The following is a 72,089-nucleotide window of genomic DNA, read 5'->3' on the forward strand; positions in this document are numbered from 1 at the left end:
GTTTTTATTTTATAACTATTATATCCATTTAATGCTGTTTATCTTTTAAATTTTTCTTTAAAACAATCCCTCAAAACCTCTAAACTAAGCAAAATTATGTTTCCCACCATGAAATTTCAGGGTTTTTTTCCTAAAAATATCCAGATTTAGGCCACTCTAATATTTGGTTTCAGATTTTCACATTTATACTCAGAAGACTTTGGTCTATAATTTCCTTTTGATGGAATGTCTCATGCTGTATTTGGTATCAAGATCCTCCTCATGTGCTGAAGGCAGTGTGGTTGTGTTTTTTTCTGTGTCTATTCTATTAAAGATTGTGTACAAAAGTGGTGTGGGGAAACAGTACATTTTTCTAAAAATAGGAAAATAAGACAAAAAGCTTGGTGGAAGAATCAAAAGTACAAATCAGTAATAATACTATAAAACATGTTCATAAATCCATAGACAAATTGGAGTAGGGGAAACAAAAAAATGAGGAAGACATTTTGAGTACAAGTGAACTGGCCTATTTAAAGAAACCACAATTAGAAGATGAAAGTGAAACCTCAGCAACAGTACATAAAATTCCCCATATTTGAGCGTTCTTTGTGTGACGTTCCAAAATTGACAAATGCTGTCAAACTTGAACCTCAAAGCTCACAGAGTGTGATGATTAGAATGGAAGGCAAGATATGCTTCATCACATGATCACAGTGATAGGTCACCGTAGAATTTTCAAATGAATACATGCCACATTATGGGGTCCAACTGCTGCTATTTTGACATGGGTAAAAGGGTTGCTTAGAGTACATGTTGCATTTCAAACCTGAATCCCAGACCCACAGTGTTATTCTCTGTGTATGAAATAAATGTTAAATCAGGAAAAAAGATCTCTCAAATATATTTGATAGTGAACATTTCAGAGTGAAGAGAGAAAAAGGTAACATGTTGAGAATAAAAGGAGTTCCATGCTTGAGTTGAAATGCCCTCCCCACCCATTTCTGCTGTTCCTGAATCACTGGGCATTTCTAGATTAAATAATTTAAAATTTGTTCCAGATTTAGTTTAAAAAGCATTATTATAAATTTAGTTTAAAAAGTAATTATATAAAACGGTCTTTTATCACTTATGTATTTTACCTACATTTTCTCTCTATGCAACTAAGTTTATGTACTTGTTTCTGAATCTCTTTGAAGTTATTGAGAGATTCTCTATTCATGTATACATAAAAGGCTGGCTATTCACTGAGACATTAAGAAAAATGAAGCACTCTTTGTTCACCAGCTGGATATTTGAAAACATATAATTAATATTTTTTTAAATGGAGACTTCTGATAACCCTAAATTCCAGGATTAAATATGTGTTGTGGCACATCAGTCAGCCTGATCAGACACATTCTTATGATCTGGTCATGAGAATTAGGAAAGGGAAGGGAATTGACAAGCCCTTTAAGCATGCAACAATAAAAATTCTAAAATAAACATGAGAGAGTTGTCATGTCTAAAACAAAGTAGATACCCTTTTAGATATGAAATACTTCAGTACAAATTTGTATCACTGCTGATTCATTACAAGTTTCTAGAACTATTTTATCAAATGGGTCATCGATTAGATATAAAAATTGCATTAATATAGATGTTACCATTTTTTCAGGGATTATTTAATTGACGGGGTAGTTGACAGGGTTTGGGAAGGAACATGTAATATTTCCTCACTCTGAGTATAGAATTTTAATGGTTAACAGCTAGATTAAAAAATGTTTGTGTGTGGAAAGCACCATCATAAACATACATATATACATGTCCTATGACTCAGGAATTTCATCACTACCTGTCTCATATGAAATTTAAGATTTAGTGGTGAAATGGAAGAAAAACTAGAAAACAGAGTCACATCTCTGCATGCTCAATTAGAGGAGAAAATAAAAAAGATTTGGGAACATAAAGAAAATAGAACCATGTGACTAAAGGAACAGCATTCAAAGAGCAGATCAGACTTTCATTTGGTTGAGCAAAATACTTTCCTTCCTGCTACCACCTGAGTGTCTACAGTGAATGAAGAGTAAATGAATAAATGTAAGCAAAGCCCTTAAAAAGCTTCCTCACTGTGTCAGTGCTGTATGATTGTTTAGTTAATAAATCTGGAAAGATGTGCAGAAACTTAACCATTGTTACTTCCAAAGGCAGAACCTGATAGGCTGCGGAAGAGGGAAAGAAGGAAACCTAGATTTCAATGTATGTTATTTTGTACCTTGTGAATGTCCTACAAGTGTTATTCTTGGTGCTTTTCCTGTGAATTTTTTTTTAAAGAAAGAACCACCATCACCACAAAATAATGCACAAAACAACCATTTTATTTTATTCATGGTTCACAGGGCTAGGAAGAAACAGAAAAGATGGTTTATTGCTGCTCATTGGTGTTTGGTGACTGCAGAGAAGACTCATTGGCTGGAGTTGAATCCACAGCAAAGGGTTGGCATCATCTGGAGGTGACTTCACTCACATGTCTGCAGAGGACATGGGGCTTTGGCTGCAGGGCCTATAGGAGACCTTCCAGGTACCCTGGGCTTCCAGGTAGCAGAGCAGTCTCAGGACATTAAGAGCTTTGACTTGGTGGTCAAGGGCACACAGGTGAGTGACCTGAGTGAACCAGGCAGATGCTTATGGCCTTTTTAAACATAACTTTGGAAGTTACACAGCATCACTTTCATGTCATGTGTCAGTGACAAGTGAGCACTAGTGTCCAGTCTGGTAAGGTAGGCATAGACCTCAAAATCTCAAGGGGAGAATAGCAAAAAAATTGGAAACATCTTTAAAAAGCCACATGCATATTCTAGTTTAAAACAACTCAGGTTTTATCTCTCCTGGGCTTCCCACCACAGCTCTGGGGTGATCTTAGGGCTTGTGTTTCCTCCCCAACTTGGAAGCAGAGGAGAAAGGGACCTTGGTAGTGGTTGTGGCCAACGGTCTTTTGCTTATGTCCTAGGAGATCCACCCAAGAGAGATGCAGGTCAGCAATCGCCCAATCTCACTTATAAGTGGGAGCTAAATGATGAGAACTCATGGACACAAAGGGGAACAGCAGACACTGGGCCTACATGAGGGTAGGGTGGGAGGAGGGAGAGGATCAGAAAAAATAACTATTGGGTACTAGGCTTAGTACCTGGGTGATGAAATAATCTGTACAACAAACCTCTGTGATATGAGTTTACCTACATAACAAATCTGCACATATTCCCCCGAACCTAAAATAAAAGATTAAAAAAAAAAAGTTCCTAGTAGCAGAGATGTCTCTCAAATATGTGATAAAAAATATGTTACCTTATCACATAGGCCAGGGGTAAGGTAATTGTGGGTTTTACTTCTGCCTCAGTCACTGTGAATTGATTGACAAGTAAATGCAAACATTCAGGGAAACTTACTGAAGCGTTATGGGGCAATAAAAACTAATGTCTGCCTTAAATGTTGCTCTATCAAGGAACCGTTTATTTGACTCTGTTGAATTTAAAAATCACAAGATTTAGGCCGGGTGCAGTGGCTCACACCTGTAATCCCAGCGCTTTGGGAGGCAGACACAGGTAGATCACCTGAAGTCAGGATTTCGAGACCAGCCTGGCCAACATGGTGAAACCCCACCTCTACTAAAAATACAAAAATTAGCTGGACATGGTGGCAGGTGCCTATAGCCCCAGTTACTCAGGAGGCTGAGGCAAGAGAATTGCTTGAACCCGGGAGGCAGAGGTTGCAGTGAGCCAAGATCACGCCATTGCATTCCAGCCTGGGCGACAAGAGTAAAACTCCATCTCAAATAAAATAAAATAAAATAATATAAATCGCAAGATTTAACTATTTGGAATGGAGGGAGGCTTTATTTCTTATAGGAGGTTACAGCCTGCAACAGGCTGAGAAGAATGCCTCTGGCTAAGACCAGGGATAGGCACTTTGAAGGAACATAGGTTGGGATGGGAGCATTATGCTGGAGAAGTTAGCTAAACATACATCTTCAACAGGTTACAGGAGGAGCTATGAATATGCATGAGATGGTCCTGATGCGCGTGTGTTGAACCAATATGCATGTAACATGTGACCCATGTTCACTTTGGGATGGAGACCTAACATTTGAATGTATTATAATCAGGCCCTATCAGTCAAAAGGTCTTTTCAGGACATGAAGGCACTCAAGTGTGCAACCTCTGTAAACCCAGCCAGAACCAGTTTATGGTGGGTGGTCTTCTTATCAGGAGAAAGTTACTGAAATCAGTCTCTTGTCTAATCAAAGCTGTAGTTATGGTGCTTGGAACATGGGTTGGGAGCCAATTAGTGTCTGGTGATGAGCTACAATTGTTTCCATTTTGCTTATCTCAAGGTCAAGTGTTTATTTAGCTGCTAGAGAAAAAGGAAAAACCTTGTGGCAGTCAGACCATAGTTTACTCTTTAAGTTTAAGGTGCTTGACCTAACCCTTGTCTGACATGGCCTTAGGTCTTGTTTATAATTTGGTATCTCATTGCCACGAAAGTCTGTTCTGCCAGTCTTACGATCTCTATTTTAACATTAATGCTGTCAGTTACTGTGTCTAAACCACAAACATCAGAGGGTATAATGAGACATGTCTGACCTCCATCTCGTCATGGCCAGGAACTCAGTTGTAAGGTTTTTCTGGGGTCCCCTTGGCTAAGGGGAGTGTCCTTCAGTTGGTGGGGGCTTAGGATTTTATTTTTAGTTTACAATTTCCGCAAAGGGAAAGGCTGCTGATAAACCTTAAACATCCTGCACTTGTGTTTCAAAGCAATAAATCAGACCTCTTAAGTACTAGTGGAGTTGTATACAATTTGTACTGTGACCACTTTCCCTTCTAGCCTGAAAGCTCTGTGAAGACAGAGGTCTTGGCTTTTTTATTTCTTAACACTTTTCTTACCCCCAAATTAGCACGTAGCAGCGGCTACACAGATGAGAATCTCTCTTTGTTCCCCACAGTTTCTACATTGAACAGTTCTCCCTGCCAACATGCAGCATCACCCTGTAGCCTTATAGTTTCCCCAGCATCTAATATATTTTTTTCCAGTAACTGGAGACTGAGATGCTGCAGGGCCAGACAGCTGTGTTCTTAGCCGAGTGACAAGCAAGGCTTTTTTGGGCTTTTTTTTTTACCTTATTCACCTTAGGGTTCAAGCTGACCAACTCAAAACTATACACGTGGGGCCAGAAAATCATCAGCCTCTGAGTGTGAGCTATATGATCTTACAAGAGCTCATTAGAGATGAAAAACAGATTTGTAAATTCCAAAGCATATCTCTAGCTCAAGATTGCCTCTCTTCATAGTCTCCTTTTTTCCAGTGGCTCCAATAGGCAAAAACCATAGCAAAAATAGTTAATTTTGAAGACCTGTTCTGTTTCCAGTATTGAGAATTTAAATTCCAAGCTGCCCACTAGCTGCAAAAAGCAAGGAAGTTGTGTCCCACTCAATTTCCTCTGCAGCTTTTCCTGATCAGTGTGTTTCCTCTAGAATTTATGAAATTGAAAGCATTTAACATGTTATATCAATTTTATCATATCAATACATTTAGATGTAATAACCACAAAAAACAAAGCCATTAAACATTTTTTTTTCTATTACAAACTAAACCCATAGCAGTAAATCCAGCATTTGCAGTTAGGTTAGCATTACTGCTGTGGGAAAGATTCAGGTTGGAAAGCAGATGGGGGAGGTTACAGGCGGTGGCAAAGAAGGAGGCAGCTCTTGCAACAGGGCAGCAGCTTGGCTAAAGAAGAGGCTGGATGGAGTCTTGGCACCCTCCCCACCCCAGCTTTGCTCCAGCCCTGAGAACTTTTAACATTTTGGAGCCACCCAACACTCACCTTTATAATTTGTCACTGTTGTTGTTTTTTTTCCTCCCACCTACAGAAGAGAACAAAAAACAAAGCCATCACCCAGATGTATATTTTTCCCCTCACTTCATCCAGCACAGCTCAAAGAAGCTGTTTCTAACCCCATAGGTCACTGTGGCTTCTCAAAGCAGACAGCAGTTCAGCTGCTGCTCTCAAACCATAGGGGGCTCCATAGACACCCAGTTATCAAAGGCTTATCACCATTCCTCATCATTTTTCCTTTTCCCAAACAGTGATGGAGCCAAATCTTAGTGAGTCAGTGTTGTTCTAGCAAATTCCACTTCTGGCCCAGGTGCAATGACTCATAGCTGTAATCTCAGCACTTAGAGAGGCTGAGGCAGGAGGATCACTTGAGGCGAGGAGCGCAAGATAAATCTGGGCAACATAGCAAGACCCCATCTTTAAAGAAAAAAAAAAAAAGAGCCCGGGATGGTGGCACGTGCTTGTAGTCCCAGCTATTCAGGAGGATACATACCTGTAGTCCCAGCTGAGGCAGGAGGATCACTTGTGCCCAGGAGTTCAAGGCTGCAGTGAGCTATGGTTGTGCCACTGCACTCCAGCCTGGGTGACAAAGAGTGAGAAGTAAAAAAAATTTGCTTCTGATGCCAGCTGTATTGGGGATTCCCAAGAACACTTCTGGATTAAACAAATTGCTAGGAGGACTGACAGGACTTGGCACATAGTCACACTATGGCTATGACTTATTACAGCAAAGTCAGCAAAGGGGAGATGTCACAGGGCCATGTCCAGAGGAAACTGGCACCAGCTTCCAAGCATCCTCTCCTAGTGGAGTCACATAGGATGTGCTGAATTCCTCCAGCAATATGCTGTGACAACAAATGCAAAATGTTGCAAATACTGCATTTGTTGCAAATGTTGCAAAATGTTGCTCCTTAGAGACTCAGTGTTTGGGCTTTTTATTGGGGTCTGGTCATGTAGACACTGTCTATTGTGCACAAATCAAAATTCCAGATTCCCAGAAAAAAAAGCAGGTGTTCTGCAGAAACCATATTGTTCAGGTACAGTGAGCCATTTGATCAGTCAGGGTGGAGGGAACCCTTCTGAAATCCAGGTTCCCAAACCTTCCCAAAATTCACATTCCCAGATACCAGCCAAGGATAGGATAGCCATCTCAGGCCACTTCAGTGGCAACTCTACTTCAATAGATTTTTTTTTTTTTAATAGATGGAATCTCACTCTGTTGGCAGGCTGGAGTACAGTGGCGTGATTTTGGCTCACTGCAACCTCCAGCTCTCGGGTTCAAGTGATTCTCCTGCCTCAGCCTCCTGAGTAGCCGGGATTACAAGCACATGCCACCATGCCGAGCTGATTTTGTATTTTTTTTAGTACAGACAAAGTGTCACTGTGTTGGCCAGGATGGTCTCAATCTGACCTTGTGATCCACCAGCCTCAGCCTTCCAAAGTGCTGGGATTACAGACGTGAGCCACCGCGCCCGGCCACTTCAATTGATTATTAGTTTGCAAGTTTGTAATGCTTTCAGTGGTTCAACCCCTGTTTGATGTTAGTTCTGAGTTCAGACTTGTGAGTGACAGACATACTAAGGCAGCTGCGAGATTATCAAATTCACTCAGCTCAATTTTTGTGGTGGTTGCTATTATCTATTTTTATTTGTGTATATTTCAATGCCAAATAGCTAAATTCAAGCTTAAACTTTGTGATGAATTGTTTGAAAAGTGGAGATTTATTACATGAGCAAAGATTCCTTTTGAAGCTTTTTGTGTAGTATGCAAAAATGGAGAAAGTCACCAGCACATAGTAACAGCTAAACATGGAAGATGTATGATTTCCTCAACTAATACTATATAAAGTAGCAAACAAATTTTTTTATTAAAAAGAATTCAAGGTCAGGTGCAGTGGCTCACACCTGTAATCCTTGCACTTTAGGAGGCCTAGGTGGGCAGATTGCCTGAGCTCAGTAGTTCAAGACCAGCTTGGGCAACATGGTGAAACCTTGTCTCTACTAAAATTGCAAAAAATTAGGGCATGGTGGCGAGTAATTCCAGCTACTTGGGAGGCTGAGGCAAGAGAATTGCTTGAACCTGGGAGGTGGAGGTGGCAGTGAGCTGAGATTGCACCACTGTACTCCAGCCTGGGTGACAGAGCGAGACTGTCTCAATAAAAAATAAAAAAATAAAAATAATTCAGATTGAGATATAGTAATTGCAGTAGAAGTTGTAAACATCTGCCAAACTATATAACAGCAGCAGTCTTTCAGCTCGAATGACAGTTTGAAAGTATTACTGCTAGAAGTGTTTTCTGATTCCAAAGATGCAATCAAATTTTGAAAAGCCAGGATAAAATCTACTGCAACAACAACAAAAGTGATAGCTTCACTATGATCACAGAGATGTTCAGTGATCTAAATGCCTCATCTATTTTCAGCAGAGCCGTGGATGCAAGTAATCACAAGGCAGAAGATATTTTCCCTTTGCTTCTGAACTGCTTTTGGTGGCGATAATACAAATACAAATTGTGGTTGATGTTTGCATAAGGGCACAGACATGCTTGGTCCAAGTGGAAGTAAAGCATGAATGATTTGAGGTCAAAATAGCATCTGATGTTCTTTGCATTTTCATTGAAGTAACTGTCATAAAATTGTTCTTTTACTTCAGCGTTTACACTATTAGAATTGAGTGATTAAAGGATTGTGTGATTTTTTTGGCATTTGATATTCTTAATTTCCTTTGCAGTTAGAAACTCATTGGTTCCCGTAACTAACACAGTTGAGAAAGTTGTTAGTTTATGTAAAGTCTTGAAATAATATTTTAATTCTCAATAAAAGATTCCAAAATTTTTGTTTACTTTAAAAATAATCCATTGAGTGAAGTTTACTTGTTTTTTGTTCATAGTTTTTTTTTCACTAGGAAACAAATGTTTTATTCCTTTTTTCTATTGTTCAGACAGATCGTGGTACAGAAAACAGCAGTCTGGCCACAGAGGCTGGGTTTGGCTGATTTCCACAGGCACATGGAGGACAGGAAGGGCGGGATCTCATTTGAGCTCCCACTCTCATTATGACCTTTGACCTCTTCCTGTACCCTCTGCAGCAGTGCTGCATGGAGCCTACTGGGTCTCTAACCTACCTCACTCACCTCTCTGACCACTGACAGGCAGCACAAATCATGTGGGGGTTGTTTCTGCTGACCAAGGAGACATGGGCAGAGAAGCAAAGGCCCCTTACTCTCCCTCTGTCCATTCCAGTGTGCTGGCCACAACAGAGTGGGAATCCTGCAGTCATCACCTGCTGGAGACTCAGCTTCAGGGATGGGAGCCTGTGTCCAGAAAAACTGGGCTGTAGATTGAAGTCTCAGAAGCAGGAAGGTTGGAGAGGGGTAGGGTTCCAGAGCCCCTGGGGTTATTGCTGTTAAAATATGCAAGGGCTACATTCCCCAAGGGCAGATTAGAAGCCCTGGGCCTGGGATAGGCACGGTGGCTGACACCTGTAATCCCAGAATTTTGGGAGGCCAAGGCAGGTGGATTGCTTGAGGCCAGGGAAAACCCCATCTCTACTAAAAATACAAAAATTAGCTGGGCGTGGTGCTGCATGCCTATAGTACCAGCTGCTTGGGAGGCCCAGGCATGAGTATCCCTTGAACCCAGGTTGCAGTGAGCTGAGATTGTGCCACTGCATTCCGGTTTGGGTGACAGAGTGGGACTCTGAAAAAAAAAAGAAAGCAGCAGATCTGGTCCTGGAATCCCTGGGTGTTATGTGAAGGGCAGGGCAGATAGGGCTCCCTGGGGCTTCCCCAGGGAGAAAAATAACCATCGAAGGGTATAGTAGCCTGCTGAAGGCAATGCTGGGCTCACAAACTCCTTGCTTTGCTTTGTGTCTCTAATTACTGATCTTCAGAACAGACTGGGGTTGGAGTGGGATAAGGAAGCGAGGTTCTTGTAAAAGGAGTGAAGAGATTCCATGAAGAAAGAAAATGAAAGTGGTACAAACCTTCCCAGGTCCCAAGACAACTGGAGACTCCTGCCCATACTCTAAAGGGAAGGAGCTAGACTCTCCAGGGAATAAAGCAGACTCCCAGGAGTGAGAGGTGATGGGGGGCAGAGACGAGCAGATGGCTACATGGCTCAGCCCCTGCCCAGGAAAGTGAGTCCACAGTTCACTAACAGTAATAACCATGAACAAGTAGCTATGAACACTAGATTCAGCAAACACACATACACAGACACATCACAGGAGTTGGAGGAGCCTGCAGGCTGCAGTGGTGAGGCAAGAGATTAGTTGGATCATCAGGTGGAGGAATGGTGTTAGAAGGGACAGGGAAGGGCGTGTGGGGACACACAAGTTACTGGCTTCTCTTGGGGAAAGATTTGTTGCTGAAGTGGCTGTTTTCTTAAACATCAACATTTGCATCTAAAAGTTCAAGCAGCTACTTTTGGGTTCCAGAGGCTTCCCACCGGAGGGATGCACTTCATTCAATTCTCTGCTTTCTGGATCTTTGTTGCATTTGCAGTGATGAGGTTCCCCACTGGGCTTCCTCCTCTCTTGGGGTCCCTTCTGATTGAAACTGCACTTGCTTCTGCAACCTAGGATAAGGAGGATCCCAGTGGAGAAGAGGACCACAGCACATACCAACCCCCCAGTCCTCAGGGTCTGGTAGTCATAATGAAGAGGGTCAATTTCCTTCTCCCTGTCACCTGCACCGGCCAGGACAATGAGGGCCAACAGGCTGCATAGAAAGATCAGCACCACCTCCATAGTGCCTGCACAGCCAGTTCCCTCTGAGATGATCCCAGGAGGATGTGTCGAGTCCCAAGGAGCCTGGGAGTGGCATGTTCCTAGTTTTCAGTCTCTTTAGGGATAGGATTATGCAAATCAAAAGAAGAGCAAACGATGTTACTGAAATAATCCATGGCATAGTGGAACCTGAATGCCTTAAAGAAATAATGGCGGCTGGGAGAGGTGGCTCACACCTGGAATCCCAGCACTTTGGGAGGCTGAGGCGGGTGGATCCCTTGAGGTCAGGAGTTTGAGACCAACCTGGTCAATATGGTGAAGCCTTGTCTCTACTAAAAATATACAAAATTAGCCAGACATGGTGGCATGTGCCTGTAATCCCAGCTACTGGGGAGGCTGAGGCAGGAGATTTATTTGAATTCGGAAGGCGGAGGTTGCAGTGACCCAAGATCATGCCATTGCACTCCAGCCTGGGAGACAGAATGAGACCCGGTCTGAAAAAAAAAAAAAAGGAATATTCACAAGTGTCAAGACTGTTCTTAAAATTGAAAAACATTAGGCCGGGTGCTGTGGCTCATGCCTGTAATCCCAGCACTTTGGGAGGCTGAGGCAGGCGGATCACTAGGTCAGCAGTTCGAAACCAGCCTGGCCAACATAGTGAAGCCCCGTCTCTACTAAAATTACAAAAATTAGCCAGGTTTGGTGGTACAAGCCTGTAGTCCCAGCTACTTGGGACGCTGAGGCAGGAGACTCGCTTGAACCCAGGAGGCGGAGGTTGCGGTGAGCCAAGATCCAGCCTGGGCGACAGAGCGAGACTCCGTCCCCCCTCCCCCCCAAAAAATCCAATGAATTATGTAGCATTAGGACTCATGGTTGTTTAAAGAAACAGTCCTGGTAAGCTAGGGTGATCATGGGTTGTTAGGATGTGGCAGGCTTTGTGACAGCCCTAGAGACTGGGCAGAACTGGAATATTTGCAATGACTTTCGAGGGATTATACCTAAAAAAAAAAAATTATGGTAACATGCACATCACGTGAAATTCACAATTAAGACATTTTAAAGTATAGAATTCAATGATTTTAGTACATTCACAGTGTTGTACAACCATAACCACCATTTATTTCTGGAATATTTTCATCACACCAAAAGGAAACATGGTACCCTTAATAAGCAGTGTTGTTACTTAATAAGCAGTTGCTCCCTTTTCCCCCCCTCTGCTCCCAGCCCCTAGCAACCAATAATCTCCTTTCTGTCTTTGTAGATTTGCCTATTTTGGATATGGCATATGAATGCGATCATACAATTTGTAGCCTTTTGTGTCTGATCTCTCACTTAGGATAATGATTTCAAGACCCATTTATGTTGTAGTTATATATCAGTACTTTGTCCCTTTTTATGATTGAACAATATTCTGTTATATGGATATACCAACTTTTGTTTATCCATTCATCTGTTAATGGACATTGGGGGTCATCCTGTGTTTCGCTATTGTGAATAGTGCTCCTACGAGCATTCATGTACAAATATTTGTTAGAATACATGCTTTCAATTGTTCTGGGTATATACCTACGAGTGAAATTGCTGGGGGATATGGTAATTTTACGTTTAATTTATTGTGAATCTGACAGTTTTCCACAGCAGGGTGCTTTGCAATCCATAGGAATTTTTAGTTAGCTTTTCTATTTCTGCAAAAATGTATGCTGAGTTTTTGATAAGTATTGCATTGGGTAAGTATTAGAGTGGGTGATAACACTTTGGGGAGTGTTATCTTAATATTAAATCTTATAATCCATGAACATAAGATTTTTTTTCCCCTAGGTCTTCTGTCCTTCATTAATGTTTTGTAGTTTTCAGTGTACAAGTGTTGCATATCCTTGCTTAAATTTATTAAATAGTTTTTTGTTTAAATGCTGTTGTAAATTATATGAAATTCAGACTTCAGTGTCTATAAAGTTTTATCAGAACTCAGCCATACTCATATATTTATGTATAGTCTGTGGGTACTTTCACACTACAAGGGCAGAGTTGACTGGTTGCAGTAGAGACTGTAATGGCCCACAAGCCTAAAATTTCTTTTGTTTAAATGCTGTTGTAAGTGGAATTGTCAATTTGCTTTTTTACTCTTCATTGTAATGACAACTAATTTTTGAGTGTTGATCTTGTATCAACACTCAAAATCTTGTATCAAAAACAAATTTTGCTGAATTTGTTTCCTACTTCTAGCAGTTTCTTTGTGGATTCTTTAGTATTTTCTGCATATAAGATCATGTCATCTGCAAACAAAACTATTTTATTTTTTTCTTTCCAATTTGGGTTTGTTTATTTATTTACTTAGCCTAATTGCTCTGGCTGGAATTTTTAGTACAGTGTTGAATATATGTGGCCAAAGCAGGCATCTTTATTTATTGTTGGTTTTTTTGTTTTAGCAATCTTAACCATTTTTGGATGTACAGTTCAGAAGCAGTGTTAAGTATATTCATATTGTACATCTAATCTCCAGAACTTTTTCATTTTGGGAAATTGAAATTCTGTACCCATTAAACAGTAACTCCTCATTTTCCCCTCCTCCTTGCCCCTGGCAACCGCCATCCTACTTTCTGTTTCTAAGAGTTTCATTATTTTTGCTATATCTTATATAAGTGAAATCATACAGTATTTGTCTTATGACTGGGTTATTTCACCTAGCATAATGTCCTCAAGCTTCCTCAGTGTTGTAGCATGTGTCAGAATTTATCTCCTTTCTAATGTTGAATGATATTTCATTGTCCCCATGTTTTGTTTATTCATTCATCTGTCAGTGGACATTTGGTTTCCTTCCTCTTTTTAACTGTTGTGAATAATGCTACTGTGAACATGGGTGTACAACTATCTCTTTGAGATCCTTCTTTCAGTTCTTTGGGTATATACTCAAATGTGGTATGGCTGGAACCTGTGGTAATTCTATTTTTAATTTCTTGAGGAAACACCAACGTGTTTTCTACAGAAGGTGCACCATTTTACAGTCCCATCCTCAGTGTACAAGATTCTGATTTCTCCATATCCTTGCCAACACTCATTATTCTCTTTTGTTGTTTTGATAGCAGTCATTGTGTTGGGTATATGGTAATTTTTCATTGTGGTTTTGATTTATATTTCCCTAATGATTAGTGATGTTGAGCATATTTTCATAAGCTTGTTGACCATTTATATATCTTTTATGGAGAAATGTCTGTTCAAGTCCTCTGTCCATCTTTGAATTAGGTTATTTTGTTTGTTTTGAGTTGTAGGGGTTCTTTATATACTTTTTATGTTAATTCCTCCTCAGATACATGAATTGTGAATATTTCTTCCTGTTGTGTTGATTGCCTTTTCATTCAGTTAACTGTGTTCTTTGATGCACAATTTTTAAGTTTGATGCAGTCCAATTTATTTTTACTTCTGTTGCCTGTGGTTTTTGGTATTATATCCAAGAAAACATTGCCACATATAATGTCAAGAATCCATTCTACTATGTGTTCTGCCATGAGTTTTGTAACTTTAGTTCTTAGATTTGGGTCTTTGATTCATTTTGAGTTAATTTTTTTTGTAGTTTTGTTTTGCATGTGGCTATCCAGTTTACCAACACTATTTGTTAGAAAAATTGTCCTTTCTCTAGTGCTGTTCTTGACAACTTTGTTGAAAATCATTTTACCATAGGTGCCTGGGTTTTCAAGATTATTTTGGCTATTTGAGATCCCTTAAAATTCCATGTAAATTTCAGGATGATTTATTTCTATTTCTGTTACTATGTGTCCTTTGTAGACTGACCTTTTTTTTTTTTTTTTAAAATCAATATGTAGTGTTTTTCTCTTGTAATAATATTTGACTTAAAGTCTCTTGTCTCAGGATAGCCACCCTGGCATTCTTTAGGTTACTATCCTCTTCTCTCATTTCAATTTCAACCTATTGTGTTGTGGGTTTGTATCTAAAGAGAGTGTCTTGTAGACAATATATAGCTGGATCATATATTTGTATTTATTTTGCCAATTTCTTTTTTCTTTTCTTTTTCTTTTCTTTTCTTTCTTTTTTTTTTTTTTTTTTTTTGAGACAGAGTCTCACTGTGTCGCCAAGGGTGGAGTGCAGTGGTGTGATCTTGACTCTCTGCAACGTCTGCCTCCAGGGTTCAAGCAATTCTTCTGCTTCAGCCTCCCGAGTAGCTGGGATTACAGGTGCACACGACTACACCTGGCTAATTTTTGTATTTTTTTGTTTGTTTGTTTAGTAGAGATGGGGTTTCACCGTATTGGTTAGGCTAGTCTCAAACTCCTGACCTGTGATCCACCCGCCTTGGCCTCCCAAAGTGCTGGGATTACAGGTGTGAGCCACCGTGCCCAGCCTATTTTGCCAATTTCTGTATTTTACTTGGGAGTTTATTTACATTTAGAGTAAAAGATAAACTGATAAAGCACTTATGCCTCTTTGCTATTTGTTTTCCATGTGTATTACATCTTGTTTTCAGTTTTTCTGTATATGCCTTCCTTCGTGTGTGTTTTTTTCTAACGTGTCATTTTAATTCCTTTTGTATTTCTTTGTAGTCATTATTTACCTAGTGTTAATACTTGGAATTGCAATTAACATCTTGAATTTATAACAATCTAGCTTGCATTAATACCAACTGAGCCTTAATCTTATATTAAAACTCTGCTCCTATACAGCTTTGTCCCTGTCCTTTGTCTTCTTATTGTCACATTTTATGCCTTTGTAAATTGTGTGCACATTACCATATATTTATAATTATTGTTTTATGTATTTGTCTTTTAAATCATATAGAAAAAAGCACATAAAAGCCAAGAATACAATAAGACTGGCTTTTGCATTTTCTTACAGTAGTTACTTTTACCATTTGAATTTTTTGTATGTTTGGATTGGAGTTACCGTCTAGTGTCCTTTTGTTTCAACCTTTAGGACTTCCTTTTGCATTTCTTATAGGACAGGTCTAGTACTAATAAATTCTCTCAGATTCTGTTGATCTAGGAATGTTTTAAATTCTCCTTCATTTTTGAAAGGCAGTTTTGCCAAATGTAGAATTTTTGATTTTTTTTTTTTCTTTTGGCACTTTAAAGGTGCCATTATCCTACTGCCTCTGGCCTTCATGGTTTCTAATAAAAGACTGGCTGTTAATCTTATTTCAGATCCTTTGTACATGGTTAGTCCCTTATCTCTTGCTACTTTCAAGATTCTTTGTCTTTTGACAATTTATTATTTCTCTCAGTTTGAAGTTCTTTGAGGTTATCCTAATTATAGTTTCTTGAGAGTCTTGGACATGAGATTCACATCTTTCATCAATTTGGAAGGTCTTCAGACATTATTTCTTCGGATATTTTTTGGTTCCATTTTCTCCTCTTTGTCAGCAACTCTTTTTATTAACTTTTGGTATGCTTGATGTTGTCTCATGGATCTCTTAGGCACTGTCCATTTTTCACCATTTTTCTCTGCTCCACAGAATGAGTAACCTCCATCAGTGTCTTCAGTTTTGCTGATTCTTTGTTCTCTTTGAGCTCCAATCTGTTATTAAATCCTTTCACTGAATTTAAAAAATTTTAGTTTCTGTACTTGTCAGCTCCAGACAGTCCTAATTACACTTTTATAATTTTGTTCTCTAATTTAATATTTTGTATTTGGCACAGCATCATCCTCCTGGTTTGTCTTAGTTCTTTGTCTGGTTTCATTTAGCTCTTCGAGCACATTTAGAACAGTTGATTTCAATTCTTTATCTAGTAAGACCAATATCAAAGGTGTCTTTGAGGACAGGTTTTATTCATTTCTTTTTTCTGTGTATCTGTGGGTCATATTACCTTCTTTGCATTCCTCATAATTTTTTATTGAAAACTGAGCATTTTGAATATTAAAATGTGCTAATTCTAGAAATCAGATTCTTTTCCCCAGAATTTGTTGTTGCTGTTTATTTTGCATTGTTTATTTTGTGACTTTTCTAAACTATTTTTGTATAGTCAGTGTTCTTTGTTGTACATGGTCACTGAAACCTCTGTTCTGTTAGTGGTCAGTTTGTGATTTGACAGAGATTTCTTTAAATGCCCAGAGCCAAGACAAAACAAAAAACTCTTCTGGTCTTTGCATATTGGCCCTGTTTTAGGGTGCTGCTGTAATGGTTTGCCAGGCCATTTGCATCTCTCTGTAAAACTTTACTTCCTGCTTACACCGAGCCTGAAGGTCAACCAGACATGAAAGCTTAGGTTCCTCTCAGGTTTTTTCTGAGCATGCATATTGCCCTGGCCTTGCACATGACCTCAATTCCCTGGTTTATGCAGGAGCTTTTCAAACCCCTTATCCCCACCCCTGGCCCCCATATATTTCCTTCCCAGTTTTTCCATTCGCAGTTTTATCAGTCCATCTGCTGCTTTTCTCATCTGGCTGCTGTGGCCTGATAATTGCCTTTAAATGCTTTCAACAAGCACTTCCTGGAAGAATAGCCCTGAGAAAGTTCCAAGGCAGGCAAAACAAAGACAAGCCTCTGAGCCACTTTTTCAGAGAGCCAGCATAGACAGATCAAAATACACAACTATAGTTCTCTGAAAACAACGTGCATACTGTCCACTTTGGCACAGGCATCAGCAAGCCATACCAGGAATGTTCTGGGTGTACTAGGTTTTTAATTAGATTGGAGAATTCTGAAAAGCTTGATGCTGAGAGGGCTTTTTTTTTTTTTTTCCAGCTTAATTGTTGCTTTAGTTTGGGATGGAGTTTTGGAGTTACCTATTCCATTTTCAGCCTGCCTCCCACATCAATTTTTGAGTAATTACTCTGTAGCACAACAGATGTACCTAGCCCATCTTGTCCTTCTCCTGCACTACCTCTGCCATTAGCCATTTCTCCAAAGGACATTGTTCTTTCTAGTGGAGGATGGAATTTAAAAAGCAAGATCTGGGTGCTCATTGCTAAAAGTTGTCACTGTCTCAGACCCTCTCAATTGACAGAATTAGGAAATATATATGTGTATGTATACACACACACAAATACACATGTGTGCACCTATTTTTATATTGGTCTATCTATACATGTTTTTTAAACAATGAGTTTACATAGACATTTTCCAGTTTCAATCTTAACCCCATAGCCTTTCTGTTTTCCATCTTTGTAACTTCTTTCTCCAACAGTGAGAAACCAGGCTATACCATTATCCACAATATTTATATTTATTTGCTCCTTCTCCCTGTTTGTATCCATTTTTTTTTTTTTTTTTTTTTTTAATTGAGATGGAGTTTCACTCTTGGTGCCCAGGCTGTATGCAGTGGCACGATCTCAGCTCACCACCACCTCCGCCTTCTGGGTTCAAGTGATTCTCCTACCTCAGCCTTCCAAGTAGCTGAGATTAGAGGCATGCACCACCACGCCTGGATAATTTTGTATTTTTAGAAGAGACAGGGTTTCTCCATGTTGGTCAGGCTGGTCTCAAACTCCCAACCTCAGGTGATCTGCCCACCTTGGCCTCCCAAAGTGTTGGGATTACAGACGTGAGCCACTGCACCCGGCTGATATCTAATGTCTTAAACCTGCCAGTGCTACCTGTCTCCTCAGCTCTGGTTTGATCCCTTAGATCATCATCTTCCTGGAATTATCCATACTTGCTATATTAAATATTCAAATCAGTTTTGATGTATTAAAACATTTTAGAAGTTAAAAGGTACCATTTGACTAAGTCTTATTTTTGGAAAAACATTATTACTTTATGTAAGCTTATCAAAAATAAAATTTCTGATTATTGGTAGCACAGTATCTAAACCTCTCTCTCCAGGTTGTCAAGCCACTACTGTGTCCATTAAGTTATAAGGACACTAATCTCATTCATGAGGGCAGAGCTTCCTAATCACCTCCTAAAGGCCATGCCTCTTTGTACTATTGCAATAGTATTAGATTCAATGAAGTTGTGAAGGGCACAAACATTCAGACCATAACACTAAGTATTTTATACTACTGGATACTATCATAAACGGAATTATTTTCTGAATTTCATTTTGGATGGTTCATTGTTGGAATATTAAAAAAAAACTAATTGTTATGTGTTGGTTTTGTACTCTGCAACTTCGCTGAAACCATTTGTTAGTTCCGATTTTTTGTGGATTTTTTGCTAAATAATGTTATCTGCAAATAGAGTAGTTTTACTTCTGCCTTTCAATTTGAATGTCTTTTATTCCTCTGTTTTCTGAATTTTGTTATCCTCAAATAGTATTGGGTTTTGTGTTTTTTTCTGCATCATTGATATGATCACGTGTTTATTCATTTGTTTTATTAATGTGGTGTCTTACACTGATTAATTTTCTTATATCGAACCACTCTTGCATTCCTGGGATAGATCCAACTTGGTCATAGTATGTAATGTTTTTAATATGCTGCCAAATTTGGTTTGCTAGTATTTTATTGATTTTTTTTTTGCATCTGTGTTCATAAGGGATATTAGCCTGTAATTTTGTTTTCCTGTGAAGTCTTTTTTTGGCTTTGGTATCAAGATAATGCTGGCTGGCACTCACAGGAATAAAACTCACAGGAATGAGTTAGGAAGTATTCCCTTCTAATTTTTGGAAATGTTTGAGGAAGATTAGTATTATTTCTTTAATTTGATAGAATTCACCAGTGAAGCCATCTTACCCTGGATTTTTTTCCCTTGGGCAGTTTTTTAAAAAATTACTGATATATCTCTTTACTTTTTGTAAGTATGTTGAGATTTTATATTTCTTCTTGAGTCAGTTTTAGTAATTTGTGTCCTTCTAGGAAATGTGTCTACTTCATTGAGTTACTTAATTTATTAGTGTACAGTTGTTCATAGTATTCTCTTATAACTCATTTTTTTTGTAATGTCACTTTCATTTCTGATTTTAGTTCTTTGCATTTTTTTCTTTAGTAAATCTAGCTAAAAATTTATTTAATTTTGGAATGCTCTTTTTTTCCTGATATATATATATATATATATATATATATATATATATATATATCTTTTAATCTCAAAATGTATATATATTTTGAGATGGAGTCTCACCCTATCACCCAGGTTGGAGTTCAGTGGCATGATCTTGGCTCACTGCAACCTCCGCCTCCCAGATTCAAGATATTCTCCTGCGTCAGCCTCCTGAGTAGCTGAGATTATAGGCATCCACCACCATGCATGGCTATTATTTGTATTTTCAGTAGAGACGGGGTTTCACCATGTTGGCCAGGCTGGTCTTGAACTCTAGACCTTAAGTCTCTCCCCAGCTTCAGAATCATCTTTGTAGCCTTCCACTGGACATGCTCACTTCCGTGACATGAAGATATTCCAAGACCTCTATGGCCTGCATGTGTCTTACTGTCACTCTGCCCTCTATCCTCCCACAACACCCAACCTCCTGGTTCTAATTTCCAGATCTTCTAAGGCCTCTATGCAGGCCCTCTGGAAGTAGCCCTTGCTCTATTCCTTTGCTTAGTGAAATCCCTCTTCTACATCTCCACTGCTGCCCCTTAATATAGACAATCTACCTCTAATGCTGCTCTCCAGCACAGTCTCCACTCTACTTTGGTGGCATTGCTTCCTCAGTGAAAATGAATTACGTTACAGGGATTTGGGTGTGTATTTTCAGTTCACCATCAGTTCTGCTATTCGCATCAGTGACGTGGAGTCAGGGGAGCAGGGAGTCTATGGCCTAAAGGAAGTGTGCAAGGTAATTGTGCTTATGTATATACTGCCAGTCCTTTAGAGCGTTGGAGGAAAATATCAGCTTGGATATTTATATTTTTATCTAAAAAATAAGAACAAAATTAAGCTTTCCTTATATGTGGATTGATTGTATTTTACTTTATAAATAAATATAAATAAAATTAGTAGTTGCTAAACATTTTTATGGATCAGTTGAGTGATAAATATTTGGAGAACACTAACAGGATTAAAGCCAAAAGTATTTCCTAGTCTCCCTCATCTCCCATGCCTCTGCAACCTTTACCTCATCACAGGTAAGACATGCTCTTATCTTGTTAAGCAAGTCCATTGACTTGCCACATATTTTTTAAGGTTTTTAACCATTTTTTTTTTTCAATTTAAGTTCTAGGGTACATGTGCACAACGTGCAAGTTTGTTACACATGTATAAATGTGCCATGTTGGTGTGCTGCACACATTAACTCCTCATTTACATTAGGTATATCTCCTAATGATATCCCACCCCTTCCCCCCTCCCCACAATAGGCCCTGGTGTGTGATGTTCCCCTTCCTGTGTCCAAATGGTCTCATTGTTCAATTCCCACCTATGAGTGAGAACATGTGGTGTTTGGTTTTCTGTTCTTGCGATAGTTTGCTGAGAATGATGGTTTCCAGCTGCATTCATGTCCCTACAAAGGACACGAACTCATCCTTTTTTATGGCTGCATAGTATTCCATGGTGTATATGTACCACATTTTCTTAATCCAGTCTGTCACTGATGGACATTTGGGTTGATTCCAAGTCTTTGCTATTGTGAATAGTGCCACAGTAAACATACGTGTGCATGTGTCTTTATAGCAGCATGATTTATAATCCTTTGGGTATATACCCAGTAATGGGATGGCTGGGTCAAATAGTATTTCTAGTTCTAGATCCTTGAGGAATCGCCACACTGTTTTCCACATTGGTTGAACTAGTTTACAGTCCCAACAACAGTGTAGAAGTGTTCCTGTTTCTCCACATCCTCTCCAGCACCTGTTGTTTCCTGACTTTTTAATGATTGCCATTCTAACTGGTGTGAGATGCTATCTCATTGTGGTTTTGATTTGCATTTCTCTGATGGCCAGTGATGATGAGCATTTTTTCTTGTGTCTGTTGGCCGTATAAATGTCTTCTTTTGAGAAATGTCTGTTCATATCCTTTGACCACTTTTTGATGGGGTTGTTTGTTTTTCTCTTGTAAATTTGTTTGAGTTCTTTGTAGGTTCTGGATATTAGCCCTTTGTCAGATGAGTAGATTGCAAAAATTTTCTCCCATTCTGTAGGTTGCCTGTTGATTCTGGTGGTAGTTTCTTTTGCTGTACAGAAGCTCTTTAATTTAATTAGATCCCATTTGTGAATTTTGGCTTTTGTTGCTGTTGCTTTTGGTGTTTTAGACATGAAGTCCTTGCCCATGCCTATGTCCTGAATGGTTTTACCTAGGTTTTCTTCTAGGGTTTTTATGGTATTAGGTCTAACATTTAAGTCTCTAATCCATCTTGAATTAATTTTCATATAAGGAGTAAGGAAAGGATCCAGTTTCAGCTTTCTAATTATGGCTAGCCAGTTTTCCCAGCACCATTTATTAAATAGGGAATCCTTTCCCCATTTCTTGTTTTTCTGAGGTTTGTCAAAGATCAGATGGCTGTAGATGTGTGGTATTATTTCTGAGGACTCTGTTCTGTTCCATTGGTCTATATCTCTGTTTTCGTATTAGTACCATGCTGTTTTGGTTACTGTACTCTTGTAGTATAGTTTGAAGTCAGGTAGCGTGATGCCTCCAGCTTAGTTCTTTTGACTTAGGATTGTCTTGGCAATGTGGGGTCTTTTTTGGTTCCATATGAACTTTAAAGCAGTTTTTTTCCAATTCTGGGAAGAAAGTCATTGGTAACTTAAAGGGGATGGCATTGAATCTATAAATTACCTTGGGCAGTATGGCCATTTTCACGATATTGATTCTTCCTATCCATGAGCATGGTGTGTTCTTCCATTTGTTTGTGTCCTCTTTTATTTCACTGAGCAGTGGTTTGTAGTTTTTCTTGAAGAGGTCCTTCACATCCCCTGTAAGCTGGATTCCTAGGCATTTTCTTCTCTTTGAAGCAATTGTGAATGGGTGTTCATTCATGATTTTGCTCTCTGTTTGTCTGTTATTGGTGTATAAGAATGCTTGTGATTTTTGCACATTGATTTTGTATCCTGAGACTTTGCTGAAGTTGCTTATCAACTTAAGGAGATTTTGGGCTGAGATGATAGGGTTTTCTAAATATACAATCATGTCATCTGCAAACTGGGACAATATGACTTCTTTTCCTAATTGAATACCCTGTGTTTCTTTCTCTTGCCTAATTGCCCTAGCCAGAACTTCCAACACTGTGTTGAATAGGAGTGGTGAGAGAGGGCATCCCTGTCTTGTGCCAGTTTTCAAGGAGAATTTTTCCGGTTTGTGCCCATTCAGTATGATATTGGCTGTGGGTTTTTCATAAGTAGCTCTTATTATTTTGAGATATGTTCCATCAATACCGAATTTATTGAGCGTTTTTAGCATGAAGGGCTGTTGAATTTTGTCAAAGGCCTTTTCTGCATCTATTGAGATAATCATGTGGTTTTTGTCTTTGGTTCTGTTTATATGCTGGATTATGTTTATTGATTTGCGTATGTTGAACCAGCCTTGCACCCTAGCGATGAAGCCCACTTGATCATGGTGGATAAGCTTTTTGATGTGCTGCTGGATTCAATTTGCCAGTATTTTACTGAGGATTTTTGCATCGATATTCATCAGGGATATTGGTCTAAAATTCTCTCTTTTTATTGTGTCTCTGCCATGCTTTGGTATAAGGATGATGTTGGCCTCATAAAATGAGTTAGGGAGGATTCCCTCTTTTTCTATTGATTGGAATAGTTTCAGAAGGAATGGTACCACCCCCTCCTTGTACCTCTGGTAGAATTCAGCTGTGAATCCATCTGGTCCTGGACTTTTTTTGGTTGGTAGGCTATTAATTGTTGCCTCAATATCAGAGCCTGCTATTGGTCTATTCAGGGATTCAGCTTCTTCCTGGTTTATTCTTGGGAGAGTGTATGTGTCCAGGAATTTATCCATTTCTTCTAGGTTTTTAGTTTATTTGTGTAGAGGTGTTTATAATATTCTCTGATGGTAGTTTGTATTTCTGTAGGGTCAGTGATATCCCCTTTACCATTTTTTATTGTGTCTATTTGATTCTTCTCTCTTCTTTATTACTCTTGCTAGTGGTCTATCAATTTTGTTGATGTTTTCAAAAAACCAACTCCTGGATTCATTGATTTTTTTGAAGGGTTTTCTGTGTCTCTATCTCTTTCAATTCTGCTCTGATCTTAGTTATTTCTTGCCTTCTGCTAGCTTTTGAATGTATTTGCTCTTGCTTCTCTAGTTCTTTTAATTGTGATGTTAGGGTGTCAATTTTAGATCTTTCGTGCTTTCTCTTGTGGGCATTTAGTGCTACAAATTTCCCTCTACACACTGCTTTAAACGTGTCCCAGAGATTCTGGTATGTTGTATCTTTGTTCTCATTGGTTTCAAAGAACATCTTTATTTCTGCCTTCATTTCGTTATGTACCCAGTAGTCATTCAGGAGCAGGTTGTTCAGTTTCCAGGTAGTTGAGCAATTTTGATTGAGTTTCTTAGTCCTGAGTTCTAGTTTGATTGCACTGTGGTCTGAGAGACAGTTTGTTATAATTTCTGTTCTTTTATATTTGCTGAGGAGTGCTTTACTTCCACCTATGTGGTCAATTTTGGAATAAGTGTGATGTGGTGCTGAGTAGAATGTATAATCTGTGGATTTGTGGTGGAGAGTTCTGTAGATGTCTATTAGGTATGCTTGGTGCAGAGTTGAGTTCAATTCCTGGATATCCTTGCTAACTTTCTGTCTCATTGATCTGTCTAATGTTGACAGTGGAGTGTTAAAGTCTCCCATTATTATTGTATGGGAGTCTAAGTCTCTTTGTAAGTCTCTAAGGACTTGCTTTATGAATCTGGCTGCTCCTGTATTGGGTGCATATATATTTAGGATAGTTAGCTCTTCCTGTTGAATTGATCCCTTTACCATTATGTAATGGCCTTCTTTGTCTCTTTTGATCTTTGATGGTTTAAAGTCTGTTTTATCAGAGACTAGGATTTCAACCCCTGCCTTTTTTTGTTTTCCATTTTCTTTGTAGATCTTCCTCCATCCCTTTATTTTGAGCCTATGTGTGTCTCTGCAATTGAAATGGGTCTCCTGAATACAGCAAACTGATGGGTCTTAACTCTTTATCCAATTTGCCAGTTTGTGTCTTTTAGTTGGACCATTTAGCCCATTTACATTTAAGGTTAATATTGTTATGTGTGAACTTGATCCTGTCATTATGATATTAGCAGGTTATTTTGCTCATTAGTTGATGCAGTTTCTTCGTAACAGTGATGGTCTTTTCATTTGGCATGTCTTTGCAGTGGCTGTTATCAGTTTGCAGTGGCTGTTATCAGTTGTTCTTTCCATGTTTAGTGCTTCCTTCAGGATCTCTTGTAGGGCAGGCCTGGTGGTGACAAAATCTCTAAGCATTTGCTTGTCTCTAAATGATTTTGTTTCTCCTTCACTTATGAAACTTAGTTTGGCTGGATATGAAATTCTGGGTTGAAAACTCTTTTCTTTAAGAATGTTGAATATTGGCCCCCACTTTCTTCTGGCTTGTAGAGTTTCTGCCAAGAGATCTGCTTATAGTCTGATGGGCTTCCCTTTGTGTGTAACCCGACCTTTCTCTCTAGCTGCCCTTAACATTTTTTCCTTCATTTCAACTTTGGTGAATCTGACAATTATGTGTCTTGGAGTTGCTCTTCTCGAGGAGTATCTTTGTGGCGTTCTCTGTAATTCCTGAATTTGAATGTTGGCCTGCATTGCTAGGTTGGGGAAGTTTTCCTGGTTAATATCCTGCAGGGTGTTTTCCAACTTGGTTACATTGTCCCCGTCACTTTCAGGCACACCAATCAGATGTAGATTTGGTCATTTCACATAATCCCATATTTCTTGGAGGCTTTGTTCATTTCTTTTTACTCTTCTTTCTCTAAACTTCTTTTCTCGCATCATTTCATTCATTTGGTCTTCAATTACTGATAATCTTTCCTCCAGTTGATCGAGTTGGTTACTGAAGCTTGTGCATTTGTCATGTAGTTCTCATGTCATGGTTTTCATCTCTATCACTTTGTTTATGGACTTCTCTGCATTGGTTATTCTAGTTATCCATTCTTCTATTCTTTTTAAAAGGTTTTTAATTTTTTGCGCTAGGTCATTGTTCCTACTTTAGCTCTGAGAAATTTCATTGACTCAAGCCTTCTTCTCTCAACTCGTGAAAGTCATTCTCGATCCAGCTTTGTTCTGTTGCTGGTGATGAGCTGCATTCCTTTGGAGGGGGAGATGCACTCTAATTTTTTGAATTTACAGCTTTTCTGCCCTGCTTTTTCCCCATCTTTGTGGTTTTATCTGCCTTTGGTCTTTGATGATGGTGATGTACTGATGAGGTTTTGGTGTGGGTGTCCTTTCTGTTTGTTAGTTTTCCTTCTAACAGCCAGGACCCTCAGCTGCAGGTCTGTTGGATTTTGCTTGAGGTCCACTCCAGACCCTGTTTGGCTGAGTATCTAGCAAGAGGCGGCAGAAGATAGAATATTGCCAAACAGCAAGTGTTGCTGCCTGATTCTTGCTCTGGAAGCTTTGTCTCAGAGTTGTACACAGCCGTACAAGGTGTGAGGTGTCAGTCTGCACCTTGTGGGGGATGTCTCTCAGTTAGGTTACTCAAGGGTCAGGGACCCACTTGATCAGGCAGTCTTTCCGTTCTCAGATTTCAACCTCCCTGCTGGGAGAACTACTGCTCTCTTCAAAGCTTTCAGACAGGGACATTTACATCTACAGAGGTTTCTGCTGCTTTTTGTTTAGCTATACCCTGTCCCCAGAGGTGGAGTCTACAGAGACAGGCAGGCCTCCTTACGCTGTGGTGGGCTCTACCCAGTTCGAGCTTCCCAGCGGCTTTGTTTACCTACTTACACCTCAGCAATGGCAGGTGCGCCTCCCCCAGCCTCTCTGCGGCCTTGCAGTTAGATCTCAGACTGCTATGCTAGCAATGAGGTAGGCTCCGTGGGTGTGGGACCCTCTGTGCCAGGCGTTGGATATAGTCTCCTGCTGTGCTGTTTGCTAAGACCCTTGGTAAAGCACAGTATTAGGATGGGAGTTACCTGATTTTCCAGGTGTTATGTGTCTCAGTTTCCCTTGACTAGGAAAAGGAATTCCCTTCCCCCTTGAGCTTCCCAGGTGAGGCTATGTCTCGCCCTGCTTCAGCTCTCGCTGGTTGGGCTGCACCCACTGACCAGCACCAACTCTCCAACACGCCCCAATGAGATGAACCCAGTACCTCAGTTGAAAATGCAGAAATCACCTGTCTTCTGTGTCGCTCATGCTGGGAGCTGGATGCTGGAGCTGTTCCTATTCGACCATCTTCTTTTTTTTTTTTTTTTTTTTTTTTTTTTTGGTTTTTAAACTTTTATTGAGTTTTACATGTTTACAAAGGAACTAAAGTTTTATCACTTCAGTGAAATCTAATATGTTGACACACTCTCACATGAATTTACGCAGAACACTTTTATGATCCATCTGTGTTGCACATATCTGTGTAGTGAGTCCTTTAATCCTGTGGTAGATCTGTCTCTGTATGTATGTTTCCTTATGAGAAGATATGTTCCTCTTTTGTAAGGAAGACTTTTGTATTCAAATTGGAATACTCAGAAACTAGGAAAGCTCTAGGCACATGTAGGCACTAAATATTTTTGCATTAAGTAATAAATTAATGCACCAACAGGATATTTCTCTTGATTTTTTATCCACAATGTGTAACATAAAGCAACATATATCATGGAGGCCCTTTATAACATTTTCTATTTAATTTTCAATAATAAAAATGGTAAGAATTAGTCCCTAAACATCTTTTTTCACGTCAGCTGATTCTTATCACTTCAGACTGAGCAGAACTGTTATTTTTCAGGGATCAGTGTCATTTAAGGATGTGACTGTGGGCTTCATTCAAGAGGAGTGGCAGCATCCGGACCCTGCTCAGACGACCCTGTCCAGGGATGTGATGCTGGAGAACTACAGCCACTTTGTCTCAGTAGGTAGGTAGGAATTGTTTCCCATGTAGAAGACCAGAATGTATGTCCTTTCTTATCAATAGAAACTTGTGGAACTTTTGTATATAATATAAATAATAGTTAGGTTTGAGGTTCAGAGGTCAAGGACAATGTATCCCTTTTGGATACCAGAAAGAATGTTTTTTCTCTGCCCCCATAACAGTATTAAATGGGGTGTGTGTGTGTGTGTGTGTGTATGTGTGTGTGTGTGTGTGTGTGTGTGTACACTGTTTGGTGTATACTGTCTTCCTCCTTCAGGGAAGCCCACCCAATTTGTCCCAAGTAATATAATTCTCATTCACAGGGTATTGCATTCCTAAACCAGAAGTGATCCTCAAGTTGGAGAAAGGCGAGGAGCCATGGATATTAGAGGATAAATTTCCATTACAGAGTCATCTGGGTGAGTTAGTAAGTGCCAGATGGATGTAGGTATATTCCAAAGGGTAAGTTCAGATAACAAGACCATTGAAATGTTCTCCAGGAATCATATTTTAGAGGCTCCAGACCTTTGGAAGTAGCATGTTGACATGACCCAAATATCCAGTGGCTCTGAATCACCCAGCATCTCCCAGTATCACTTCCCTACACACTTCTTGTTTTTTTAATTGTAGTATAAATTATATAGTTGTCACAGCTTAATAAATTATATATATATATAAATATATATATATAACACTCATATACCCATCATTGAGATGAATATATAGAGTGATTTTTCAATACCCCCAGAAAGCTACCTAGTGTACTCTTCCTAGTAAAGACCATCCCTCCTTCTACAAAATATTAAATATATTTTTCTATACATGCTTTTTTGAGTTGCTCTTTCATTAGCATTCTACCATATTCACCATTTTTTACAGAATTATTTTAAAATAGCCTGGGCCCTGTGATTCATGCCTGTAATCCCAGCACTTTGGGAGGCTGAGATGGGAGGATCGCTTGAGCCCAGGAATTTGAGACTAGCTTGGACAACACAGGGAGACCCCATCTCTATGAAAAATTAAAAAATTAGCCAGGCATGGTGGCACACACCTGCGATCCCATGCCTGGCTAATTTTTGTGATCTCAGCTACTGGGGAACTGAGGTGAGAGTCTTGCTTTAGCCTGGGAAGAGGCTGCAGTGAGCTGTGTTTGTGCCATTGCACTGCAGCCTGGGTGACAGAGCGATTCTGTCACTAAAATATAAAAAGCAATTAAAATTAAAATTAAATGTTCAAACAGTAACGATTTCAGCGTGAAGCCTGAAAAAATTTGTGTTTGGAAAAGCTCTCTAGGTAATACTGATAAACATTATTTTTTAAGTACCAATGATTAAATATCTATGTAGGGCACTGAGAGAAAATCATAGATAAAGTAATGGCTGCCGGGGACATAGTTGGTGAACGAAAACAGAACTGCATGGAATATTTTAAAATTCAGTGTTTAACAAAGAATATTTTAATAGCAATCCAGCTGATGTTTGTGCTTGGATGAATTATACAAACAGTGCTTTCATCTTTTTTAGTAAATGAACCTGGAAGTGGTGGGAAAATTTGGGAGGGCAACTTTTTAAAAACACTGTTAGACTGTAAGCTGACAATGAAAAAGCAATCAGTATAAGATTATGATGGGAATGAGCAATTTATGAGGGACAAACAGCAAAACTTACCTAGAGTGAAATATACTCATTCTAGACTTGTAAAAGAATGGCTTGGTTAAAGTGTTTGTTCTTGGGACCTTGGACTCAATATAGTGTAGTACAGTTGATGGAATAAAGGGCAAATCCCACAGCCGGAATAGAACCATAAGCCTGATCCTCTGGCAAGGATGGCTTGTTCACTCATTGATTTCACTCTTATTGTTGCATACTTTTATTCCTAGTGAATCAGAGCTAGAAAAACAATTAATCCAGGTGCAGTGGCTCATGTCTGTAATCCTAGCACTTTGGAAGTTCGATGTGGGTGAATTGCTTGAGGCCAGGAGTTCGAGACCAGCCTGGCTAACATGGCAAAATCCTGTCTCTACTAAAAACATAAAAACTAGCTGAACATGGTGGTGCACGCCTGTAGTCCCAACTGCTTGGGAGGTTGAGGCATGAGAATCACTTGAACCCAGGGAGTAGAGGTTGCAATGAGCCAAGATCATGTCACTACACTCCAGCCTGGGTGACAGAGCAAGACTCTGTCTCCAAAACAACAACAACATCAACAGCAGCAACAACAACAACACACAGAATTGGAGTCTGGATTATAGGACTATCTATGAATTAGAAATTTTAGAAATTTGATTTGTTGCTGCTGTGTTGAGTTGAAAAGAGGTATAAGACTGGAAGTGTGCACATTGTTGTCATAATGTAGGTGTGAGCAGATAATGGCCTGAACTAAGCCTTCAAACATAATGCTAACTTTATTTATCTTACATATCCTTGTCAACTAATCTTTCTTGTCACTCTATATTTCAGAATTAATTAATACTAGTAGAAACTATTCAAGAATGAAATTCAATGAGTTTAACAAAGGTGGAAAATGTTTCTGTGATGAAAGCATGAAATAATTCATTTTGAAGAGGAATCTTATGAATATAATAAAAATGGGAACGGCTTCTGGCTGAATGCCTCATTTGGCATCAGAAAATTAAAAATTGGGAGCAACCTTTTGAATATAATAAATATGGGAAAGCTTTCACTGAGAATTCACTCTTCCTTGTATATTAGAGAGCTTACACAGGACAGAAAACCTGCAAATATACGGAACATGGGAAAACCTGTGGTATGTCATTTTTCATTACTCATCAGCAAACACATCCAAAAGAGAACCACTATGAATGCAAAGAATGTGGAGAAAATATCTTTGAGGAATCAATCTCCTTGAACATCAGAGTGTTTACCCATTGAGCCAGAGGTTAAATCCCATTCCAATTCAGAGAACCCACTCAATTTACAATATTATTAAATATAATGAATGTGGAACCTTTGTCAGTGAAAAATTAGTCCTTCATTTACAACATAGAACATATACAGGATAAAAGCCTTATGAATGTCATGAATATGGAAAAACCTTCACCCAGAAGTCAGCTCACACAAGACATCAGAAAACACACACGGGGAAAACCCTATGAATGTCATGAATGTGAGAAGACCTTCTGTAAGAATTCAGACCTCATTAAACATCAAAGAACTCACACAGGGGAGAGATCTTACAGATGTCTAGAATGTGGGAAATCCTTCAGTGAAAAGTCAGCCCTTACTCAACATCAGAGAACACACACAGAGGAGAAACCATATGAATGTCATGAATGTGGGAAAGCCTTCTCATTTAAGTCAGTCCTTACAGTGCATCAGAAAACACAGGGGAGAAGCCCTATGAATGCTATGCATGTGGGAAAGCCTTTCTCAGAAATCAGACCTCATTGAACATCAAAGAATTCACACAGGAGAAAAACCTTATGAATGTAATGAATATGGGAAGTCATTCTCTGAGAAGTCAACCCTTACTAAACATCTAAGAACTCACACAGGTGAGAAACCTTATAAATGTATTCAGTGTGGAGAATTTTTCTGCTACTACTCAAGTTTCACAGAACATCTGAGAAGACATACAGGGGAGAAACCTTTCAGATGTAATGAATGTGGGAAAACCTTCTATCAGAAGTCGACCCTAATTGTTCCCCAGAGAACTCATATAAGACAGAAACCCTACGAATGTAATGAATGTGGAAAATCATTCTGTGTGAAGTCAAAACTCATTGCACATCATAGCACACACACAGGGGAGAAACCCTATGAATGTAATGTTTGTGGAAAATCATTCCATATTAAGTCAAAACTAACTGTACGTCAGAGAACACGCTTGGGGTGAAACCCTAGAGTTGTAGTAAGTGAGGGAAATTACTCTGGGTGAAGTCAGAACTTTGTAGAACAGAGAACATAAAGAGTGAGAGAAATCTGTTAATATAATGATAATGAGAACACCCTTGCCCTGAAGTCAATTCTTACAGTATAGAAGAAAACTTAAAGAGGGAAAAAACAATGTGAAGATAATGGAATGCAGGAAAACATTATTCTGGAATTTGGACCATACATTATATTATAAAACTGAAAGTGGAAAAAATTATTGGTGATTGAATATAGGAAACATTTTGCTCAATGTCACACCTCAGTAAACATCAGAGAGTTCATACAGGGTTAAATGTGGCTCAGCATCCCTAGGTTGAGAAGGGACACATTTTTCTGCTACTCCAGTTTCACAGAACATCTGAAAAGACACACAGGAGAGAAACCTTTTGGGTGTAATGAATGTGGGAAAGCCTTTCGTCAGAAGTCAGCCCTAATTGTTCACCACAGAACGCATATAAGACAGAAACCCTATGGATATAATGAATGTGGAAAATCATTCTGTGTGAAGTCAAGAGGCCAGAGAAAATGCACAAACTATAGGAAACTATAGGAAAGAATTTACTATGAGGTTATATTTTATAGAGCATATGTAATAAGAAGTACCTTCTCAGTGAACATCACATAGTAGAGAAAGTATTTTTAATTGTATCCAATGTGTGGACGTTTTAAGTTAAAATCTAAATTTAATATAGACCAGAGGTGTTGATTTGCAGGATATCTAGCAATTTAAGAAAATGTGGAAAAAAGGTTTTTTCTTTCTTTCTTTCTTTCTTTTCTTTTAATTTTGAGATGGAGTCTTGCTGTGTCACCCAGGCTGGAGTGCAGTGGCGCAATCTCGGCTTGCTGCAAGCTCCGCCTCCCGGGTTCAAGCCATTCTCCTGCTTCAGCCTCCCAAGTAGCTGGGACTACAGGTGCCCACCACCACGCCTGGCTAATTTTTTGTGTTTTTAATAGAGACAGGGTTTCACTGTGATCTCAATCTCCTGACCTCATGATCCGCCCACTTTGGCCTCCCAAAGTGCTGGGATTACAGGCATGAACTACCACGTGAAAAAAGGTTTTTATTGAGAAATAGCATTTTATTTTGTTAATATCTGGTTTAGTTCATTGTCAAGACTATTTTCTAAGAGACTTGAAAAGATGCCACTCTGGAGCCAATGGCTATAAGTAATTCAAAAGTTTATTGCTTAGCCATATGTAAAATAAGGGAAGATTTTTTAGCAAAGGCAACCACAAGAGTGCTCTTGTATGTCCAGGAAGAAAGAGAAAAACCCTTAATCTGGGGCCATAGGGCAGGAGCCCACCAGCAGAATTTTTGAGTAATCCTGGGACAGACTAATTTTGGGCGACCCATCTCAGAATGGTGGATCAAAGGGGCAAGTCAACTTGCCTTGTATGCAACTTATGAGGATTAGTAGAAGACAGTGGGTCCAGATTTCTGGTGGTTTCTGCCGTAGCAGATGTCTAACACGTAAGCCAGGACATTCTGCTGTGAGTGACTTATTGTACCCAACTCTTATTTTTTCTCCATACTGAAACACATCTTTCATAGGTGATATAACTTTAAAATGTATATGTAGATATAACTTAAATATGGGATTTTGAAAAAGCACAAATAGGCTGGGCATGGTGGCTCGCACCTGTAATCCTAGTACTTTGGGAGACTGAGGTGGGCAAGGCCTGAGGTCAGGAGTTCCAGACCAGCCTGGCCAACATGATGAAACCCTGTCTCTACTAAAAATACAAAAATTAGCCAGGCATGGTGGTGCACACCTGTAATCCCAGCTACTACAGAGGCTGAGGTGGGAGGATCACTTAAACCTGGGAGGTGGAGGTTTCAGTGAGATGAGATCATGCCACTGCACTCCAGCCTGAGTGACAGAGACTGTTTCAAAAAAAAAAAAAAAAAAAAGCAAAAATAGGTTTCCCTATTGGGTAAGGTATAGTAGTTGGCAGCAGAATGGACCAATTGAGGACAACTGTGAAATTACAGAAAATATTTAAATGCAACTTAGTGCTATAGAAGCAAAGAGAACTAAAGGGGCAAAATTCTAGAGAGTGGTAAATCCCAGAAAGCACATGCACATAATGCAGCTGTTTGCTCAGGGGACCCTTTCCACTTCTGGCTATAGGGAAGAACCTGAATACTGAACTTGGTTCAGGAAGAGGGCCATACCCTGGGGGTCAGGGGAAGGCATGGGGGGACCAGAAACCAGGAGAACAAACGACTGCAATGAAAAAATGGATACACTAGGGGCTTCAAACACATATAATTTCTCAATAATTTTCCAGATGTCTCATGCTGCATAGGGCAGGAGGCTGAAAAACTAATTTGAGAAGAAAACAAGTAGAATTTTTGTTGCCTTGCATGTTGCAATACGGAGGAGAAATTATTAGAACTTAGGAAGTTTCAGCGGATTTGTCCTTTGGTGAACATGCCATCAGTAAAAGCCCTGGAAACAAGGTCATATCAGAGATTGATTGTGCCTTGTCACAACTGCAAACAATACTTGAGTGGAATATTTGAAAACTTGCTTAGAGAGAAAACTCTAGGACAGATGGCTTCCCTGAAGTTATTCCAAATATTTAAGAAATAATACCAGGCTTTTACAAACTTTTCTAGAAGAAAAAAGATGGAAATTTTCCAATTCAGTTTTTGAGCCAGTGCAACTTTGATACCAAAACCAAACCAAAAAAAAAAAAAAAAAAAAAAAGCTGTAGACCAAAGTCTCATAGATTTAGATGCAAAATCCTAAAATTGGAAAAAGAAAAATCTAGCCATATCCATAAACTATATCATCACCAAGAGATGTTTATTAGGACAATCAAAAGATGATTTATTATTTTAAAAAATCAATGTGACCTTCTATTCCTCTTTCTTTTGATTCCCCTCTTTGACTTTTTATGTCTCTTCTGCCTTCCCTCCCCAGAGTGGAGGAGTTAGACATGCCTCATGGGATGAGAGGAGTCGTGGTTCTCTTGTCTGCTGGCACCAAGAGTGCTGAGGGTGAGGTGTGGAAGGGACAGGGGGAGGAGATGGGCAGCATTGTTGAGAGATTGGTACTATTGAGCAAATAAATATGTTGAGAATGATGACAGCAAGCTTTCTCTCTGTTAGATAAAGTTTATAAAAATAGGAATGAAGAGAAGCTAGAAAACCTGAAGTGTGGGATTTGAATAGAGCTCATATCTTTTAAATATATAGGAACAAATAAAGAAATTGAGGAATGAAGAGAAGCTAGAAAACCTGGAGTGTGGGATTTGAATAGAGCTCATATCTTTTAAATATATAGGAACAAATAAAGAAATTGTTGTGTGCACACATATACATGTATTTTGTGATTCATTCTGAGAGGACATAAACACAGTGACACCTCAGTAACAGTAAGCACACCAACTGCCAAGTTACTAGTTCCTAAATACTATCCACAGAAAAGGGGACCAGGGATGATTCCTAGTCAGAGATTGGGATAAATACAAGATGAGCCTGAATCATCTCATGTACCAAAATACTCTGGCTGGGTTCAGTGGCTCATGCCTGTAATTCTAGCATGTTAGAAGGTCGAGGTGGGTGGGTTGCTTGAGCCCAGGAGTTTGAGACCAGCCTAGGTAACATGGCAAAACTGTCTCTACAAAAAAATACAAAACTTAGCCATGCATGGTGGCATGCAACTGTAGTCCGAGATACTCAGGAGGCAGAGAGGTGGGAGGATCACTTGAGCCTGGGAGATTGAGGCTACATTGAGCTCTGATCATGCCACTGCACTCCAGTCTGGAAGACAAAGTGAGACCCTGTCTCAGGAAAAAAGAAAAAATATGTCATTCAGCAAGTTAATGGATAAACTGTGGAACATCCAGAAAGCTTTAATATTCTTCAAAGAAATAGAAAACACAATCCTAAAATGATATGGGAACCACAAAAGACCTAGAATAATCAGATCTATTCTGAGCAAAAACAAACAAAAAAAAAATCAAAATGGAGGAATCGTATTACCTGACTTCAAATTATTCTACAGAGCTACAGTATCCAAAACAGCATGATACTGGCATAAAAACAAACACATTGGAACAGAATAGACAACCCAGAAACAAATTCATACATCTACGGTGAACTCACTTTTCACAAAGGTATGAAGAACATATGTTGGGGAAAAGATAATGTCTTTAATAAATGGTGCAGGGAAAACTGGATATCCATATGCAGAAGAATGAAACTAGACCCCCATCTCTTACCATATACAAAAATCAAAATCAATTAAAAAGTTAAATCTAAGACCTCGAACTATGAAACAGCTAAAAGAAAACATTGGGGAATCTCTCCAGGACATTGGAGTTGGCAAAGATTTCTTGTGTAATACCTGACAAACAGGCAACCAAAGCAAAAGTGGACAAGTGGGATCACATCAAGTTAAAAAGCTTCTGCATTGCAAAGGAAACAAAGTGAAGAGACAACCCATAGAATGGGAGAGAATATTTGCAAACTATCTGTCTGTATTAGGCCATTCTTGAAATACTATAAAGAAATACTTGAGACTGGGTAATTTATAAAGAAGAGGCTTAATTGACTCAAGGTTTTGCAGACTGTACAGGAAGCATGGTGCTAACATCTGATCAGCTTGTAGGGAGGCGTCAGGAAGCTTCCAACCATGGTGGAAGGCAAAAGGGGAGTACGTTCCTCACATGCTGGGAGCAGGGGCAAAGACAGGGAGAGGGAGGTACCACACACTTAACCAGATCTTGTGAGTACTCAGGTCTTGTGAGGGGTGCTTGAGGTCATGGATACCCCATTTACCCTGATGTGTTTATACACATTTCATGCCTGTATCAAAACGCTATAAACATTTACACCTACTTTGTACCCACAAAAATTTAAAAATAAAGTGAATTTCAATGTTTAAAGACTCATTATTAATACTAGTTTCTATAAATTTAATATTTCAGTAAAACTCCCAATATTTATTCTTAACACTGGAAAAAGTTTTCCAAAATGTATATGGCAGAAATAAGGGCCTGGATTGGAGGACAGCATCAATTAATGAGGGATCCTCCCCCTTGACCAAAATACCTTCCACCAAGACCCACCTTTAACGCTGAGGATTACATCTCAAAATAAGATTTAGGCAGGGACAAATATCCAAATTATATCACTAGCTATATCAGAAGCTGTAATTATAACTATATCAAGAGCTATAACAATTCTATAGAAAAAAAAATCTAATCTGATTGAAAACTGGGCAAAAATCTGAATAGACGTTTCTCAAAAGAAGACATTCAAATGGCAAACAGGCATATGAAAATGTACTCAACATCATTGATCCATTAGAGAAATGCAAATCAAAACTACAATGAGATATCATCTCACCCCAGTTCAAATGTCTTCTGTCCAAAAGACAGGTAGTAACAAATGCTGAAGAGGATGTGGAGAAAAGGGAACCCTTGTGCACTGTGGAAATGTATAGTAGTACAACCACTATGGAGAACAGTTTGTAGGTACCTCAAAAACTAAAAATAGAGCTACCATACAATCCAGCAATTCCACTGGTAGATATATACCCCAAAGAAAGGAAATCAGCATATTGAAGATATATCTGTACCATGTTTACTGTAGCACTACTCACAACAGCCAAGATTTGGAAGCAACCTAAGTATCTATCAGCAGATGAATGGATAAATAAAATATGGTGCATATACACAATGGAATATAGAAAATAAATATGGAACATACAAAAATAAATTTAATGCACTTAATTTAAAATAATATGGCCAGGCGCGGTGGCTCAAGCCTGTAATCCCAGCACTTTCGGAGGCCGAGACGGGCAGATCATAAGGTCAGGAGATCGAGGCCATCCTGGCTAACACGGTGAAACCCCGTCTCTACTAAAAAAATACAAAAAACTAGCCGGGCGTGGTGGCAGGCGCCTGTAGTCCCAGCTACTCGGGAAGCTGAGGCAGGAGAATGGCGTAAACCTGGGAGGCGGAGCTTGCAGTGAGCTGAGATCCGGCCACTGCACTCCAGCCTGGGCAACAGAGCGAGACTCTGTCTCAAAAAAATTAAATAGGGTGGAGCAAGATGGCTGAATAGGAACAGCTCCAGTCTCCAACTCCCAGCGCGAGCCACACAGAAGACCAGTGATTTCTGCATTTTCAACTGAGGTACTGGGTTCATCTCACTGGGGAGTGCCGGACGATAGGTGCTGATCAGCTGCTGCAGCCCGACCAGCGAGAGCTGAAGCAGGGCGAGGCATCGCCTCACCTGGGAAGCGCAAGGGGAAAGGGAATCCCTTTTCCTAGCCAGGGGAACTGAGACACACAACACCTGGAAAATCGGGTAACTCCCACCCCAATACTGTGCTTTAAGCAAACAGGCACACCAGGAGATCATATCCCACACCTGGCCGGGAGGGTCCCACGCCCACGGAGCCTCCTTCATTGCTAGCATAGCAGTCTGAGATCTAACTGCAAGGCAGCAGTGAGGCGGGGGGAGGGGCGCCCACCATTGCTGAGGCTTAAGTAGGTAAACAAAGCTGCTGGGAAGCTCCAACTGGGTGGAGCTCACAGCAGCTCAAGGAAACCTGCCTGTCTCTGTACACTCCACCTCTGGGGACAGGGCACAGTAAACAATAACAAAAGCAGCAGAAAACCTGCAGACGCAAACGACTCTGTCTGACAGCTTTGAAGAGAGCAGTGGATCTCCCAACATGGAGGTTGAGATCTGAGAAGGGACAGACTGCCTGCTCAAGTGGGTCCCTGAACCCCGAGTAGCCTAACTGGGAGACATCCCCCACTAGGGGCAGTCTGACACACCACACCTCACAGGGTGGAGTACACCCCTGAGAGGAAGCTTCCAAAGCAAGAATTAGACAGGTACACTCGCTGTTCAGAAATATTCTATCTTCTGCAGCCTCTGCTGCTGATACCCAGGCAAACAGGGTCTGGAGTGGACCTCAAGCAATCTCCAACAGACCTACAGCTGAGGGTCCTGACTGTTAGAAGGAAAATTATCAAACAGGAAGGACAGCTACACCAAAACCCCATCAGTACATCACCATAATCAAAGACCAGAGGCAGATAAAACCACAAAGATGGGGAAAAAGCAGGGCAGAAAAGCTGGAAATTCAAAAAATAAGAGCGCATCTCCCCCGGCAAAGGAGTGCAGCTCATCGCCAGCAACGGATCAAAGCTGGACGGAGAATGACTTTGAGGAGATGAGAGAAGAAGGCTTCAGTCCATCAAATTTCTCAGAGCTAAAGGAGGAATTACGTACCCAGCGCAAAGAAACTGAAAATCTTGAAAAAAAAGTGTAAGAATTGATGGCTAGAGTAATTAATGCAGAGAAGGTCATAAACGAAATGAAAGAGATGAAAACCATGACACGAGAAATACGTGACAAATGCACAAGCTTCAGTAACCGACTCGATCAACTGGAAGAAAGAGTATCAGCGATTGAGGATCAAATGAATGAAATGAAGCAAGAAGAGAAACCAAAAGAAAAAAGAAGAAAAAGAAATGAACAAAGCCTGCAAGAAGTATGGGATTATGTAAAAAGACCAAATCTACGTCTGATTGGGGTGCCTGAAAGTGAGGGGGAAAATGGAACCAAGTTGGAAAACACTCTTCAGGATATCATCCAGGAGAATTTCCCCAACCTACTAGGGCAGGCCAACATTCAAATCCAGGAAATACAGAGAACGCCACAAAGATACTCCTCGAGAAGAGCAACTCCAAGACACATAATTGCCAGATTCACCAAAGTTGAAATGAAGGAAAAAATCTTAAGGGCAGCCAGAGAGAAAGGTCGGGTTACCCACAAAGGGAAGCCCATCAGACTAACAGCAGATCTCTCGGCAGAAACTCTCCAAGCCAGAAGAGAGTGGGGGCCAATATTCACCATTCTTAAAGAAAAGAATTTTCAACCCAGAATTTCATATCCAGCCAAACTAAGTTTCATAAGTGAAGGAGAAATAAAATCCTTTACAGATAAGCAAATGCTTAGAGATTTTGTCACCACTAGGCCTGCCTTACAAGAGACCCTGAAGGAAGCACTAAACATGGAAAGGAACAACCGGTACCAGCCATTGCAAAAACATGCCAAAATGTAAAGACCATCGAGGCTAGGAAGAAACTACATCAACTAACGAGCAAAATAACCAGTTAATATCATAATGGCAGGATCAAGTTCACACATAACAATCTTAACCTTAAATGTAAATGGACTAAATGCTCCAATTAAAAGACACAGACTGGCAAACTGGATAAAGAGTCAAGACCCATCAGTCTGCTGTATTCAGGAGACCCATCTCACACGCAGAGACATACATAGGCTCAAAATAAAGGGATGGAGGAAGATGTACCAAGCAAATGGAAAACAAAAAAAAGCAGGGGTTGCAATACTAGTCTCTGATAAAACAGATTTTATTTTATTTTTTTTATTTTTATTATTTATTTATTTTTTTTTGAGACGGAGTCTCGCTCTGTCGCCCAGGCTGGAGTGTAGTGGCCGGATCTCAGCTCACTGCAAGCTCTGCCTCCCGGGTTCGGGTCATTCTCCTGTCTCAGCCTCCTGAGTAGCTGGGACTACAGGCGCCCGCCACCTCGCCCGGCTAGTTTTTTGTATTTTTTAGTAGAGACGGGGTTTCACCGTGTTAGCCAGGATGGTCTCGATCTCCTGACCTAGTGATCCACCTGTCTCGGCCTCCCAAAGTGCTGGGATTACAGGCTTGAGCCACCGCGCCTGGCCGATAAAACAGATTTTAAACCATCAAAGATCAAAAGAGACAAAGAAGGCCATTACATAATGGTAAAGGGATCAATTCAACAGGAAGAGCGAACTATCCTAAATATATATGCACCCAATACAGGAGCAGCCAGATTCATAAAGCAAGTCCTTAGAGACTTACAAAGAGACTTAGACTCCCATACAATAATAATGGGAGATTTCAACACCCCACTGTCAACATTAGACAGATCAACGAGACAGAAAGTTAACAAGGATATCCAGGAATTGAACTCATCTCTGCAGCAAGCAGACCTAATAGACATCTACAGAACTCTCCACCCCAAATCCACAGATTATACATTCTACTCAGCACCACATCACACTTACTCCAAAATAGACCACATAATTGGAAGTAAAGCACTCCTCAGCAAATGTACAGGAACAGAAATTATAACAAACTGTCTCTCAGACTACAGTGCAATCAAACTAGAACTCAGGACTAAGAAACTCAATCAAAACCACTCAACTACCTGGAAACTGAATAACCTGCTCCTGAATGACTACTGGGTACATAACGAAATGAAGGCAGAAATAAAGATGTTCTTTGAAACCAACGAGAACAAAGATACAACATACCAGAATCTCTGGGACACATTTAAAGCAGTGTGTAGAGGGAAATTTGTAGCACTAAATGCCCACAAGAGAAAGCAGGAAAGATCTAAAATTGACACTCTAACATCACAATTAAAAGAACTAGAGAAGCAAGAGCAAACACATTCAAAAGCTAGCAGAAGGCAAGAAATAACTAAGATCAGAGCAGAACTGAAGGAGATAGAGACACAAAAAACCCTCCAAAAAATCTACGAATCCAGGAGTTGGTTTTTTGAAAAGATCAACAAAATTGATAGACTGCTAGCAAGAGTAATAAAGAAGAAAAGAGAGAAGAATCAAATAGACGCAATAAAAAATGATAAAGGGGGATATCACCACCGACCTCACAGAAATACAAACTACCATCAGAGAACAGTATAAACACCTCTATGCAAATAGACTAGAAAATCTAGAAGAAATGGATAACTTCCTGGACACTTACACTCTCCCAAGACTAAACCAGGAAGAAGCTGAATTCCTGAAGTAGCAGGCTCTGAAATTGAGGCAATAATTAACAGCCTACCAACCAAAAAAAGTCCAGGACCAGATGGATTCACAGCTGAATTCTACCAGAGGTACAAGGAGGAGTTGGTACCATTCCTTCTGAAACTATTCCAATCAATAGAAAAAGAGGGAATCCTCCCTAACTCATTTTATGAGGCCAACATCATCCTGATACCAAAGCCTGGCAGAGACACAACAAAAAAAGAGAATTTTAGACCAATATCCCTGATGAACATCAATGCAAAAATCCTCAATAAAATACCGGCAAACCGGATTCAGCAACACATCAAAAAGCTTATCCACCATGATCAAGTGGGCTTCATCCCTGGGATGCAAGGCTGGTTCAACATTCGCAAATCAATAAACATAATCCAGCATATATACAGAACCAAAGACAAGAACCACATGATTATCTCAATCGATGCAGAAAAGGCTTTTGACAAAATTCAACAGCCCTTCATGTTAAAAACGCTCAATAAATTCGGTATTGATGGAACGTACCTCAAAATAATACGAGCTATTTATGACAAACCCACAGCCAATATCATACTGAATGAGCACAAACTGGAAAAATTCCCTTTGAAAACTGGCACAAGACAGGGATGCCCTCTCTCACCACTCCTATTCAACATAGTGTTGGAAGTTCTGGCTAGGGCAATTAGGCAAGAGAAAGAAATCAAGGGTATTCAGTTAGGAAAAGAAGAAGTCAAATTGTCTCTCTTTGCAGATGACATGATTGTATATTTAGAAAACCCTATTGTCTCAGCCCAAAATCTCCTTAAGCTGATAAGCAACTTCAGCAAAGTCTCAGGATACAAAATTAATGTGCAAAAATCACAAGCATTCTTATACACCAGTAACAGACAAACAGAGAGCCAAATCATGAATGAACTTCCATTCACAATTGCTTCAAAGAGAATAAAATACCTAGGAATCCAACTTACAAGGGATGTAAAGGACCTCTTCAAGGAGAACTACAAACCACTGCTCAGTGAAATCAAAGAGGACACAAACAAATGGAAGAACATACCATGCTCATGGATAGGAAGAATCGATATCGTGAAAATGGCCATACTGCCCAAGGCAATTTATAGATTCAATGCCATCCCCATCAAGCTACCAATGAGTTTCTTCACAGAATTGGAAAAAACTGCTTTAAAGTTCATATGGAACCAAAAAAGAGCCCGCATTGCGAAGACAATCCTAAGTCAAAAGGACAAAGCTGGAGGCATCACGCTACCTGACTTCAAACTATACTACAAGGCTACAGTAACCAAAACAGCATGGTACTGGTACCAAAACAGAGATATAGACCAATGGAACAGAACAGAGTCCTCAGAAATAATATCACACATCTACAGCCATCTGATCTTTGACAAACCTCAGAAAAACAAGAAATGGGGAAAGGATTCCCTATTTAATAAATGGTGCTGGGAAAATCGGCTAGCCATAAGTAGAAAGCTGAAACTGGATCCTTTCCTTACTCCTTACACGAAAATTAATTCAAGATGGATTAGAGACTTAAATGTTAGACCTAATACCATAAAAATCCTGGAGGAAAACCTAGGTAGTACCATTCAGGACATAGGCATGGGCAAAGACTTCATGTCTAAAACACCAAAAGCAATGGCAGCAAAAGCCAAAATTGACAAATGGGATCTAATTAAACTAATGAGCTTCTGCACAGCAAAAGAAACTACCATCAGAGTGAACAGGCAACCTACAGAATGGGAGAAAATTTTTGCAATCTACTCATCTGACAAGGGGCTAATATCCAGAACCTACAAAGAACGCAAACAAATTTACAAGAAAAAAACAACCCCATCAAAAATTGGGCAAAGGATATGAACAGACATTTCTCAAAAGAAGGCATTCATACAGCCAACAGACACATGAAAAAATGCTCTTCATCACTGGCCATCAGAGAAATGCAAATCAAAACCACAATGGGATACCATCTCACACCAGGTAGAATGGCGATCATTAAAAAGTCAGGAAACAACAGGTGCTAGAGAGGATGTGGAGAAATAGGAACACTTTTACATTGTTGGTGGGATTGTAAACTAGTTCAACCATTATGGAAAACAGTATGGCGATTCCTCAAGGATCTAGAACTAGAAGTACCATATGACCCAGCCATCCCATTACTGGGTATATACCCAAAGGATTATAAATTATGCTGCTATAAAGACACATGCACACGTATGTTTATTGCAGCACTATTCACAATAGCAAAGACTTGGAATCAACCCAAATGTCCATCAGTGACAGACTGGATTAAGAAAATGTGGCACATATACACCATGGAATACTATGCAGCCATAAAAAAGGATGAGTTTGTGTCCTTTGTAGGGACATGGATGAAGCTGGAAACCATCATTCTTGGCAAACTATCACAAAAACAGAAAACGAAACACCGCATGTTCTCACTCATAGGTGGGAACTGAACAATGAGATCACTTGGACTCAGGAAGAGGAACATCACACACCGCGGCCTATCATGGGGAGGGGAGAGGAGGGAGGGATTGCATTGGGAGTTATATATGATGTAAATGACGAGTTGATGGGTGCTGACGAGTTGATGGGTGCAGCACACCAACATGGCACAAGTATACATATGTAACAAACCTGCACGTTATGCACATGTACCCTACAACTTAAAGTATAATAATAATAAATAAATTAAAAATAAATAAATAAAATAAAATAATACAAAAGATTTATGCACTTTAAACTTTGATAAGTTAGATTTTGTTAAATTAAAAAGCTTGTGTTCTTCAAAGCACACAGTTAAGGAAATGGAAAGGCGAGTTATGGGCTGAAAAAAATTACTTGTAAGACTGCTTTGGATAAGAATAGAAGAGAAAATTGGTGAAAGATTGGTATGGAAAGTTCACTACAGAAAAAATACGAATGGCAAGTAAGACTGATTTGGGGGAGTGTGTTCAATACCAATGTTAATTTTTGAAATGTCCTGTATTTAATTTTTGGAGTGTGTGATTTGCAACATGACCCTGCTGCATGGAGGTTGAGGAGATGGTAAAATGAACAGTAGTAATAATTGTAAACATAAAGTCTCAAGGGGTCATAATTTTCCATGGAACAGAATAAAATGTGTAGTTGTCAATTTACAACACCACTCAGTAAGCGCACAATACAATAATTCCACTATTCTTAATATGGGCCAAATTTCTGATATTTAAAGCAGCTCAATTTTCCTATACAATTGATGTTTATGGGGGCTTTTTTGGGGGGAATAAACATAGAAATTGACTGTCAAACCATTCTTGCATTGCTATAAAGAAATACCGGAGACTGGGTAATATAAAGAAAATAAGTTATAAAGGAAAGGGGTTTAATTGACTCAGGTTCTGCAGGCTTTACAGGAAGCATGGTGCTGGCATCTGCTCGGCTTCTGGTGAAGCCTCAGCTTTCAGTCATAGCAGAAGGCAAAGCAGTAGCAAGAGATAGGGAGTTGGGGGAAGTGCCACGTTCTTTTAGATGACCAGATCTTGGGAGAATTTGGTATCAGAAAGACAGCACTAAGCCATATGAGGGTTCCATCCCCATGATCACCTCCCACTAGGACCTACTTCCAGCACTGGGAATTACAATTCAACATCAGATTTAGGCAAGCAAAAATATCCAAAGTATAGGATTGACCTCTCAGTCTTAAATTGAGAAATTTAACGTTTGTCATCTGAGTTGCTTTCTCAATAAACTGATCATTAGGACTCCCACATAGTTTCATGGAACTGAAACTTTACAGATTACCACAACTGGACAATGAGACCTGTTGCCAGTTGACTAACTCCTCTTCCTTCTCTCTCAGTCCTGTTTTCCCACAGGTGGTTACAATGAGATACTAGATCTCTCGTCTAACCACCTACTGCCTGTTGATCATATTCCTTGCTCCCCTTAATTCCTGTCTATATAAACTCCTAACTTTAGTTGAGAGAGAGACGAATTTGATGGTTAGACTGACAGCATCCACAATAAAGCCCTTCTTCCCTGGCAATACTCGTCTTAGTGACTGGCTTTCTGTGTGGTGAGCAACCACACCTAGGCCAAACCCCTGGTGTTTAGCAATGATACATTTGTTCTACTTGATCCTCTGAGCTAATATCTTCGTCTTGTAAAAAGTTGCCTCACAGCCACTCAATCAGGAAATGCTCAATGAGTAAGAAACCATTAAGAACTGTGTTATCCAGTTTTGTATAGGGCTGCTGTGATCAGGCAGTTCACTGTGCAGTGAAAATCCTCCAGAGCAACATGCAGCAGCCCTGTCATCACCCTGTTGACAGGGCTCCTCCTCCATCTAGTAGAAATCTTCACACACCTGTGAAGCCAACTATAGCCATAACTGGAGTGCAGGCTGAAGCATTTTGCTAATAACCAATGTGCTAGAAAGGTGGGGTTGGCCCATTTATCTGTGCATTGTATCTAGGCCATGTAGTTTGAGCCCTAGAAAAGAGTTCTACCTGACAATGAGCTATTCTGCCAAACAGTCAACTGGGGATTTCAAAACTTGAACTTGAAGGGACTTTCAGTATTCTCTAATAAAGGTGCACTCTATGTCCATATCTTTTCATATTTTCAAGGGCAAAAAGTAAACATTTTTGCTCAAATATTCCGATTTCCAAATAATTTGTATAATGGTATTGGATTGACCCCTAAATAAATGTAAGCTAAGAAACTGGGCAAGGCTGATATGTTCATATCCTCCCATGTTCATGGAATAGGAGATGTACCTAGAGAGATTTACAATTGTATGGGTCTTGCCGTTGGCTTTTTTGGACTAGTTTGAGACATTCAAGCCCTGGGATCCTTTAAAAATCATTCAGATCGATTGAGGACCCTCAGAATGTCTGCTCTTTTCATCTTTTCAATTATGCCAACCACTTTCTTCAATGATGACAAGCACTCAAATTGTATTTCTCTCTTTAATACTAATATACGAGTGTTAGAAATGAAAAATAGAAAACAAAGGGTGTATATTGTGTGTGATACTTGGTTTTAAGTGAAACCAGTAATATTCCAACTAAAGATGTTATTTGCTACTATTACACAGCTCATTCAGGTGGTGCATTTCTCGAAGTGCACTACTGGTATATGATGGGTGTGGAGAACAGGCCCCCCCCCCCAAAAGTCTGGCCATAAACTGGCCCCAAAACTGGCCATCAACAACATTCTGCAGCACTGTGACATGTTCATGATGGCCATGGCCATAACGCCCATATTGGATGGTTTTGGGTTTGCCAGAATGAGGGCAAGGAACACCTGACCCACCTAGGGCGGAAAACCACTTAAAGGCATCCTTAAGCCACAAACAATAGCATGAGCGATCTGTGCCTTAAGGACATGCTCCTGCTGCAGTTAACTAACCCATAAGGGATACTTTTAGTTAATTTAATATCTATAGAAATAATGCTAATGACTGGCTTGCTGTTAATAAATATATGGGTAACTCTCTGTTCAGGGCTCCAGCTCTGAAGGCTGTGAGACCCCTGATTTCCCACTTCACACCTGTGTATTTTTGTCTGCATGTCTTTAATTCCTGTAAGCCACTGGGTTAGGGTCTCCCCAACTGAGCTGGTCTCAGCAAGTGGCGTCCATCGTGGGGGCTTGAAACCAGGATGAAGGGTCGCCGGAGCGACGGTTGGAGAACATGGATTTAAGCTGGAGGACACCCGAGTACTCTTAAAGCAATCCCCAAGGTGAGTCAGAAGGGGAGCTCAGAAGTGTCAGGGTACCAATGGGACAAGTGTTGGAACTTTTTCACACTGATGATGAGGAGGAAGGAGATTATAACTAAGTAACAGAAGAGGCTACAGAGCAGGTTTATTTTCCAGCTAAAGCTAAAGCAGCAAAGGAGGGAGAGGTTCATCCCTACCCTTCTACACCCCTTCATTATTATTTTGAAGAAAAAGAGTGGCCTGACCCTCCAGATCTTTCTTTTCTGGAATACACTGGGCAAAAAGTAGTTTCCCCAGTGACTGTTTGAGCAGCACCTCAAGTGATCGCTCTTACTTCTATTCAGACAGGAATTCAGCAAGCTAGAAGAGAGGGTGATTTAGAGGCTTGGCAGTTCCCTGTTAGAATACACTCCCCAGATCAACAGGGAAATATTACAACTACATTTGAGCTTTTTCCTTTTAAATTACTCAAAGAATTTAAACAAGGTATTCATACTAAAAAAGAATGTAGAAATAATCGGTGAGTCTGGCCTCCAGATAGGGGAAAAAAGAAAACTGCTGAGTCTGAAATACGCCCAAAATGTAAAAAAGGAAAACATTGGGCCAATCAGTGTCACTCTAAGTTTGATAAAGATGGGAACCCAATTTCAGGAAACGCCATGAGGAGCCCGTTCTGGGCCCTGTTCCAAACTGGGACATTTCCAGCTCAGGCCATTCCTTCACTGCTGTACAATGTCTGTCCCCCGCCACAGCTGGTAGTGCCACAGTAGATTTATGCTGCACAAAAGCTGTGAGCCTTCTGCCTGGGTAACCCCCGCAAAAGGTAACCCAAGGAGTCTGTGGATACTTGCCAGCAGGGACAATAGGATTACCTTTAGGAAGGTCTAGTTTAAGTTTAAAAGGGACACAAATGCATACAGGAGTCATTGATTCAGATTATAATGGGGAAATTCACGTTGTTGTATCTACTTCTGTTCCCTGGAAAGCAGAGCCAGGAGAGCACATAGCATAGCTCCTGATTGTGCTGTATGTGGGAATGGGAAAAAGTGAAATTAAACGAACAGGAGGATTTGTAAGCACAAATAAACAAGTCAAAGCAGCTTATTGGGTAAATCAAATTACTGATAAACATCCTACCTGTGAAATAACTATTCAGGGAAAGAAATTTAAAGGTTTGGTAGATACAGGAGTGATATTTCAATCATTTCTCTACAGCACTGGCCGTCCATGTGGCCAATTCAATCCACTCAATTTAACATAGTTGGAGCTGGTAAAGCCTCTGAAGTATATCAAAGTAGTTACATTTTGCATTGTGAAGGGCCCAATGGACAACCTGGGACTATTCAACCAATTGTAATCTGTACCTATAAATGTATGGGGGAGAGATTTGTTACAACAATGGGGAGCACAAGTTCTAATTCCAGAACAATTGTATTGAAAGGACACAAAGATAGATGTGTACCCGCCCCCCACCCGCTACACCCTTGTTCTGCTCTCTAATCTTTGCACGTACCAAAGGTTTCGTAAGTTCTGTAAGTACATGTTTTTCTTTCTGAGGCCAGGTCACAAGGAATGTTTAAGTAAGATAGCCAGGTCACAAGGTGTGTTTAAGCAAGATAGCCATAAACTGGTCGTGCAACCTGATGCAATATAATTAACTGCCTTTGTGTAAAACTGCTCTTCCGCCTCAAGGGTTGTACTGAAATATCAGAAATGGCAGGAACCAATCATAGTTTGCCAAATCGCTTTGTTCAAACTCCAGCCAATCATACCTCTAATTTGTATAATGATTCTATGCCTACTTTCCTTAGACTATATAACATTGTTCGGAGCTCAGTAGGGGAGCTCTCCTGCCCGTCTCGTTTCACGAGCAAGTGAGAGCTCCAGGTTCGAACCTGTAATAAAGATCCTTGCTGCTTAGTTTTGACTCTGGACTCTGGTGGTCTTCTTCGGGGAATAAACGGTCTGGGCATAACAAATGGGGGCTCGTCCGGGATTTCCCCCAAGCCCACCAGACCCCCAAGTCAACGGATCTTAATCTGTAGGTAAGCCGGCTTTGTCACTGTCTCTGTCTTTGTCTCTGTCTGTCTCCCTGAAATTTCGCGAAATCCGTAATCTGTAATCTGTATTGGTCTGTTCTGTAAGTGGCATGGTCTTGGCGGACGCGCTAGAAGACAGCCACTCGGGACTGGTGGGAGACGTTCCCCAGTGCCCATCTGGGGGCCTCCATCCTTGGTTGCCCCGTCTGACTCAGGTCGGAAGTCCGACACGCGCTCGCGAATGCTCATCGTTATTACTGTCTGTCCGTTATTGTTAAGTGTTAAGTGTAAGCCCAAAACGAAACATAAAACCTTTTCTTCCCCTTCCAGGACCAGACCTGTCGGATACTCCCCTCTGCTTCACACTCATTTTCATCCCCCCTTCTCTTTGTAGGAGCAGTCCAAAGATGGGCAACAACCAGAGCACGCCGCTCTCACTCCTTGTTACCAATTTTAAGGATGTGAAGGCTCGGGGACGTAACTTAAGCGTAGAACTAAAGAAGGGAAAGCTAGTTACTTTCTGCCGTTCGGAGTGGCCCTCTTTCGGCGTAGGGTGGCCCTCCGAAGGAACTTTCTGTCTCTCTATTATTACTAAGGTAAAAACTAAGATTTTCCTGCCAGGGCAGTCAGGACATCCTGATCAAATTCCTTATATTCTAGTGTGGCAGGATCTTGTGGAAAACCCACCACCCTGGATAACTCCATTCATCCCTGAGCCCTGCAAAGTCCTAGTAACGCGACCTACAAGACAAAAGACTCCCTCTGCTCCCTCGGCCCCTGTGCTGCCGGACAGCCAGGACCCCCTAACGTTAGAACCCACATTTCCCCCACCATATCCGCACCTTATTCTGCAGGACCCAGTCCCCCAGGGTGGTGCTTCCGTAGAGGGAAACCGAGAAGCGGAAGCAGCCGAGAGCGAAAGTAACGTGGGGGGGCCGGCCGGCCGAACACGAGGCCGCGTACAGCGGGACCAAGCTTCCCGACTCCCTGACTCCACTGTAGCCCTGCCTCTCAGAGAAATAGGATCGCTCGATGATACCGGGCTCTCCCGTCTCATGTATTGGCCTTTTTCCACCAGTGATTTATACAATTGGAAGTCCCAAAATGCTCGGTTCTCAGATAATCCCAAAGATCTAACCTCGTTGTTAGACAGTGTCATGTTTACTCACCAGCCGACCTGGGATGACTGTCAACAGCTCCTCCGAATCCTGTTCACAACGGAGGAGCGGGAAAGAATCCAAGTTGAGGCCAGAAAACTGGTTCCAGGAGATGACGGCCAGCCAACTGCAAATCCTGACCTCATTAATGCGGCTTTCCCTTTGACCCGGCCCAGATGGGACTACAACACGGCAGAAGGTAGGGGATGACTACTCATTTATCGCCAGACTCTAATGGCGGGTCTCCGGGCTGCAGCTCGCAAGCCCACCAATTTGGCTAAAGTATATTCTGTGTTACAAGGTAAGACAGAAAGCCCCGCTGTGTATTTAGAGAGATTAATGGAAGCCTTCAGACAGTTTACCCCTATGGACCCGGAAGCACCGGAAAATCAGGCAGCGGTAGTAATGTCCTTTGTAAACCAGGCAGCACCAGATATTAAAAGAAAACTCCAGAAATTAGAAGGTTTAGAGGGAAAGCAGATTCAGGACCTCCTTCAGATGGCCCAGCGAGTTTATAATAATAGGGATACTCCAGAAGAAAAACAGTTCAAGGCAACCAAAGAAATGACCAAAGTCTTAGTAGCAGCTTTCCCCCAGGCAGGAAATGGCCAAAACAGAAAGCAGAAAAAGCAAGGCCCTAGGCAAGGATTAGAAAAAGATCAGTGTGCTTATTGCAAGGAACGTGGCCACTGGATTAAAGACTCCCCAAAGAAACGGAGACCAGCTAACCCTACCTCCGTACTCGTTACCCAGGACTCTGACTAGGGAGGACGGGGTTCGAACCCCCTCCCCGAACCCAGGGTAACTTTGCAAGTGGAGGGGTCCCCAGTTCGCTTCTTGGTCGATATTGGGGCGGAACGCTCAGTCCTAACCAAACCAATTGGAAAAATGTCTAAGAAAACATCCTGGGTCCATGGGGCCACAGGCATCAAAAAATACCCCTGGACAACCCAGAGGACTGTAGACTTAGGAACGGGAAAAATCTCCCATTCCTTCCTAGTCATCCCAGAGAGCCCCTGCCCTCTACTAGGGAGGGACTTGCTGACAAAGATGGGGGCCCAAATCCACTTTGAGCCAGAAGGGCCCAAGATAACTGATTCCCAAAACAGGCCAATATCTATCCTGACTGTCACCTTAGAAGATGAGTACCGACTCTATCAAGAGCAAAAGCCCCCCGATCAGGGAATTGACTCTTGGCTCCAGCGTTTCCCTGAAGCGTGGGCAGAAACTGGGGGCTTAGGGCTAGCTAAACATCGACCTGCCATATTTGTGGAAGTTAAGCCAGGGACGGACCCGGTTTGGGTTCGGCAATATCCTATGCCCCTGGAGGCAAGAGAAGGAATTACGCCCCATATCCGCCGACTCCTAGACCAGGGAGTCCTATGGGCTTGCCACTCATCCTGGAATACTCCACTGTTACCTGTTCGTAAACCCAACAGTACGGACTACAGGCCAGTACAGGATTTAAGAGAAGTTAATAAAAGGGTCATGGACATACATCCCACTGTGCCCAATCCATACACCCTTCTGAGTGCCTTACATCCCAAAAAAACAGTGGTATACCGTTCTTGATCTAAAAGACGCTTTCTTCAGCCTTCCTCTGGCTCCCAAAAGTCAAGAACTCTTTGCATTTCAATGGACGGATCCTGAGAGGGGCATCAACGGTCAGCTAACATGGACCAGACTGCCACAAGGGTTCAAGAACTCGCCAACCCTGTTCGATGAAGCCCTTCATGAAGATCTGGGTGAGTACCGGCGGCAACACCCTGAAATAACTCTTTTGCAATATGTTGATGATCTCTTAATAGTGGCCAGGTCCCCGGAAACTTGTGTTCGAGGGACTGAGGACCTCCTGAAGACTCTGGGGGAGCTAGGCTACCGAGCCTCAGCAACAAAGGCTCAGATCTGCAAGTCGGAGGTAACTTATCTGGGGTACCTATTAAAAGGGGGGCAACGCTGGCTAACCAAAGCCCGAAAGGAAACAGTCCTACGCATCCCTAGACCCCAGTCAACACGGCAAGTGAGAGAATTCCTGGGGTCGGCAGGGTTCTGTAGGTTATGGATACCCGGATTTGCTGAGTTAGCCAAGCCCCTATACCAGGCAACAAAGGAACAGCAACCCTTCAATTGGACGGAAGAGGCTGAGCTGGCCTTTCAGCAAATCAAAACTGCCTTGTTATCAGCCCCCGCGCTGGGGCTCCCTGATATCTCCAAGCCCTTCCACTTATACGTGGATGAAAGTAAGGGTGTTGCAAAAGCCGTGTTAACACAGTACCTAGGCCCCTGGCAGAGGCCAGTTGCCTATTTGTCAAAAAAATTAGATTCAGTGGCTGCTGGCTGGCCACCCTGCCTCCGGATAATCACGGCGACCGCCCTAATGGTCCGAGACACTGATAAACTTATCATGGGGCAAGAGTTGCGCGTTATAACCCCGCATGCCATTGAAGGCGTCCTCCGGCAGCTGCCGGACCGATGGATGAGTAACGCCTGGCTCACCCACTATCAAGGACTGCTGTTAAACCCCCTCAGAATAACTTTTCTGCCCCCAACCTCTTTAAACCCTGCTTCACTGCTGCCAAATCCAGACTTGGACGCCCCGTCCCATGAGTGCACTGAGATACTGGCTCAGGTGCATGGGGTGCGGGAGGACCTGCAAGATCGTCCGCTCCCCGACACAGAACTCACCTGGTTCACTGATGGCAGCAGCTATGTCCACCAAGGCCAGCGGTATGCAGGAGCGGCTGTAACGTCAGAGACTGAGGTAATCTGGGCGGAACCCTTGCCTCCAGGGACATCAGCCCAAAGAGCCGAACTGATAGCCCTTACACAGGCCCTCACCCTAGGGGCAGAGAAAAAACTAACAGTATACACGGATAGCCGCTATGCTTTCGCTACTGCGCACATACATGGGGCCATCTACAGAGAAAGGGGACTATTAACAGCCGAAGGCAAAGAAATAAAAAACAAGCAAGAGATCCTAGCTCTATTAACTGCTTTGTGGAAACCAAAGAAATTGGCTATTGTACATTGCCCTGGGCATCAGAAACCAACTACGCCAATTGCTCGAGGCAACTTCTTAGCCGACCAAACCGCAAGGAGCATAGCAAAAGCTCCCAGTCAGCTCCTCGTGCTCCAGCTCCCCGATCCTGGCCCGCAAAATTTGCCATGTTTTCCCAACTATACCGAACAGGATCGCGAATGGATGAACACGCTTCCCCTAAAACAGGTTAAAAATGGGTGGTGGACTGATATAAATGACCAAACCATCCTACCAGAAAAATTAGGACGGCAGGTGTTGGAACACATCCACCGGACAACCCACCTGGGTGCCCGGCGAATGATGGACTTAATCAGGCACGCCAAGTTTAGAATCAGGCGCATAGCTGAACTGGCCAGCGATGTCACAACAAATTGCAAAGCCTGCCAACTAAACAACACTTGCCCCCAAACCCAGACCACCGCAGGAATTAGGTGTAGAGGAACTAGGCCTGGTATCTATTGGGAAATAGACTTTACTGAGATAAAGCCTGGAAAATATGGGTATCAGTACTTACTTGTCTTTGTAGATACTTTTTCAGGATGGACAGAAGCGTTCCCAACTAAGAGAGAAACTGCTCAGGTTGTAGCAAAGAAAATTTTGGAAGAAATCCTCCCCAGGTATGGCTTTCCCGTCCAAATAGGGTCAGACAATGGACCAGCCTTCGTTGCTAAGGTAAGTCAGGATTTGGCTTCCATTCTGGGGGCAAATTGGAAATTACATTGTGCTTATAGGCCCCAAAGCTCAGGACAGGTAGAAAGGATGAATCGGACTCTGAAGGAGACCTTAACTAAATTGACCATGGAGACTGGCGCTAATTGGGTAGTACTTCTCCCCTACGCTCTGTTCCGGGCCCGAAATACCCCTTACAGACTGGGCCTCACACCATATGAAATCATGTATGGCAGACCCCCACCCCTGGTCCCCAGTCTAAAAGATGACTTACTCAAACCTGAAACTGAAAATGTCTCTGAGCTCCTGTTCTCCTTACAAGCCTTACAGAAAATTCACCAGGAAATTTGGCCCAGACTACGAGAACTGTACGAGGCAGGACCTCCGCCGACACCTCATCCGTTCCAGCCGGGAGACTGGGTCCTAGTCAAGCGCCACCGGCAAGAAACTCTTCAACCCAGGTGGAAAGGACCACTGCAAGTACTCCTGACTACTCCCACCGCTCTCAAAGTAGAAGGCATCGCTTCGTGGATCCACTACACACACGTCAAACCAGTGGACCCAACATCCGACCTTCTCGAGCCATCTGGAGCACCGGTTACATGGACTGTAGACAAAGCTAAGAACAATCCCTTAAAGCTAACCCTGCGCCGTCATCCCCATAGCCGTAACCATGTCTAGCTTACCTATGCTTTTATGCCTTATGCATCTGACTCTCCTCACTGCTGCGCCGTCTAATTCCTATGTCTGGAGGTTCTGGCTCTATGAGAACAAAACTCACCCCGGGGAAACCCCCCAAGCGGGTAAACTGCTAGCTAGCGCAGACTGCCCCCCCTCAGGGTGTAATACTATAGTTTACCTCAATTTCACTAGGTTCCAGATTGCCCAACCAGCAATACCCATGATCTGTTTTGAATATGATCAAACTGAATATAATTGTAAAAATTATTGGTGGCACCAGAGTGCAGGTTGCCCATATAGCTACTGTAAGACGCACTCTGTCCGATACTGGAGAGAACGACAAGGGTGGTATTTTTACAAAACTGAGTCTCCCGTCACTTACACTTGGATAATTCGAGACCCATGGGACTCTCGGTGGACAACCCCACAACATGGGGGAGTATATTACTCATCAACTAGTACCTGGCCCAGTAGCCATTTATATCTGTGGAGAAGTCTAGTCCAGATTCAACCCTTAATCCACACACAAATCCACAGGCAAGAAACCAAGCTATCACAAGACTTGCAGCCCTTCTCCTGGCTAACTCTATTACGGGAAGGGCTAGCATTCGCCAACCTCACTGGTTTAGGCGACCTGTCCTCTTGCTTTATGTGTGCAACCCTAGGAAGACCACCATTAACGGCTGTTCCTCTATCCTCCCCTCCCACAAACTATACAGGTTTTAACTCATCGATAGTCACGATACCCGATGTAGCCCTGTACCGTGACCCATACCAAGATAAATACCCCTATTGTTATTCGGCATTTAGCAACAGCCTCTGCAACCAATCGGCTACATACCCTAATAGTCCCATATATGCTCCCCCTGGTGTGTTCTTCTGGTGTAATATGACTCTGTTAAAAACTCTGTCCAAAAGCATCTCTGACGGACAGTTGTGTATCCCTGTTACCCTAGTTCCCCGACTGACTCTGCTAACCCCGGCAGAGTTCATAGGCTGGGCAGGGACCGCCCCAACTAAAACTGCGTGACATAGACGAGCAGTTTTTCTACCACTAATTGCTGGAATATCCTTAACCACCTCTGTCGTCGCAGCGGGGTTAGCAGGAGGGGCCCTACAACACTCCATGATAGAAAACGACGAGCTGTTACAACAATTCTCTGTTGCTATGGAAGACTCCGCCTATTCCCTAGCCTCCCTTCAGCGGCAGCTCACCTCCCTAGCACAGGTCACCCTTCAAAACCGCAGAGCCTTAGACTTACTCACGGCTGAGAAAGGAGGTACCTGTATGTTCCTCAAAGAAGAATGCTGTTTCTATATAAATGAGTCAGGGTTAGTTGAGGAAAGAGTCCAACGCCTACAAGAACTAAGCTTAGAAATGAAAAAGCAACAATTCACTACAGCCGCTAACAACTGGTGGAGCTCTTCAATGTTTTCCCTTCTGGCACCCCTTTTAGGCCCCCTAATGTCTTTACTACTTCTATTCACTATAGGCCCCTGTGTGGTAAATAAAATTTTACAATTTGTCAGAGAAAGGTTTGATACCATCCAACTAATGGTCCTCCGTAGCCATCACCAGCCTCTCCTGCACCCAGAAAGTGAGGCTATATTATAAGACTCTGGAAATCCAAGATTGGACATCCAGTTACTTATGAGAAGGGAGAAATGAAAGGACACAAAGATAGATGTGTACCCGCCCCCCACCCGCTACACCCTTGTTCTGCTCTCTAATCTTTGCACGTACCAGAGGTTTCGTAAGTTCTGTAAGTACATGTTTTTCTTTCTGAGGCCAGGTCACAAGGAATGTTTAAGTAAGATAGCCAGGTCACAAGGTGTGTTTAAGCAAGATAGCCATAAACTGGTCGTGCAACCTGATGCAATATAATTAACTGCCTTTGTGTAAAACTGCTCTTCCGCCTCAAGGGTTGTACTGAAATATCAGAAATGGCGGGAACCAATCATAGTTTGCCAAATCGCTTTGTTCAAACTCCAGCCAATCATACCTCTAATTTGTATAATGATTCTATGCCTACTTTCCTTAGACTATATAACATTGTTCGGAGCTCAGTAGGGGAGCTCTCCTGCCCGTCTCGTTTCACGAGCAAGTGAGAGCTCCAGGTTCGAACCTGTAATAAAGATCCTTGCTGCTTAGCTTTGACTCTGGACTCTGGTGGTCTTCTTCGGGGAATAAACGGTCTGGGCATAACAGTATAACCCTCAAAGTCAATATAGAATGCATGAAATGGGGTATGTCCCTGGTATGGGACTAGAAAAAAAATTGCAAGATTTGAAAGAATGACTTCAAGTGGAAAGACAAAGTTCCCACCAAAGATTAGGATATCATTTTTGATGGTGGCCATTGTTGAGCCTCCAGAACCTATACCTTTAAAATGGTTAACAGATAAGCCAATTTGGATAGAACAATGGCCACTAAGTAAGGAGAAATTGGAGGCTTTAGAGAAATTAGTTGCTGAACAATTAGAAAATGGGCACATAGCTCCAACATTTTCACCTTGGAATTCTCCAGTTTTTGTAATTAAGAAAAAATGAGGTAAATGGAGAATGTGAACTGACTTAAAAGCCATCAGTTCAGTTCTTTACTATCCCTTTAGCTGAGAAAGACTGTAAATGGTTTGCATTTACAATTCCTGTAGTAAACAACCTGCAGCCTGCTAAGCATTTGCATTGTTTCACAGATGGGTCTAGTAATGGTAAATCTTCTTACTCTGACTCGAAAAGTAAAGTTTTTCAGATACCCTATAAAAGCAAAGCTGCTTGTTGTAATTGAGGTATTGACTGCTTTTGATATGCCTATTAATGTGATTTCTGATTCTTCATACGTGGTTCATTCCACACAGTTAATTGAAAATGCTCAGTTATGATTTCATACAGATAAACAACTGACAACAAAAACAAAAAAGGGAGAGAAATGGGGATTACAGGACAGTCCAGACACAATTGAATTAACTTTTAAAGTTAAATTGAATTAATGTTTAAAGTTAACATTATTAACTTTAAAGTTTTGGAGCCTTCCCAAAGGCCAGATGTTATCAGCAGCTGAAGAGCATCTACAAAAACCAGCTGCAAAGACAAAAGCAGAACAACTGATTTGGCGGAGAGATCCGATAACAAAAAGTTGGGAAATAGGTAAAACAACTTGGGGTAAAGATTATGCTTGTGTTTCTCCAGGCCAAAATCAGCTGATTTGGATACCATCAAGACATCTGAAACCTTATCATGAGGCAGATGCTGAGGAAGAGATTCCAGGAGGATCCCAAGGACCCCCTGGTTTCAGCCATGTTGAGGCTGATGCTGAGGTAGACCCTAACTGTCATGAGCAACACCCGTTGAACACAGCCACCCACCTGGGGACAGATTAAGAAACTGTCCTGGATGGTGGAATAAAACCTGAGGAAAGCAGGACAACCAGTCACAATGAGTAATTTAATGGTAGCTGTGATAATGATGATCACCACTGCCATGAGTATTCCTTCAATAAGGGCTGACACAGGAAACAATTTTGCTTAATGGGCATATTTATCAATCTTGGCTGGTAATAATGCCTGGATATAATCACTCTAAGACACAGTTACACGTGCTTTCTGATCTCAGTATTTACCATAATAAATCTGCTCGTGTAATTGAGGCATACCACCCTCAAATTACTATTTGTAAACAAAATTGAACCTGGCCAGAAAAAAATGAAGTACTTGTTTAGGAAGATTGCATTGCAGAACAGGCAGAGGTGCTGCACAATGATTCCTATGGAATCATTATTAATTGGTCCTTTATGGGGATGTTTAGCTTAAATTGCACCTCTCAGTCTGCATGCCATGGCCACACTATGTTCAGCTGATCTGAACAAAATGGTCAAATGGTAAATATAATAAGAAGTACGGCAAGAGTTCTTATTATCTCTAACCATGGTGGTATAGGGCCCCTCAACCTCAAATGACATGGCCCACTGTAGGTGCTAAACAAAAGGATTTGTGGAAACTATTAATAGCTTTTAATAAGATCAAAATTTGGGAAAGAATAAAAAATCATCTAAAAGGACACTCTACAAACTTGTTTATGGATATTCCAAAATTAAAAGAACAAATATTTAAAGCATCCCAGGCACACCTGACCTTAATGCCAAGAACTGGAATGCTTAAAGGAGCTGCAGATAGATTAGCCACTAGTAGCCCATTAAAATGGATAAAAACACTTGGAAGCTCTGTGATTTCAATGACAATTGTGCTTTTAATCTGTGTTGTTTGTCTTTGTATAGTCTGCAGATGTGGATCCTGACTCCTGTGAGAAGTAGCTCAATGTGACAAAGCTGCCTTTGCTTTTATCGATTTGCAGATCACAGAAGGGGAACATGTTGGGAACAGGCCCCCCCAAAATCTGGCCATAAACTCGCCCAAAAACTGGTCATAAAGAAAATCTCTGCAGCACTGTGATGTGTTCATGATGGCCATAATGCCCACGCTGGAAGGTTGTGGGTTTACCAGAATGAGGGCATGGAACATCTGGCCCACCCAGGGCGGAAAACTGCTTAAAGGCATTCTTAAACCACAAACAATAGCATGAGCGATCTGTGTCTTAAGGACATGCTCCTGCTGTGCTGCAGTTAACTAGTCCAACCTATTCCTTGAATTCAGCCCATCCCTTCATTTCCCATAAGAGATACTTTTAGTTAATTTAATATCTATAGAAATAATGCTAATGACTGGCTTGCTGTTAATTAATACGTGGGTAAATCTCTATTTGTGGCTCTCAGCTCTGAAGGCTGTGAGATCCCTGATTTCCCACTTTACATCTGTATATTTCTGTGTGTGTGTCTTTAATTCCTCTAGTGCTGGTGGGTTATGGTCTCCCCCACCGAGCTGGTCTCAGCAGATGGGGAGTTGCAAGGAACCAGTTTTTTAGTAGAACACCTGAGTTAGAGGCTCTCCCACTTTCCTTCCACATCTTTCTCTGGTTTTCCAGCTCATTTCAGGACCCCTTTCCTCAACTTCTCTAACACACCAAGCTTCCATCTACTCTCAGCAGAATGCCATTGACACAGAGGTAAATACAGTGTAATTCATGACTTCAACTGAATTTGAGCTGAAGTAAATATTTGCAGAAATGTAACAAACTCAGTATAAAGCATGCCGTAAAAGAGGTGTGGCCATAGTGCCAAGGAAGCAGAATGAAAGAACTGCATTTTCAGGTAGAACAAGAACAAGAAAGTTACCTGAAAGAAGTGACAATTTAAGCTGATTTTGATACTTGGGTATAATTCTAGTGGCCAGAGAAACACATGGGCAGTTGAAACTGAGAGAGGGTGCTTAGTTGATGTAATGGTTACAGGATGTTTGGGGCTAACGTGAGTCATGCAGTTTTACTGATGAGTGGGGAAGAAATGTAAGATCTATGTGGAGAATCTAGAAATTTGTGGTTGACAACAAACTATTGAAGAACAGGGAAAGATATCTTCACTAAAGTGTGGGAAGTAATTGTGTTTTAGAAACTAATCAGAAGATTTTAATATGCATTGAGCAATAAAAGTCTATGAGTGAAGAGGTCTGGTAGGAAATGTAAGGTGAGAAGGGGATTAATATAATAGGAGGGAGGATGCATAGAGGATCTAACAGGCTTAACTAATTCATTAATTCATGTTGGGCCATAGGGTTATAGTGTTAAGCAAAAATAACCATATTACAATCAAATGCAGTGGGAGAAATTAAGTAATTGCACACATCTGAGCATAATCATGGCAGAGATGTATACTCAATAGAAACAATCTCAATCTAGGAAGATTTGAGTACTCAGTCCTAGTACTTACTAGGAGTGATTGAGAATATTATACTTTCTGTCACAAATGATTCCTTTTTAAAAAGTTTGGGTTTTATCTTTTAGATAATGACACACCATTGAAAATTTTGAATCAGGAACTAAAATTTGAAAAGTCATTTTTTCCATATTTCTTCCAATCATGTGGTCTTTCTAAAGATGTGCATTACATGATGTACACCATGACATTCTGGAAGCTTAGAGACAGCAAATCACATAAGTCACTCTTCCATCCTGAGTTCATGTCCAGTGGCCATGAAGTGTTCTCCTTTCATTCAATGAAATTCTGTTTTGAGATGCTGTCTAGCTCTATCGCACAGGCTGGAGTGCAATGGCACAATCTTTGCTCACTGAAACCTCCCCCTCCCGGGTTCAAGCAATTCTCCTGCCTTGGCCTCCCTAGTAGCTGGGATTACAGACACCTGCCGCCATGCCCAGCTAATTTTTGTATTTTTAGTAGAGACGAGGTTTCACTCTGTTGACCAGGCTGGTCTCCAACTCTTTTTTTTTTTTTTTTTTTTTTCCGAGACGGAGTCTCGCTCTGTGGCCCAGGCTGGAGTGCAGTGGCCAGATCTCAGCTCACTGCAAGCTCCGCCATTCTCCTGCCTCAGCCTCCCGAGTAGCTGGGACTACAGGTGCCCGCCACCTCGCCCAGCTAGTTTTTTGTATTTTTTAGTAGAGACAGGTTTTCACCGTGTTAGCCAGGATGGTCTTGATCTCTTGACCTCGTTATCCACCCGTCTCAGCCTCCCAAAGTGCTGAGATTACAGGCTTGAGCCACTGAGCCCGGCCATGGTCTCGAACTCTTGACTTCATGATCTGCATCCCTCAGATTCCCAAAATACTGGGGTTACAAGCATGAGCCACTGCGTCTGGCCAACAAAATTCTTTAAATAATGCTTCTGTGAGAACTCAGTAACTCATCCATAACAGTGTAGAAACTCAACTGACATTGTAGATTTCTAGATAGTGGATTTTTTCCTTCCCTACATTGCATTGCTCAATTTTCTAGAGTTATAATTAGGCATATTTGGTTATATTTTTTGGCTGGTAAAAAGTCAAAATAAGAGGAGGCGTAGTGATCTTAAGAACTGTAACTGTGGCCGGGCATGGTGGCTCATGCCTGTAATCCCAGTACTTTGGGAGGCTGAGGTGGGTGGATCACGAGGTCAGCAGTTTGAGACCAGCCTTACCAACATGGAACCCCATCTCTACTAAAAATACAAAAAATTAGCATGTCTGTAATCCCAGTTACTCCGGATACTGAGGCAGGAGTATCACTTGAACCTGGGAGGTGGATGTTGCAGTGAGCCATAATCGCGCCACCGCACTCCAGCCTGGGTGACAGAGCGAGACTTCATCTCAAAGAAAAAAAAAAAAAGAACTATAACTTTTATTTTTTATTTTTAACTTTTATTTTAGGTTCAGGGTTATATATGCACATTTATTATATAGATAGATTTTGTGTTGCAGGGCTTGGTGTACAGACGGCCACCCTCCACCTTAAGTAGGCTGTGGTGTCTGCTGTTCCCTTCTTTGTGTTCATGTGTACTCAATGTTTAGCTTTCACTTATAAGTGAGAACATAAGGCATTCGGTTTTCTGTTTCTGTGTTAAAAAACTTTAGCTTGGCTACTCCGCCTACAGAGTAGCCATTCTTTTTCCTTTACTTTCTCAGTAAACTTGCTTTCACTTAAAAAAAAAAATTAACTTTAAAACATGTTTCCATGTATCTCCTAAAACTGCCATTAGAGATTTCACGTATTAGGTTTATCATTTTCCACAATATTTAGGTACAATTTAAGTACTTGCCTTCAAATATATTGCCAAAACCCCCCCTATCCCAACTAACATATGCTTGTGGTTTTGGGTTTGTTTGTTTCTAAAAATCAGTGTTCTTACTTGTTCCATTCTGATTTCAAAATTGTGAGGATGATTTCCTTTCGTAAAATACACATAAACAATATCATTTAATCTATTTGTAAGTGTACAATCCAATGGCATCAAATACATTCACAATGTTATGTAACCATCAATGCTATCTATACCTAAAATTTTTTCACTTTCCCAACAAAAGCTTGATCTACTCAACCTTCTCTCCTCCCTGTCAATGATATCTTCTATTCTACTTTCTGTCTTTATGGATTTGCCTATTCCAGGTACGGCATGTAAGGAGAATCATGAGATATGTGTCCTTCTGTGTCTAGATTATTTCTCTAAGCATAACATATTCATGGTCCATCCATGTTTAGCATATATTTTAAAAATAACTTTTATGGCTGAATAATGTTCCTTTGCATGTTCATACCATGATTTGTTTACCCATTCATCTGTTCACAGGCAGATGAGTGATTTGTACCTTTTGGCTATTGCAAATGTTGTGTCTGTGTACATTAATGTACATATGTCTGTTCAGATCTCTATTTTCAGATATTTGGATGTATACCTTACAGCAGAATTGCTGGGTTACATGACACTTTTATGGTTTTATGGTACCACACTATTTTCTCTCCTTCCTTCCTTCCTTCCTTCCTTCCTTCCTTCCTTCCTTCCTTCCTTCCTTCCTTCCTTTCTTCCTTTCTTCCTTTCTTCCTTTCTTTCCTTTCTTCTTTCCTTCTTTTTCTTTCTTTCTTTCTTCCTTTCTTTCTTTCTTTCCTTCTCTTTCTTTCTTTCCTGCTTTCTTTCTTTCTCTCTCTCTCTCTTTCTTTCTCTCTCTCTCTCCTTCCTTCCCTCCCTCCCTCCCTCCCTGCCTTCTTGCTCGCTCGCTTTCCTTCTTTCCATCTTTCCTTTCTTTCCTTTTTTCCTTCCTTTTTTTCTTTTTTCTTTTCCTTTCTTTTCTCTTCTCTTCTCTTCTCTTCTCTTCTCTTCTCTTCTCTTCTCTTCTCTTCTCTTTTCTTTTCTTTTCTTTTCTTTTCTTTTCTTTTCTTTTCTTTTCTTTTCTTTCACAGAGTCTTGCTCTGTCACCCAGGCTGGAGTGCAGTGGCACGATCTCAGCGCACTGCAACCTCCACCTCCAGGGTTCAAGTGATTCTCCTGCGTTAGCCCCCCAGGTAGCTGGGATTGCAGGGGTGCACCACCATTCCCAGCTAAGTTTTGTATATATGTTTTTAAGTACAAACTGGGTTTCACCATGTTAGCTAGGCTGATCTCGAATTCCTGTCCTCAAGTGATACACCTGTCTCGCCCTCCCAAAGTGCTGGGATTACAGGTGTGAGGCATTGTGCCCAACCCACCACACTATTTCCAACAGCAGCTGCACTATTTTACATTCCCACAAGCAATGCACAAGTGTTCTGATTTCACCACTTTCTTATCACCTCATGTTATTTTCCATTTTTTATTAGCATACACATCTTACTAAGTAGAAAGGGGTATCTAATTGTGATTGATATTTGCACTTCTCTAATGACTATTGATGTTAAGCAACTTTTCAAGTGCTTGTTTGTCATTTGTGTATATTCTTTGAGTAATGTCAAAGAATTTTCAAGACTTTTGCTGCTTTTAATTAGGTAATCTTTTTTATTGTGATGTTATTCATGTTCTTTATATATTTTAGATATTACTATCCTGTCAGACATATGATTGGCTATTATTTTATCATATTCAGTATGTTGTCTCTTTGCTTTCTTGATAGTATTCTTTGATGCAAAATTTCTTAGTTTTGATCAAGTCCAATTGACCAATTTTTTCATTCTGTTGTCTGTGTTTTTGGTATCATGTTCCCAAATCCAATATCATGAGGATTTTCTCCAATGCTTTCTTCTGGGAGCTTTATAGTTTTAGGTCTTGCCTTTAAATAATAAATTTGTTTTGCATTAATTTTTGCATATGTTGTAAAGTAAGGGTCCAACTTTGTTGTTTTGCAAGCAGATCTCCAGTTTTCCCAGCACTGTTTTTTGAAGACTATCATTTTTCTGTTGAATGGCCTCAGCATCTTTGTCAAAAACAATTTACCATATATTGGAAGGTTTACTTCTGGGATCTCCACTACATTGATCTATTAGTACCACAACGTTTTAATTACTGTAGCCTTGTGGTAGGTTTCAAAGTCAGGAAGTAGGAGTACCCCAAATTTATTCATCTTTCTGAAGATTGTTTTGGCTATTTGGTGCCCTCTGTGAGTTTATGTTAATTTGAAAATTAGCTTTTCCTTTTCTGTTAAAAGTGTTACTGAAATGTTAAGAGGAATTACATTGAATTCATTGAATTTTGTAGCTCTCTTTAGGTAGTATTGGCATCTTAACAGTGTTGTCTTCCTAGACACAAACAGGAATGTCTGTTCATTTATTCACTTCTTCTTTAATTTCTTTAAGCAGCAGTTTATCATTTTTAGCATGTTAAGTATTTAACCTCCTTAAATAAATTTATTGCAAAGTATTTAATTCTTTTTAGGTGCTATTGTAAATGGAGTCACTTCCTAATTTTCTTTTTGGATTTTTCATCAATGGTATAGGAAACAAAATTGCTCATCTTGTACCCATAATCTTGCTGAATTTGTTTATTAGCTCTGGTGGTTTTCTTTGGATTCACTGGGATATTCTACACATAGGTTCATGTCATCTGCAAATAGAGATTTTTTACCTCTGTCTTTCTATTTTGGATGTTTTTATGTTTCCTATCTAATAGCTCTGGTTAGAACCTCATGTTAAATAGCAGTAGTAAAAAGGAGTATCCTTGCCTTGTTCTTAGCAGGAAATCTTCTTAGTTTTTCACCACTGATTATGGTGTTATCCATGAGTCTTTCATAAATACCCTTTGTCATGTAGAGGAATTATTCCTTATTCCTAGTTTTCTGAGAGTCTATCATGAAATAGTGTTGGAATTTTTCAAATGCCTTTTCTGCATCAACTGAAATGATTATGTATAGGTTTTTCTCCCTTTCTTCTATTGATAATATGTATTGCATTAGTTGATATATTTATATTGAACCACCTTTGCATTCCTGGGATAAATGCTATTCACTCATAATGAATAATTCTTTTTATAGACTTTTAAATTCAATTTACTAATAGTTTGTTTAAAATTTTTGCATCTATAATTTAAGAATTTTTAGTTTCAGTACAATATTTAATAAATCACTTGAGATAATCAACACTTTATTATAGAATAGGCTTTGTGGTAGATGATCTCGCCCTGCTGTAGATTAATGTAAATATTCTGACCATGTTTACATGGGCCAGATGAGCCATGACGTTGTGTAGATCAGGTATATCAAATTCATTTTCAACTTATATTTTCAGCTCTCTTTGTGGAGATGTAACCCCATGGTAACTCAAGGAGCATCTGTAGTTGGTTTACTGTGTTGTTGAAGTCTTTGTTGTTGTTTTTTTTAACTTTTCTACTATATGATTGATCTATTTGTGATTGTAAGTAGGGCATTGAAGTCATCAACTATTATTATAGTATTGCTTATTTCTCCCTTCCATTGTTTCAATTTTACATCATATATTTTGAGGGTTTGTCATGAGGTGCATAAATGCTTATAACTTTTATTGCTTTATTGACTCTGTCAGTGATATAGTCTCCTTCATCTCTTTTAAACTTTAATATTTAAAGTTTATTTTGTTTTAATGTTATTATAGCCACTCAGATTTATTTTGCTTACTATTTTCATATAATATATTTTATTATCCTTTTACTTTCAAGTTATTTTTGTCTTTAGATATACCAGAAATCTCCTGTAGATTTTGTATTGATATTGTTGTATTGTGTTTTTTAAAAATTAATTTTGCCTATTGTTCTTTGATTGGCCTGTTAATCTGTTCAGATTTAAAGTAATTACTGGTAAGACAGGGCTTAATTTTGCCATTTTGTTGCTTGTTTTTGATATGCGTTATAAGTTTTTGTTCCTTAATTCCTTATTACTGCCTTTTTAAATAATTTTTCATTGTGAAACTTTTGACTCTTATCTCATTTACTTATGTGTATATTCTTTAGATATCTACTTGGTAATTACTATAGGGATTATATCTAGCATCCTAAAGTTATAACAATATAATTTGAATTGATACCACTTTAATAGCAAACAAAAACTGTTTATCAGCTGGGTGCAGTGGCTCATGCCTATAATCCCACCACTTTGGGAGGCCGAGGTGGGCGGTCCCGAGATCAAGAGATTGAAACCATCTTGGCCAACATGCTGAAACCCCGTCTCTACTAAAAATACAAAAATTAGCTGGGGGTGTTGGTGTGAACCTGTAGTCCCAGCTACTCAGGAGGCTGAGGCAGGAGAATCACCTGAACCTGGGAGACACAGGTTGCAGTGAGTCAAGATCATGTCACTGTACTTCAGCCTGGTGACAGAGTGAGAGTTTCATCCTAGTTTCTGTTATTAATGCTACAGACTATCTTTATTCGTTGTGTGCTTCATAATATAGATTACTAATTATTTTTACAGATTTGTCTTTTAAATTATTCACTTTGACCTTACTTTTTTTTTTTAAACATGGTGTATTAGTCTGTTCTCAAATTACTATTAAGGAAGTATCTGACACTGGGTAACTTATAAAGAAAAGAGGTTTAATTGACTCACAGTTCCACATGGCTGGGGAGCTCTCAGAAAACTTAAAATCATGACAGAATGCACCTCTTCACAGGTGACAGGAGAGAGAATGAGAGCCAGCAGGAGAAATGTCAGAGGATTATAAAACCATCAGATCTTGTGATAAATAATTCTCACAAGAAAAGCATGGGGAAAACCGCCCCGGTGATTCAATTACCTCTCACCAGTCCCTCTCACAACACATGGGGATCATGGGGTTTATAATTCAAGATGAGATTTGGGTGGGGACACAGCCAAACCATATCAGAGGCTTCAGGTTACTGTCTAACTTTCTTTCATTTTAACCTGAAAGAATATCTTTAGCCTATATTGTAAGGCAGGCCTAGAGAAAATGAACCCCTTTACCTTTTAAAAAAAATTTTAAGAGTGTCTTCATTTATCTCTCATTCATGAGGTAAAATAGATTTTCTGAATATAAAATCACCAAGTAAAAAGTTTTCAAAGCATTTTTTTTTTTTTTTTTTTTTTTTTTTTTTTTTTTAAGATGGAGTTTCTCTCTTGTTGCCCAGCCTGGAGTGCAATGGTGCCATCTTTGCTCACTGCAACCTCTGCCTCCTGGATTCAAGAGATTCGCCTGCCTCAACCTCCAGAGTAGCTGACTTTATAGGCACCTGCCACCACATCGGGCTAATTTTTTTGTATTTTTAGTAGAGACAGGGTTTCATGGTTTCACTATATTGGCCACGCTGGTCTCTAACTCCTAACCTCAGGCAATCCACCCGCCTCAGCCTCCCAAAGTGCTGGGATTACAGGTGTGAGCCACCACACCCAGCCTCAAAGCATTTTAAATATATTCAACCACTAACTTCTGACCTCTAAGGTTTCCCATGAGGAAATTGCTGATAATGTTACTGATGGTTTGTTGTATGTGATAAGCCACTTCATTTTTGTTGCTTTCAGTATTCTTTGTCTTTAATATTTTGATTATAATGTATCACAGTATGAGTATTGTTGAGTATATCCTATTTGGGGTTTGCTGAGTGTCCTGATTTGTACATTCATCTTTTTGTGTAAAATTTGGGAGTTTTTTAGGCATTATTTATTCAAATATTCTTTTTGCCCCAGTCTGTCCCTCTTCTCCTAATGGGATTTCCATGCTACATATGTTTGTTTGCTTGATGGTATCTCACATATCCCCTAGGCTCTGATCAGTTTTTATTACTTTTTTCCTTTCTTTTCCTCAGAGTAAATAATTTCAATGGTTCTTTATTCAAGTTTATTTCTTATTCTTCTTCTTCTTCTTTTTTTTTTTGGCTTAAGTATGCTCTTAAACCCCTCTAGAGTATTTTCAGTTATACTTTTCATCTCTAGAATTTCTTCGCGCCCTTTTATAATTTTATATCCTTTTTGGAATACACATTTTTTTCAGACATCATTTTTCTGTTTTGTCCATGTCTTCCTTAGCTCTTTGAACATCTTTAGGACAGTTGTTTAAAAGTCTTTGTCTAGTAGCAAGTCTGACATCCAGGCTTCCTTGGGTTTTTATTTATTTGGCTCCTTTGAATGGATTATACTTCCCCTTTTTAATGCCTTTTTTGTTGTTTTTTTTGTTGACTAGACTCTGAACCTTATAAGGCAGAAACTGGAAAGCAGATTTTACCTCTTCCTCCAGGACTTCTTGGGCTTTAAAAAATGTTTTGTGTTGTTCCTGTGTTGGAGATCAGCCTGAGGTAAATCTTAAGGTCTTATTCAGGTCATTCCTGGGCCTTTGTCTTTCCCTGGACAGGTATGTTGGCTTTCTAAATTCCCTCACATATGTAATTACTTTTTAGTCTCCAAAAACAGGTGTATCCCATTTGAATCACTTGGTGGCTTCTTCAGTTTATGGAGGTTGGATAACTGGTGACCAGTCTACATGCCCACACCAGTTATCAGAGAAGCATTCTGTAATTAGAACACAGAGCCCTGGTATTTGGAAGGCTAGGTCTTTATTGCCCACCCTGGCTCCAGCAAGACCTTTCACCCTTGAATGTGGGTTATGGACCCTAATGCCATATGGTAGTTGCAACTCTGCTGGTGGCTTAAATAAAACAAAGATTACCATATTGTACCAGGCAAGCTGTCCCCTGGAAGTTGCAAGTGTTCAAATAAACTACAGAGGTTCAAAATGTTCAACTCAGCCAATTTATTCCAATATAATTGTGCAGATAGAGAGATGGATTTTTGGTACTTTGTACTTTGCCATTTGTCTTTACTTCATTCCCCTAAGGATCAGTTTTAATAGTAAAGCATAATTACTCTTTGAAGCATGTTAGTTTTCCTGTATTGAAAGTACTAATTTATTCCTCTTTTATTAAACTTAAAATGCGTATGACTCATTATATTGGCATCCTGAAATAGATAACTCTTTGTAATGCAGATATTTTGATTAATCGGAAAATTACATTACACTAATATCCTAGTCAATTAAATGTCCATGCAGCACTGTGGTCCCACTTTGCAGAGTGACTATAATTGCCTTGCTTTGCCGTTAGTGATTGCTCTAGAGTGTGAAATAATTGTAAGTGTATGAAGCCTCTTGTAGAGAGAAACTTCACCTATGCTTGTGGCATTCACTCTTAGAGCAATGAGTGCCTTCTGGGGAGAGTTAGCTCAACTAACTTCAAGTTTTTGCAGAGGGTCACCACGGTAAAGAAATCTATACCTACTAAGTATACTAGATACTAAGATACTAGTATCTAGTATTACTAGATACTAAGTTTAGATTTCAGTGTGAAAAACTATAAATTTACCTTTTATTGCTGTGTTTAGTGATATAAATTCATCTAAAACATGAGTTAACAAAGTGGGATTTGGAAAGGAAATGTCATTGACCACTTGAGCTATGTACTTCATGGAATATGTTTTTGTAATAAAGCCCCTAGAAAATGAGGAAACTTATGAAAGAAGCTTTACATATGTATATGCATACATATCTGTTTAAAACTTACATTGGGCTAAGGTTAGAATACTTACTGGGGTCTAAAATGACAAACGGGGATGTGAGAATGTAAGCAAAGTAAAGCAAAGTAAACAAGGACTGTCAGTTCTTAATTTATTAGCAGCACATGCTTACCAGGAACCAGCTATCTAAAAGCCAATCTCCTGAGAACAAACAGCATTGACTCTGAAATTCAAATTTCCCAGAATGGAAAATGATGAGCCCTAGAATTTTAGAGTCTTGTCATTGAATTTGCAAAGTTCAGTTACACCACAGCCCAGCTACTTACCAACTGCCTTATTACTCTTCTCTTTGGGCCTACTTAACCCAACTAAAGAATCGGGGAATCAGACTAAATATCCCTAAAGGTCCTCCTAAAGACATATCCTCTGGTTTCAGACATTTTGAGTATCTAACTTAACATTCTGTCCCTGCAGGTGTTCTTTTTTATAGTATCCTTTTAGAGCTGTAGCCTATCTGCACAGGAGGGACTACAGGCAGGTTTGGAGTGCATGAGTTCATTATAAATATCATGTTTTATAAATTGATGCCAGTGTTCTTGACCTGTCTTGTGAATAACTAGGACCTTACTTCCTGTGCCACTCTCTCCTCTTTGCATCTTACACTTTCAGCTAATCTTAGAGGTATCCATTGAGTTCTGAGGACTTTCAGAACCATCATTCTCTTGTTTCCTTTCCTCTAGAGTTGTTTCTGTTCATTATTGTCCTTATTATGATTATGTGGTTTTTAAATTCTGATTATGAGGAAACTAAAAGAGTCTGATTATTGATCACTATGTTGAACCTCTAACTGTATTTCTTCAATGATTAGACATATTTTTCTTTTCTTTGAGATGGAATCTCACTCTGTAACCAGGCTGGAGTGCAGTGGCATGATCTCAGCTCACTGCAGCCCCCGCCTCCCGGGTTCAAGCGATTCTCCTGCCTTAGCCTCCTGAGTAGCTGGGACTACAGATACATGACACCATGCCCAGCTAATTTTTGTGTTTTTAGTAGAGACGTTTCACCATGTTGGCTAGGATGGTCTTGATCTCTTGACCTCATGATCCACCTGCCTCAGCCTCTCAAAATGTTGGGATTATAGCTGTGTGCCACTGGACCTGGTTGACATATTTTTCATAATTAGTATTTCTAGTCAGCATGAGTTTTAAAATGTGCATACTTAGTTTGCTATTTTTCTTCCTTCAAGTCTCTGAAAATATTGATGGTGTCTCAAAATTAGTGATTTATTGATTGAAAACTTTTCATTGATCTATTCATATTTATTTATAATGTACCAAATCTAGTGCAATAAGTAGTCCCAGGAATTTTTTTCCCATTTTGGAGTTATACTTGAATTTCATTTATAGACCCAAGTTCATTTTTCTCTCCTCTGGCACATATATTCATAATCATCTTACCTTTCTTTTAGTTGTTACAGAAGAGGTAACTGCAGTGTGATGTTTATTCTTCACTCTTTCACCTGCCAATGGTTGCCAGAGCTGTGTGATCCTATAAGTTTGCTGTACCCTTGATAAAAGGACTTACATTTTACAATCATTGCTATGGCTGTACTGGATCATAGATCCATAACTCTACAAGTTTGTCAAACATGACCAAATGCTACACCACAAACACTGATCTTTATTCTTTGCTTATTAAAAGAAGCAACCAACCAGGTTAATGGATTACAAGAGGAAAAAGAAATTGACCAAAGTAACTTTGGAAAATGGTATTTTGACTGGATAAGGCTTACACAAACTGAGTTGTATGTAAACACTGTATCTAGTTGGTAATTTTGTTTATCACAGGGACAAAAGTTAATTCTGATTTTGCTTTTCATTTATACTAGGCTAGAGAAAATAAGTAAGTTGTAGAGAATGTGAACTAGATTCCTTATTGTTACAGAAGGAAGTTATAAGTTAGAAAGAGTAAAAAACTAGAAAAAATCCTGTGGTGCCAGATTAGAGTTAAAAATATCAATATATACACAGATAGATATGCAGATAAGATAGACTCACAGAGAGATACTACTTAGATAGATAGATAGATAGATAGATAGATAGATAGATAGATTGATTGATAAATATACAGATACATATTGGTAGAGATAGAGATCGATAGATGATGTATATACATGGGTTAGGACACACTATTCCTAGTTCTGTCTGCTAAGAGATACATGCATCTCATAAACAATGAGCATAAATCCTGGTTTCTAAATAACATTCTCCAATATAATGATTCATATCTCTGGAGCAATGGTTGTTTCTAGGACTGGAGCAGTGAAAACATAAGATGATCATGGAACATCCTGATGTGCCAG

At 40.3% G+C, this 72,089-nt stretch overlaps 1 protein-coding gene and 1 pseudogene across 1 annotated transcript; one reads left to right on the plus strand and one right to left on the minus strand.

The window, feature by feature from the left end:
- Positions 1–2,481: 2,481 nt before the first annotated feature.
- LOC107000103 (uncharacterized) lies at positions 2,482–31,438 on the plus strand (the record flags this gene model as incomplete). Its single annotated transcript, XM_015146851.3, is given in 10 exon segments — positions 2,482–2,610; positions 27,289–27,415; positions 27,735–27,830; positions 29,871–29,945; positions 29,948–30,019; positions 30,022–30,267; positions 30,270–30,510; positions 30,512–30,750; positions 30,753–30,800; positions 30,803–31,438. Coding segments are annotated over 10 exon segments (1,779 nt in total), but the record flags the coding sequence as incomplete, so codon positions are not given.
- Positions 10,314–10,596, minus strand: LOC114669920 (FXYD domain-containing ion transport regulator 6 pseudogene; annotated as a pseudogene).
- Positions 31,439–72,089: the final 40,651 nt, after the last annotated feature.

This window comes from Macaca mulatta, chromosome 9, assembly GCF_049350105.2.
Source record: "Macaca mulatta isolate MMU2019108-1 chromosome 9, T2T-MMU8v2.0, whole genome shotgun sequence".
Classification (NCBI taxonomy): domain Eukaryota; kingdom Metazoa; phylum Chordata; class Mammalia; order Primates; family Cercopithecidae; genus Macaca; species Macaca mulatta.